The 72089-nt window shown below is 35.0% G+C and overlaps 3 protein-coding genes across 7 annotated transcripts in view; 2 read left to right on the top strand and 1 right to left on the bottom strand.

Moving 5' to 3' along the window:
- LOC144969525 (uncharacterized) overlaps positions 1-12892 on the top strand; it is a 28773-nt gene extending 15881 nt beyond the window's left edge. Inside the window, exons 4-9 of the mRNA XM_078908657.1 lie at positions 997-1095; positions 2651-2848; positions 3568-3666; positions 4279-4374; positions 6944-7042; positions 7817-12892. Of these exons, the coding sequence (XP_078764783.1) occupies positions 997-1095; positions 2651-2848; positions 3568-3666; positions 4279-4374; positions 6944-7042; positions 7817-7933 (708 nt within the window). The 3' untranslated portion in view covers positions 7934-12892. The remainder of the gene's footprint in view (positions 1-996; positions 1096-2650; positions 2849-3567; positions 3667-4278; positions 4375-6943; positions 7043-7816) is intronic.
- A 21082-nt stretch (positions 12893-33974) lies between these two features.
- Positions 33975-60450, top strand: LOC144969509 (lysine-specific demethylase 4A-like). 2 transcript variants are annotated; one of them, XM_078908648.1, is made up of 17 exons: positions 33975-34110; positions 39191-39344; positions 40213-40391; positions 41009-41367; positions 42062-42165; positions 45661-45798; positions 46049-46197; positions 46863-49923; positions 51093-51342; positions 52403-52563; positions 52798-52996; positions 53338-53432; positions 54271-54435; positions 54849-55220; positions 55371-55490; positions 56918-57010; positions 59213-60450. In XM_078908648.1, exons 2-17 carry the CDS (start codon positions 39219-39221, stop codon positions 59312-59314), a joined length of 5673 nt encoding a protein of 1890 aa, XP_078764774.1. In that variant the 5' UTR covers positions 33975-34110; positions 39191-39218; the 3' UTR covers positions 59315-60450. The 2 variants fall into 2 exon arrangements, with proteins under 2 accessions (XP_078764774.1, XP_078764768.1); XM_078908642.1 differs by having other exon boundaries at positions 46863-50331.
- Positions 60451-69189: 8739 nt separating this feature from the next.
- LOC144969483 (phosphatase and actin regulator 2-like) overlaps positions 69190-72089 on the bottom strand; it is a 126830-nt gene continuing 123930 nt past the window's right edge. For all 4 annotated transcript variants that reach the window (XM_078908611.1, XM_078908632.1, XM_078908626.1 and 1 more), the window contains 3 exons: positions 71531-71668; positions 70978-71054; positions 69190-70061 (listed from right to left, as the gene is read on the bottom strand). In XM_078908611.1, coding sequence (XP_078764737.1) covers positions 70046-70061; positions 70978-71054; positions 71531-71668 — 231 coding nt within the window. In that variant the 3' untranslated portion in view covers positions 69190-70045. The remainder of the gene's footprint in view (positions 70062-70977; positions 71055-71530; positions 71669-72089) is intronic.

Raw genomic sequence — 72089 nt, 5'->3', positions numbered from 1 at the left:
AGAACAGTTTAGTGATGGGGTAGGGAGGAATACAGATGCATACCTGCCGAATCTTACGAATTTTTTGTAATTTTACGAATTTTAGACAAATTTCATGGCCAATGACTAATTTTTTTTGGAAAATTATGAATTTTTAATTCTCTGTATTATTTAAATAATGATGATAATAATAGTAATAACTACTACTACTACTACTACTACTACTACTACTACTACTACTACTACTACTACTACTACTACTCCTACTACTACTACTACTACTACTACTACTACTACTACTACTACTACTACTTACTACTATACTTACTACTATACTACTACTACTATTACTACTACTACTACTATACTACTACTACTATACTACTACTATACTACTATACTACTACTACTACTACTACTATACTACTATATACTACTACTACTACTACTACTATACTACTACTACTACTACTACTACTACTACTATACTACTACTATATAATAATAATAATAATAATAATAATAATAATATAATAATAATAATATAATAATAATAATAATAATAATAATAATAATTTCCTTGTCATATTACTAAAAATTGACATAAAAATTACTAAATTTGAAGTTTTCAATTTGGCAGGTCTGCAGATAGATGGAATTCCATTGTGTGGCCACGGTCATGGTCATGGCAGGCGGCAAATTGGATTTGAACTGAATAATGATGAAATCTAGCAATCAAGTTTTATCATGATTTGTCACACTGTTTCCAAGATATTTAATTTTGTTATGAAACATATAATGATGATAATAAAGGAGAAAAAGCATAGACTATCACCTGATTCTATTTCAGGTCCACACAAGAACGTAAATGATTCTATATCCATGGATCCATATAACTCATTTCAATGAATTTTGTTTTCCCATCAAAATTATATCGATACTCTCAATGTTTTGTGTATTTTTTATTTACTTTGTTGACATTTCATGTTTTCATCATTACTTCTTTTTTTTTTACAGACAGGAACGTGTGCACTCTTTTTTGCTGCACAAGGTGGTTTCTTAGATGTAGTCAAACTTCTGTTAGAACATGGGGCAAATGTGGATTTAGCGAGCTATGTAAGTAATTTTGTTTTCATTTATTATTTTTAAGATTCTTAATTTCATTTTTCTGGTATTGATATTAATCAAGAATAGATAGAAATGTCAATGATTGATCGATTTTTGTATTAAAATGTTATATGAAAATTTTCTCATATTCATATCAGTCCAAAAAAAATGAAGTATGGAATTGAAGAAAACGTGTTGAAAGTTTACAGGAAATTATTTGTTCTTTCAATTGATACCAGCATTTAGTATTGCAACCCTTTTAGTATTATGAATTTTATTCTACTGCGACTCATTTTTAAAAAAAATCTCAAATGTGTCAAACTTCTAATTACGTGTTATTAGGTTTTTGTTGTATTCAACCAACACAAACAATGGTAAATAAGAAATTTCTGGAAGAACACTGTTTTACTGATCTTCTGGATCAGTTTGGAACATTGAATATAACCCACTAACGACTTAAAACAACAACTGGTCACAATGCCAAATGTCAACAATGAAACCAGAGCACAAATTATTGGTCATGCTGAAGCAGGGATGTCTGTGACAGGACCTCCAGAGCTATAGGGCCTATGGAGCTGGAGTTTATACCTGTTTCTATAGCATTATACAGACAATAGCAATTGCTTACAGTTACAGCCCTTTGTTTAGATTTCTGGGTGGGGTCTTTTGTCCTCCCATAGTTGGCATGGAAGAACTTGCTGTGTCTTCTAACCTCACTATATCTGATTTTTATTGAGTTGCTTTCTATCTTGCCTTGGAATGGGATTACTTGGTTTGTCCTGGCCCTGACTGGAGTCCTTGGCTGAGAAGGAAACAGTCAAATATATAGTATTTGTTGTGTGAGGTGACATTTTTGTAAATCATCTTTCTATTATCTACTGTTATATTTATTGATATTGTTTTGAATATATAGTGACTTGTGAACATTTGAGTGTATTCCCTGTGCTTGTGTCTGGATGATACGTTTAGATAGTTTCAAACTAAGTACACTGATAATGTACTCTTTGAATCTAAATCTGTTCCCTATTTAAACCATTCCCCTTTGTCTTACTTAATTCTCGTGTGCTTTTGATATATCTAGACTTTTTTGACTATCCCATTGTTTGTCTTTTTACTGGCGTTGATATAAGCTAAATGTGTCGCAAGTGCTGAAAAACCCTTAAAAACAAACAATTTGTATAGATTTTTAAGTAAGGGGAAAAAAATTGGGTTCAAAGTCAAAATGAGTGGAATTAGAAAATCCTCAATAAATTCATTAATTCTTACTCAAATTCTATAGTTGGAACTAGATTGACGTCACTCATCTCTTTGTTATTGTTTTTAGGCAACCATTTTGATGATAAGTTCTCTCTAAATTCTATCGATCAAGACTTTAAACGTTTAAGGTTACACATATTTTGTGTGTTGGTATGTTATATTCCGCTGGTGAATGTTGTGAGTATTTTACCTAACTGCATAGCATCAATTTGTTAAGCTTAATGTTCACTTTCAGGTATCATGTCCATACAGACTTTGAGATGTTTGGCCACAGTTAGTCATTTTCACTATATTGTTTCCTTATTAGGATGGAGGTACCCCATTGTTTGTAGCTTGCCAGTGTAACCACCCTGATGTTGTAGCCGAGGTGTTGGCAAGAGGAGCAGATATCCATGCACAGATGATCGATGGAGCCACCCCTCTCTTTATCACAGCACAGAACGGACATGCAGAACTACTCAAATACCTTTTATCCAAAGGAGCTGATCCAAATGGCAAAAGAAAGGTGAATACTGATTACTTTAAAAAATACCAAAGTAAAGTAGCAACCCTCTCCTTACCAGCCATTTTCAAAATTTTCCCCAAAGATTCAACCCCACCCAACACAAAATCAGACATCTCTAACTCAAACAGAAAAGCAACAAGCACATCCTATACATAATATTGATCGACAATATGGGCTCTATTACAGAATGTCAAGTTATTATAGCTATTGCAAAAAGAAATGAAATCTGGATGAGAAAAGTGACAGTTGCATCGTAACAAATGTGACGATTTTCCAATAGGTGGTAAGGAGAGGGTTAATCCAGTTTGATAATTGATGAGAATCTGGCATTGTCTTTTTGTAACAAATGTCTTTAGTTATGGGGTTTTTGGGGGGGTTTTCTTTTGTTTCTTTTTTAATCAGATTTCTGCCCTTTATGAAAACTGACCTAGATGGCTCATGCTGTAATGACTATAATGGACTTCTTGTCTGTATCTGTATGGTTGGCGCTGAAGAAACCAATGGTCTGGTTGTATTTCAGCGGCGTCCTCATTGGGCACGGGCCCAAGTCAGTCGGGCCTTGAAATCGTTTAGGTGTGGTGCCATGATGATCAGTTCATCCAGCCTGTTCCACTTCGAGATAGTTCTAATGAAGAAAGAATTTCAAAATCCATTCCTCAATAAAAAACCATTTTGAATTGTATTATTGTCTAGTTTTTGTATTTGTTTTTTTAATTCAGGATTTAGCCAGTCCTTTGTGGATAGCTGCTCAGATGGGCCATGCTGAAGTCTGTAAGGAGTTGTTGGAATCAGGAGCTGATGTGGATGCTGTCAGAGAGGTAACCAATAAATGTTACTCTTCCCTTCCACCTTTATAGTATCCTATCCTGATTTCAGTTTGTATAAGACTTTCATCTTGTGAAGTCTTTCAATGGCATTGATAAAATCTCTTTTAAACAGGAATGTCATGTTCTTTCTGATACTTATGTGCTCATAAAATGATTTGAAATGAATTTAGTATGAGTCAGCATTGTGGAAGCACTCCGTGTTCAACACCTTTACTCATTATAGAGTCTATATTATTATCAAATTATTCTAGATGCACGTTTCCAAACGGTTGGCATAAAAAAAATTGTCATCGTGGAAAATAAAAGATTTATTTTATTTTACCTTTATCTGCATTATGTTTTGTACTGTACCTCTTTAGTTCTTGATGATAGATTTTGATGGTAAACTTTCCATAAGCCAAGTAATTTTACCTACTATTCGGTTTTTGTTTTTAAATTAATGTCATTAATTAATTAATTAATTTTTCTTTTTTATTGTTCTTTTTATTTTCATTTAATATTTTGTCATTGACCAGACCAGATACACATCTTTGATTATGTATGGATTTATTAGTTCTTTTATTTTGTCTTAAAATGCATTTTACTCAATACTTTTTTAATCAGGATGGGGCGACTCCTTTGTTCAAAGCTTGTCACAAAGGTCACCTGACCACAATCACAGAAATCCTCAAACACAATCCCAACATTGGACTTTTGAAGGTCAGTATTACATATACGGCTTATAGGTCAGTATTACATATACGGCTTATTACATATACGGCTTATAGGTCAGTATTACATATACGGCTTATTACATATACGGCTTATAGGTCAGTATTACATATACGGCTTATAGGTCAGTATTACATATATGGCTTATCTTCTTTATCGGATTTGGTCGGTATTTTTTAAAATAAATTTATTTGAATGTTTTCATAAAATTTGTTCCCATATTTATCGTCAAGGCTGTCGTTTGATATCTTTTTTTATCAAAGCTCAATTATAGCCTGCAATACTCTTCAACATAATGAACAAAACATTCTCAACACACAAAGACTGGGACATAAACAGCGGTGTCCTAATTACAATACAAAAACCAGGAAAAACGAAAGGACCCGTAAACAACCTACGCCCAATAACATTACTGAATACCATAAGAAAAAAACTGTCAACTATTGTCCTCAACAGAATTAGACCAAAAATAGAAAAATATCTATCACATAGCCAAAGCGGGTTTCGCCAAGACCGAAGCACATCGGACGTTGTATGGACACATAAATGGTTAGCAGCAAAGGCACTCAAAGAAAACATATCCATAACAATAACCGGAATCGATATGTCCGCAGCCTTTGATACGATCGACAGAGGAAAACTTTTGGAGATATTAACAGACATAGTAGACGAAGACGAGCTCCGAATAATCCGATTTCTCCTCAGCAACACAAAGATACAACCAAGGATATACGGGGCCACAAAACAGACGCAGTTCGAAAGTAACATCGGGACCCCCCAAGGAGATAGTCTGAGCCCGATTCTGTTCACAATATACTTAGAACACGCTCTGAAAGAAGTTCGAAAAGTCATTCCAAAACCAACGACTCATATTGAGAATGCAATCCCAAGAGAAATCGCCTATGCAGATGATGTAGATTTTATTGGATCAACACCAGCAAATATAGACATCATACAAAATACCCTCATGAAATATAACCTCCAAGTCAATGCCAATAAAACCGAATTTACAACAATATCGAGGAACAAAGAGGAATGGAAAAGAACAAAGAAAGTCGGTTCACTAATTGGAGACACCGAGGATGTACAAAGAAGAAAACAGCTATCAAACGCCGCACTCAGTAAACTCACCAATGTATGGATTAGAGGTGACAAAATAAAGAGAAAAACCAAACTGAAACTGTACCGTGCTCTTGTAAAACCGGTACTTCTGTATAACTGCGGCACTTGGGCGTTGACAAAATCCGAAGAAGAACATCTGGATGCCTTCCATCGCACACAGCTAAGAAGGGTACTGGACATCAAATACCCAAAAAAGATCTCAAATGAATCACTCTATAAGATCACAAAAGAAAGACCAATCTCCCTTGACATTTTACAACAACGATGGCAACTTTTCGGTCACATACTACGCAGGGACAAAAACATACCAGCTAACCAAGCCATGTCGGGATATTTCCATAAACACGGGAACCTTTTCAGAGGAAGACCGATCACAACACTCCCTGTGATCCTAAACAAAAACCTCACAACACTTGGACAAAGCATTAGTCTCATAACGGCAGGGGACCTTGAAAATCTGAGAACCCTAGCGGAGGACCGGCAATATTGGAGACACCTCACACAGGAAATACTGGAAACAGCCAAGGCGACCCGATCTTTCGGTCGAGACGCGAAAGGCATCTAAGTCAAGTAAGTCAATACTCTTCAAAAGTCGTAACGTCACTTCCTTCCTAATGATGCATGGTAACTGAGTAACACTGGCTCTAAACTCGGAACAATGGCGGACGCCCGTATGAAATATTTCTCTGGCGAGCATAAAGGGTATCCAGAGGGAAAAAAAACCATTATAAATCTGATCATGTTTTAACATTTACACATTCTGATCATATGAAAAGTTCTAGCCAGCATGAAGAGTAAAAAGTACCGATTTTCTTTGTTTAGAACCACGATGGCCGACGTTGCTGGGTGACGTGACATCAGACTATTTGATCATGTTTTGACTTTGACACATTCTGATCATAAGGCATATGAAAAGTTCTAGCTAGCATGAAAAATAAAAAGTAATGATTTTCTTTGTTTAGAACCAAGATGGCCGCCGTTGTCGGGCGTGTGACATCAGACTATTGAATTGTATTGAAGGAATGATTATTTGAATTGCATTTTTTATTAAAGGACGGGAAGTTTCCAGTTTGTGAATAAAAGGTTGAATCAACAGATATATTTGTAAAATTTAGATTTTTCCCCTTTGTATTTAGATTTTTATTATAAGCAGCATGTTAAAGAAAATTTGGTTAAGGCAATCTCTTTTACCTCACTTCTTTCTTGTGATAGGACTGAATAGAATCCACTCATTTGTAACCTGAGAAAAAAAATTGAATAAATAAAGCTAGTTGACTCTTATTGCATTCAGGCTTTAAGTTAAAGTATAGGTAAAGTATAAATTAAGGTTAATTCCTATATTCAGCCTTTATTAAGATAAGATAAAATATACTGGTTATTTGAATAACTTTTTTCAACTTCTGTATCTCTTTGCATGGGCAATATAAAATTGAAGAATGGAGAGACAGTGCTTCATGCAGCTGCGTTGTTTGGTCATCTGAAAGTTGTTCGTCTTCTCTTACAATCAGGGTTGGATCCCCAAATCAAAAATAAGGTAAAAGAAGGAGATTTTGCTGTAACTCATTACAGGCGGTGTTTAATTTTCTCTAATCTTACATTTTATCATAGTTTTCACCAGGAGAGCAAATTTTTTAAAAACCTTAAAATCTTGAGCTTTAATATAAGATGGCCCAAAGGGTTTTACAGGGCTCCTAAACCAACAGCAACACTTAAATTTACATGAAGGAGAAGACATGACATCGATGGAGTACTATTACAGATAGGACTCGAACCAGAGACTTGTCTAAAGGCAAGCATCAAACCACAAAGCCAAAGTACCACTGCAAAGTGGATTTTTTTTTTTACATGTGAGTTGATTTCACTCCAAATTGACATTTTCTTATCTTTTTTATCACCAACTGACTAGTAACCTCAATGCTATTTCTATTTTACGTCGGGTCGTGATCAATTTTAAATTAATCTGGCATCAAATCTTACCATTTTCAACAATACGCACACCACTGCGACTTCTTTTTCATAAGAGATTCAATTAGACTTTAATTGATGTAATATATTACGATTTCCACCAAAAGAGCAGTAATAACAATGCGACATTGTTTTTATATGATAATGATATATTTAAATTGTTTTCCTTTATTATTGTTTTTTAAAGGCTAATGTTTAAAGATATATGGAATTTATTTTATTTCAGGATTTCATCTCTCATCATGGGAATTGCATACTTTGTGTTTGAGAAGTAATTTAATTGACCATGCTTGTTGGTTTTTTTTCACTTCCTTCTATCCTTTTTTCATTTTTTTTTCCCCAGGAGGGTCAGACATCTACTGAGTTGGCCTCTGAAGCTGGATATGATTATATTACTAAATTTATCAACGATTTCATAGAGAAAAATGGCGCGGTGTCAGTAGATGCCAATGGAGTATGAGCCTGAGTGAAAATCAGTCATAACACATTATTATTATTTAATCATTATTAGTTTTATTCCATTTGATTTTTGTTCTTCATCAGTGCTGATGGTTTTCCTCGGATCCACGGAAATCTGTAATTCTGGTGTCAGAGGAGTAACTTCCTCCTTTTAAAAAGAAATACATTTCCCCCCATTGAGAGTATTTAATTGTGGCGATAAAAGAACTTAAGTTATTTTATATGTACATTTGATTGTTTTCTGTAGAAGTACAATTAAGCACGTAGGATACTTTATTGGTTATGAATATTTATCAATTTCTCCGATTTATAATTTTACTTAAATCATTGAAAGGTCAGTCATAGCCTTCAGTCCTTTTTACTCAGGAATGCAGTTTATTTAAGCATTTGTGTTTGTTTGTGTCTGTGTTCATGTAAGTGTGTTTGTGTGTGAGAGAGAAAGAGAGTGTGTGTGTGCTGAGATTTGCTGGTTTGTAGCTTTTTTAAAATGTTGTTTTAAAATTATGTATGCATTTAGATTAGACATTGCATCTCAGATAACAAACTATAAATTTTGTTACATAATATATTAACAATCTATTTATAGATAATTTATACCATACATTGTTTTAAATTTTATTTATCTTCTTTTTTTTTTCTAACTGACTAGTCACTATTATGAATAAATAACATGCTTGGGGACAGGGTATTGTATAATTGTGTGAAAACACCCAAGTAAAGTTTCTTGTACTGTCAGATGATGTGGTAATACTGTATGTTGTAAATAGGCACGGCACTATTTTGATTGGAAAATTTTGGAATTTTATATTGGAAATTGGAATTTTATATCTCAAGTACAAGTAACAATTATCCCCTGTTAACTCTCCTTACCAGCTATTTTTAGAATTTCCCCCGAAAATTAGCTCCCACTCAACACAAGAATAGACTTTTTTTACTCACACAAAAAGTAACAAATGAGCTCTACAATACTGTGTTTAGTATTTATAGCTGTGATCAAAGCAATTCTTTGAATTTTGTGATGTACAAGAGAAATCAGAATGAGAAAATTGTCAGTTGCATCGTAACAAATGTGACGATTTTCCTATGAGTGGTAAGGAGAGGGTTAAGATATCCTATTCAAGACAATGACTGCTCCTTTGCATATTTTTTTCTCTTTATTTCTATCTTTTCACTGGAACTGGAACTTAAATTTTTGTGATAGTGCAATTAAAACAAGGCTTCTAATGAATTCAGTTTGAAGATTTAAATGTGAAGATTTAAATGCTAAAGTTTAAACAATCAACTAACTTGTTGATGCTGCAATTTTCTTAATTTTCTAAGTTTCAACACTTGATTAATGTTTAAGATGCTATTCTCGTTCATAAAAAGTTGATATTAAAATTTCAAAAGATTTTGTTTAGAATTTCTTTGTAATATCTTATATTACAAGACAATATCTTTGCTTTCTAATATCACACAATATTTTAATACAAATATCCAATAATTTTTTTAATTATTGAGAATATTTAATTTCCAAATTTTAAGGATACTTCAGTTACGCAATCAGCCATAGAAAAGCAATACATTTTGTTTTTAAATTTTAAAATGATTTTTACTATTTAATTATAATGAATGATTTTAATAATCGAATATTAAATTCAGTGAGTTATGTAGAGAATTCTTTATTTTCAAATTTTTATATAAGATTTTGATTAATACAGTCCAAGCCAGTATTGGGGACGGCGCTTAATTGGGACAGTCACTTTATTGAGACGAATCCTTGGGAACAGAATTTTTACTATATAAAAAGTCATACCCTTTCCAATTCCCAGCCGCTTAATTGGGACGGCCCTCCACTAATGGGGACATAATTTAACAATGGCTGTCCCCATAAAAAAGCTCTTTCGTTGCCTCCAATTTAAAACGATGGTTCATAAAATGCAAGTTTATCTCATGGGACGGTCAGTCATATGTGTGGTCGTACCGTTCATCACAGAGGTGTGAACAATAGACTTTAACTGTATACTTTGTTAGTGTCTATCACGACAGCCAATCAGGTGTGTCTTCAAACTGTGTGTCATAGTCATCAAAGGGATATGAACAATATGATTTACCTTAAACTTGGCAGTGTCATCGACTGCCATGGTTACGCACATGACCATGGGTCAACTGACCAATAGTGCGATTGGTAATGAGTGATAGCTTTGTTTGTTCAAGGCTGTCACCCACAAAAGTTTGTTTGTTCAATGAGACGAATGGGTAGACAAAGCATTCTTCATTCATTGCTTCCTTATGCAACTGTTATGAGTGGCATATTCGTTAATTATTTTGTGCAGTTTCATTTGTCTCTCATCATCAGGCCAAATTAGCAGTCAAGTGGCCGTTAAAGTAACCCAAATTAGACGGCGAACAAGTCTCCCTGATTACTATGTGGACTATGATAAATCTGAAAAATTGCCCAATTTCATGTCCGTCACTTAATTGGGACACCGCTTAATTGAGACAATTTGTCGGGAACCGACTGTATTACGAATATATTTAGATGTTTGAATGAGACATTATATTTAACTTGAAATACATTTTGAAAAGTACTTACCATTAGATATTGATTACAATTTCTAAGATATGAATTATAAACTAATATGGTTTGTAATTTTGATTAGATTTTTGCAGGATTGATTTATTTGAATGAAGCCAAGTTCACAATTTGATTTATGTGATTTCAAAATTATAAAGGCAGGTTACTTATCTATTTCACCTATTACTCGATATGCACTTTATTGATTGACTCAATTTCTGTTCAATACATCTTTTCAACTTTTGTATATTAATTGTTTTTTACTCCAAGAATTTAAACAGGGGCGGCATATTATTATTTTTTGTTTCCCATGTTCCTTCGTTTTTAATCATTTTTTAAAAGGAAAAAAAGTCTTAAAGGAAACGGAGAGGACAAACTTAAGAGAATCAAATTCTTAGATAGTATTTCTATTAAAGTAATATTTTTAGATTTGCTTTTAGAGAAGTGAATGTAAATCGATTTTGAAATGAGTGTGAGATGTTATGTGATAATATATGACTGATGTACATATCAAAATAATACTGAATTGATAATTTTTTTTAATTAGCCACATTGTATTAAATAACTAAAATATTTGTGGGGTTTTTTTTCAATTAAACTTAAAGATAACAAAAATCATTGATTTAAGGAAAGTAAATGAGGATGTTGGAAAATCGTCCCAGGAGCTGGAATGCCAGATCTTCTATTACTAAGGCAAATCAATGTATAGATTGTCGATCATTCAAATCAAAAGTCTTTCCTGTATGCACGCGTAAGCAAGATGAGAATGCACATTTGAATGGTGGTTTTTGAAAGGTCCGTTATTGCATGAAGTTCTGTTTTTTTTTATTAACGATTCATATTCAGTTTATTTTATTTATTTGTTTATTTATTTATTCTTTTTTCTTTTTTTTTGTCTTTTTCAAAATTGAGCTTTTAGTGTCTTCAATGTTTTTTTCCTGCATAGAAAGCTCTGCTATAAAATGTTGTTGAAATGCCATTGGTATAGTATAATATGACTTATTTCAATACCCACTGAACCACCTTCTTGGTTAACAACCAGTGATCCGTCCATCAACAACACCATGTATGTATGAACCCATTCTTCGTTAGCCACTGCATCGATATGATGACAGTCTTCCACCATTTATCAGACACTGTTGTGCTAGGAAAGCAATTATAATATCAATTTTACTTCTAAGTGATCGCTGTGTATCAAATGAATAAAGCGGTAGTGTGTGTGATCAGTGACTGGATGAGTGACAATGAATTAAACACTTTGCTGAAGATGAAATTTGCCTTCTAGTCCTAGCATGGCAAAAAAAAGTACCTACCAGGAAGTTGGACATGTATGCACAATATGCTTAATGAATCATCAATGACAAAAAAAAAACAACAACGAAAACTAATACTTCTTTTGTCTTCCCATGATGTTCTTGGGTAAAGCACCTTCCAATATCGACTCATTTAAACTGTGGGTGAAAGTTTGCTGGCATATGCCGGCAGTATCGGTACTTAGGATATAATAATAATGGCCTGTCAGCATATTGACTCTCATTGTTCAGTGATTTGTTTAAGACGGTGGCTACTTGTTTTAAAATCAACATCCATTTCAGGGAAACTGACTTCGTTAGTCGGTTTTCCAGGCAAATTGATCTCTCTGTCAATTTCCACATATGGTTAAAACAAGTGTGACTGGTGTACAATAGACAGCTGGTGTTGTGTGAAATGTGATAACATTTATCGCATTCAATATGAATGAAAAAGAACAAACTTGATTGCCCATTCTGTTAACATGAAGAGTAAAGTTCCATTTTACCTTTTGTGTAGCATTATGAAGCTCGTATAGTGTGATAAATTTGTATAGAATTAATATTCATACTTGTTTTTAATATCACTCAGGTGATGTTAATAAATACAATCATAGCTACATCAACAGTGGTATATGTGGTGGAAGAATGTCTTTTGTTGTTTTTTTTTTCTCTTTCTTGCATGCCATGCTTCGCTATATTTTATCTATTTGTCTTGCTTTGCACATTGTGCTATTGTTATAAAGACTTTGTTACTGTTTTGATATTGCAAAACTTTATAAGTAGATGGTATCAATGATTGGATGTCTTGGATAATCATATTGTGCTCTCGTGATAAATAGTGATTTTAAACGGTAATGCACAATCTACAAAATGACAATTGCTATTTCACTTAGTGATATACAGACCATAACTTCAAAAAAATGATATAGATTTCATATATCGTAATTTATTCCCTTTATAATATTACCGTTCTCAAAGATAAGATTGTCGATGTAAGGTGCAGTTTTAATTGCATTTAAACTTTGACGATTTCAGCCTTATTTGAAACCAATTTGATGAAGTCAGATCAACAGAAGGAAATTAAATGATATTTTTTTTAAAAATTAAAAAATTGTAAATTTCAAGCAAATTAAAATAGTTATTGTGTTAAGAGCTTAAGTATACTATACAAAACACTATTCATGAAAATTATGTTTTTATCAAGGATAGTTTTAACACACAAAATGTTGTTTGCATTTTGTTTAAATATATTTTTCCAGGGTTGAATAATTTGTAATTTGGAAAAGCAATCTATTTATTTGTTATTTTATCTGAAGCTTCTGTCATATTTCAGGATAAATTAATTAAGAATGGCATGATTGTCTACTTTGTTTTTCCAATCATCAACTCAGCTGTGTTCCCTTGGACAATCACATTCATTCATAAGATGATTGCTGGAAGTTTGTAAAAATTGATTTGAATTTTACCAAGCGGATAAACTCTAGGTTCCTCATGAGAGACCTATCACATTAGTGTGTTCAAATTTCTTTCATGTTGAACTCAAAAGGTTAGAGCATTGCTAGTTCTTTTTCTATCTCTCTCTCTCTCTCTCTCTCTCTCTCTCTCTCTCTCTCTCTCTCTCTCTCTCTCTTGCTCTCTCTCTCTCTCTGTTTCTCTCTTTCTCCCTCTCTCTCTCTCACTCTCTCTCTCTCGTTCTCTCTTTCTCCTCTCTCTCTCTCTTTCTCCTCTCTCTCTCTCTCTCTCTCTCTCTCTGTTTCTCTCTTTCTCCCTCTCTCTCTCACTCTCTCTCTCTCTCTCTCTCTCTCTCTCTCTCTCTCTCTCTCTCTCTCTGTTTCTCTCTTTCTCCCTCTCTCTCTCTCTCTCTGTTTCTCTCTTTCTCCCTCTCTCTCTCTCTCACTCTCTCTCTCTCTCTCTCCCACTCTCTCTCTTGCTCTCTCTCTCTCTCTCTGTTTCTCTCTTTCTCCCTCTCTCTCTCTCTCTCTCTCTCTCTCTCTCTCTCTCTCTCTCTCTCTCTCTCTCTCTCTCTCTCTCTCTCCCTCTCTCTCTCTCTTTCATACATGCACGCATGTTTATGAAATCGCATTTGCAAAATTTAATGTATGGCATTATGATATTTCTTAAACTGCCAATTCAAGAACAAAGTCCGGTTGTTAATTTTGCGGTGATTTTCTTTTTTGTATCGTCTCTAAACCACAACCAATAAAACCATTTTAGATGCCGACATTATGAATCATTTTTATTTTTACCAATCATGAACAAAGTTGATTTATCAATTCACAAAAGAATATATAATTATAATATACTTGATTGATATCGTAGGAATTTGTTTATAATTTGTTTTTTTTAATTTCCATATAACTAAAAGCCAATGCTCATATTTGATTTTCCTGGCCTTTGTCCATTTTTGTGTTTTTCGTTATATATCTGGTGTAGGCTAAATATTTAATATAAGGGGGACTGCGAAGAGTTAATGTTATTATTTTTATTGAGTCAACTGTTAATAAATATTAACAAATACTCTTTGTGGCTCTTGTGTCCTTGTCTCAGAATAGGATCTCATGATTTATCCTGGGCTTTTGTTGGAGCTGATATGATTTTCGGGTTTCCTTGGTTGTGCAAATATGTAGTCTTGTTGACTTGTTGTATGACACTCACCTATGGATCGGAAGGTCCAGAGATTGAGTCCTATTCTGGGTGGCGCATATTTGAGTCCTTGTAAAAGGCTCTCCACTCATATTCTCTCACCATATTCAGGTGTAAAATGAGTACCTGGCCGTTAACAGCGTTGTCTACGTCGAGGAAAAAAACATGACTATACATCATCTGACAGGCATCCTGTCTCGTCCTACATGATTATGTGTTGCTGTTGGCTAGGGACCTATTGTAAAGTACTTTAAGCGCATTTAGAGGATATTGCGCTATGTAAATGCTCTAGTTTAGTTTTTTAAACCTTATTTATAATATTTTGCCCACACCAGTCATTGATTTGATCTCATCATATACCTTTAAATTACAATTTTAATTATAATATTCTAATTTAAGCCAAAGTAGTTATTGTATATAGTTTTAATGTATTTTATATAACTTCCCTGGTGTTGTCTGGCTCCACAAAATATATATCTAATTGATTTATGCATGAGTAACTAACATTGTGTGAAGACAACAAAAAAAGTTGTTAGCTGCCGAATTTCCTGTGTGTGACATATTTTTATATGGTTTATTTATATTATCATTATTATTGAATTATGCTACAGCAATGTTAATATTGTGCTTCCAATGTAGCTGTTTTAAGGCTATATATAATCCTGTTATCGTCCTTAATATTAAAAAAAAAATATTCCTTGCTTGTGCTTGTGCGTTTATTTGTGTGTGTGTGCTTCTGAAAAAAAAAAAAATAGTGTGTTTTAATTTGTCCCCATGGACAACAATGTTTTATTCAACTATGGTGTATTCTTGTTATATGATACATATATGACTGTTTATGTATTTTTTAAACATATTATTTTGTTCTAATCTTGAAATAGTCATTCAAAATTAATCTTCATTTATCTTAATATGGTTTACTTACATATTTATTATAATTTATGAAATTTAGTATTTATTTGTAGTTGTAGATATTATTTTTAAAGGAAATTTTTACTTAAGGTAACTACGTAATTTTTTAAACCCATGTGAGGCGAATTATATAATGATTAGGCATTTTTGTTGTTTCATTTTTCATAATTCATAGTTGTGTACCCAAACAATCACTGCCAATCACTAGGTGGGATCTTCTGACCTCCCACGGTGGGCGGAGAGGTCACTATTGCTGTGTCTTCTATACCCTGGCCAGGGTTCTTAGCTGAGAGGGAAACAGTCAAATATATATATTATTTATAGTGGAAGATGATGTCATTTCCTTTTGTAAATCATTTCTCTGTCATATACTGTAATAATTTTTGGTTTTTGATATAATGCATTGTAAAAATTTCACTGTGTTCCTCTTAGTGGGATCCTACTATTATGTCTGGCCGTTACTTTTAGGTTATATCAAACTAAATATTGTTCTTCTCATGGTGGGCGGAGGGGTCATTTTTTGCTGTCTTCTGTCTCCCTATATATGTTTTACCTTGCCATGTTGCTCGCTCTCTATCTTTGTTCTGGATTGAGGTTGCTTGGTTTTTTTTCTGGTCCTGGCAGGGATCCTTAGTTGGGAGGGAGGCAGTCAAGTGCAAAGCTCTTTTTAGAGAGATACATTTTTTTTTCATTGTAAATCATCTCTCTGTTATGCACTATTTCCTTTTTTCGTTTTGAATCTATATTTAAGATTTTAATATATTGTACTTTGTAAACATTCGAGTGTATCTGTCAGGATGGCGGGATCCTTTGCTTGTGCCTAGAAGGGACTTTTAGGTAGTGCCGCGCTGAGGACCGGACCGAGGACCGGTCCCACGGTCTTTTAGCTGTGAACCGTGGTCCAGTCCCAAAGAGGAAGACCGCCGGCGGTCCTCACTTCTTATCACCTTTCAACGGTCTCGCGCCATACTACTTCCCCAGCGATTCGTTGCCTCGGTCCTTTGCCTATCTTCCACCAATCACCACCCATCCCACTTAATTAATCGCACCCACCCCCCTTTGCCATACACTAAACGACACAGACGACCATAGAGGCAGACGACCACCTCCCTCCACTCCGCAAACCGCCCTTTCGTGTGTGAGATGGGGGGAACAGGAGGCGCACGCCTTGGACGATTCCATTATACGGGGTAAATTTCAAAATTTACTACACCATAATGATCGCAATGACAATGATCTATGATGAAGGCATGACCCCTCTTCTCTAATGGGTTATTGTTTGAAATGTATGTGACTACTAAAGATGTGTGTGTGTGTGTGTGTGTGTGTGTGTGTGTGTCGAACCTAGCAAGTTGCAAGTCTGATTTTTTGTTTTCTTTTGTCCATCTCTTGTCGCCACTCCTTTCTATCGCATTGTTGTCATTTAAAATAATACAATAATATTAAAATTTCGTTTGGTGTTTTAACTAATCAAGTAATATGAGTTTCATTAGTTTCTTCCGTCCAAAAAAACCAGTTATAACGTCTGTATTTTTAAAAGGTCCAATAGAATATTTGGGGACCCCGATAGCTCAGTTGATAGAGCACTCTCTTTATACGCAAAGGGCCAGAGATCGATCCCGGGTGCAGTCGATTTTTTTCTGAATCCCTGTCTACTCAGCAATGAATGGGTAGCTGAGTTTGTTAGATCTGGCGAAAAGTCACCATCGACCCCTCTTATCACCTCATCCACCCCCTCTTATTATAACTTCACGTCTCTCTCTTACTCTTCAATGCTCGCTGCCCTCTAATGTGTGTGTGTGTGGGGGGGGGGGAGGGGGGGGGGTAGGAGTTGCGTGTGTGTATCAACGCCACGAACAACTCGATCAACGCCTTGGGCGATGCCATTATCTCCGTTAATGGGATAAATTTCAAATTTTATTAAATTATCGAAGTAACAATGAAGTACGGTGAGCAAATAAAGAAGGCATCACCCCTCTTCTCTAATTAGGTTACAATTTGAAATGAGTGTGACTACTCCGTGTGTTTTACTCCTGTAGGCCACGGTTTTCATCGTGTAGCGGTCTTTAACGGTTCAAGAATGCGGTCTTCATTTCCCAAGGACCGTAGGACCGTGGTCCTTAAGCTTGCCAAGGACCGCTCCGCTCTACTTTTAGGTCATGTCAAAGTAGGCAAATCAGCGGCTTGCTTATGGAATCTTCTGTTCCATATTTGAACCAGTCCCCTTTGACTTACTTTTTCTTCGGTGCTTGTCACTTCAGATCGACAACTTTTTTCTCTCTATGTCATTCCTTTCTAACTGGCGCTGAAATGACCTTATAGTTTCGCAAGCGTCATAAAACCCCTTAAACAACAAACAACTAAGCATTATATTGGTAATTTGTTCTTGGAATCAATTCCCTATTTTAACTAGTCCTCTTTGTCTTACTATTTCTCGGGTGCTTTTAATTGGCTAGAATTTTTTTGTGCTACTCCCAACTCCTTTCTTTTTACCTGCTCTGAAATGATATTGAATTGACGCAATCGACGTAAAGCCCTTTAAAACAAAAATCAAAAGGATGATGTAAAAGAAACTCATTCTCTTTACTCTTAATGCCAAGTTGTTGCCGCTTACATTGTTTATATGTTTTACACACACACACCCCTCCTCCTCCTCCTCCTCCTCCTTCTTCTTCTTCTTCTTCTTCTTCTTCTTCTTCTTCTTCTTCTTCTTCTTCTTCTTCTTCTTCTTCTTCTTCTTCTTCTTCTTCTTCTTCTTCTTCTTCTTTATGATTATGTGTGATAACCAGATTCACAGACACTTTCACAAAATGTATTTAATGAAAGCCCCTTGTATTTTACACACCTATGTCACGCAATAATATCTGATTTAGAATTTTTTAATTTGAATGTTGTAATTTTATTTGTGTTCTTCAAAAATTACTCACAGTAATCTGTGCTTGTATTTATTTGTATTCATTTGTTATTTCAGTTTCGTCAGCATTTGTTGTTTGTTCTTTTATGGGGTTAGATGTGTTTTACTTCAATGTTTTCCTTCATCTCCTCCTCCTCTTTTTCCCTCCCCTGCCCATATTATAACGGCTACTCTTTTTTTCTGCTCCTCTTCCTTACTCAGAGGATCCAGAATGACGACAATTTACAGTTTGACCCAGCACATTTACGAAAAGACACATGACTCAAAATATTGCCTTTGTAAACTTATAGGCTGATACTTGCCTAAAATTACTTCACAATAACTGTGGGCGAAGAAGTCACTTTTGCCGTATCTTCTATCTCCCTATATCTGTTTTCCCTTTTCATTTTGCTCCCTTTCTTTGTTCTTGAATGCTCGTTTTTTCCAGTTTCTGTCAGCGGTCCTTAGCTGAGAGGGAAGCAGTCAAATGTTAGTTTCTCTTTTCCTTTTTGAGAGATGATATTTTTTCTTAGTAAATCATTGCTCTGTTATGTTCTATTATAGCCTTTTTTCTCTGTTTGTTTGTATTGAATGAATGTATTGTAATATGTAAGCATTTGGGTGTATCCGTAAGCATATGAGTGTATCCTTCATTGTGGGGTCCTCTGCTTGTGCATGGGTGTTACTTTTAGGTAATGCCAAAAGTAGCACATCGGTAGATTGCTCATGGAATCTTTAGTTCCCTATTTGAACCAGTCCCCTTTGTCTTGCTTTTTCTTTGAAGCTTTTCACGTCACATCTACAACTTTTCTTCTATCATCTTCCTTTTTTACTGGCGCTGAAATGACCTAGTAGGGTCGTAACCCCCCCCCCCCCTTCCCCCCAAACAAAAAAAAACAAACAAGCAACTGCCTACATACACCAATGTTGTCGTGAATTTACAACGGTATGTACAAAATATGAATCGGAACGGAACTATGATATTACATGAAAATCTAACATTAAAATTATGTTGATTTTTTTTGTTTTTTGTCATTTAAAAAATATATATTTTGGTTAGTTTTGTTGTTTTATAATTTTTCTCATGTTTACCGCTTGGTGGTTGTGATAGAACCTCGCTTTGCCTTGCATGGAATTGAGTCCAAGTGGTGCTGTTTGGTGAAGAGATTGGTGATAAATGACATTGCGTTATCTTGTTGTCTTGTGTGATGAATAAACCATAATATCCATGTGCCCATTTTGAAACGTTTTCATTGTTCACTTTATCTTTCGTCACGTAATCAGCTTGGGTGGCTGGGTGGGGTTCCTGACCTCCGATAGTGGGCAGGGAGGTACATACTGTGTCTTCTATCCCCTTATGTCTGTTTTCCAACATGCTTTCTGTCTTTGTCTTGGAATGAGATTATTTGGTTTTGTCCTGGCCTTGGCTGGGGGGGGGGGGGGGGCAGTCAAATGCATGGTTATTGTTTTGGGAGATGATATTTTTTTTTCCTTGTAAATCATCTCTCTGTTATGTATTATTGTATTTGTTATTTTGAATGTATAATGTAAGCATTTGACTTTCCTGACCTCCCATAGTGGGCAGGGAGGTACATACTGTGTCTTCTATCCCCTATGTTTGTTTTCCAACATGCTTTCTGTCTTTGTCTTGGAATGAGATAACTTGGTTTTGTCCTGGCCCTGGCTGGGAGGGAAACAGTCAAATGTATAGTTAGTTTTGGGAGATGATATTTTTTTCCTTGTAAATCATCTCTCTGTTATGCACTGTATTATGTTTTGGTTATGTATTATATGATTTGTAAACATCTGAGTGTATTCCTCTTAGTGGGGACCTATGCTTGTGTCTGGATGAGACTTTTATGTGATCTCAAACTAAGTACACTGATGTGTGCTCTTGGAATCTACATCTGTTTCCTATTTTAACCAATCCCCCTTTGTCTTTCCTTTTCTTGTGTGCTTTAATTGTGTAGTTCTAGAACTTTTTACTATCCCATTTTCTTCCTCTTTACTGGCGCTGATATGACCTTAATGTGTTGCAAGTGCCGTAAAACCCTTAAAAATAAAAACCTCTCCGTGTACGTAGGGAACGGTGGGGGAATTCCACACCCAACTTTTTCAGTTTATTGTCATAAAGTTTCTATTGATGATGTGAACACACAAACAGAATGCAAATAACCCACAGCCATTCACACTTGGATGCTGTACAATTAACCAAACAAAAAAAGAACACTTCATAAATTCCAATTTTTCTCTTTATTACATTCGCATATTCAACATTTTGGGGTAATTCCACGCCCATCATGGCAAGCATGCAAAAACGAAAATGAAGCAATCAGGAACAATAATTAACGCCTGAAATGAACACAACAACAATCTTTGTAGACCGTGACATGGGACCAATAGGCCTGGGCGGGGGTCCCGATAGCTCAGTTGGTAGAGCACTCGATTCACAATCAAAGGGATGGAGATCGATCCCGGGTGCAGTCTCGCAATTTGAGTAAGCAGTACCTTCCCCCATTCTGATGTATCGTTTCTTGACATGGTCACGGACTGTTCCCCAGTTTGTGTTGTATGAATTTGGCGGCACATTTGCAGCCCATCCCTCCAGATGTAACGAAATCGACCGTTTTCACAATATCTGCATGGTCATACGACACCGTCTTTTCTTGTAATTCATCACAATGATTAGCCAATCTCAATAGAAAAAGGAGAAAAACATGAACAGAAATCCCTTCTAGATCCAGCTCTAATGAATGGGCATACAAAAGTAACACCACGTAGGCTCACAAAAAAGCTTATTATTCAAACAGGATTAATAGGCTACACACTTCCAAGACTTTTGGATGACGTGTTTTTCTAAGAACAACAATAGTAAATTAGGTTGGGGCAATTGCTCCAATGCAAAAAAAAAAAAAAAAAAAAAAAAATAATAATAATAATAATAATAATAATAATAAAAACATGGATCAGGATATAACTATTTACTTGAATTAATAGCTGGGGCCTTTCTTTGTAAAATAAAACAATTGACATGTGATTTTGATTAAATATTTTCACACAAAAAAGACATTAGAAATTCGAAACCTGTAGGGTGTGGAATTTCCCTGACCTTTATGAATCTAAAATAGGCACAGAAACTTACTTAAGGCATCTAGAACAGGTTTGGGGGAAATTTTTACATATCCGATGAATGATTAAGCATTTCTAGCTTGAGCTTCAAAGTTGAAGAAAATTAAAAAACATTTTGCAATATTTGAAAAGTTTTCTGGCCAAATTGTTAAATAAATATAATATGTTTTTTCCAGAGTACGGCAGAGCTGGCATAGCCCAGTCATGGTACATTATTCATCATAATCACATGACATGTTTAGAAATCTCCTTATCAATGGCATTCTTTAAAAATATTTTTTTTTTAAATGATTAGAACACTTATTGTCTCCAACAAATATTTCAAGTTGGTACAGTTATTTCAATTAAAGTTTGTTTGCTCTTAAAAGAATGAATTAAAAAGAGTTTTTGTATCCAACCAAATCATTCCAAATTGCTACAGTTATTTGAATTAGCGTATTTTTTTCTTAGAAACGAATTAAAGTCGGAAACATTGCCATTAAACTTAAATAAATATCTTGGCGGTGGTCGTAGGCATTAATTCAAAAACGCAAGTGTGGCATATTACTACCATTAAAAAACAAAACAAAACACTGGAATATGCCTCCATTACTCCACGTAATCCCATCATTAAAAAAAAAAAAACAAAAAAAAAAACTTTGAAATAAAAAATCTAAGTAAATGAAATTCATATCCCAAATAAGCGGCTTTCCAATTATCGGTTTCGTAATACCTCTTATAATTAATTTTTTTTTTCCTTTTGAATAAGGATATAATGATATGGGTGAAAATATATTTATAGATAAACTTGTGATTAAAAGCTTATCACTATAAGCAAAATATGACTCCTCGTATTAATTTTTTTTTCTTTTGTATAAAGGTATAGTGATATATTGGTGAAAATCTATTTATAGATAAACTTAAATTAAAAGCGTATCCCTATAAGCAAAATATGACTCCTTGTATCAATTTTTTTTTTCCTTTTGTATAAAGGTATAGTGATATATTTGTGAAAATCTATTTATAGATAAACTTGTAATTAAAAGCTAATCACTATAAGCAAAGAATGATTCCTCGTATTCATTTTTTTTTTCTTTTGTATAAAGGTATAGATAGTTCGAAGATGGCGTCACTCAGGTCTTCGTTATTGTTTTTTTTTTTTTTTTTTTTTTTTGCCATCCGCGTTTATGAGTAATGTTCTCACTGAACTGTATTAACCAGACTATAAACGTTCATGGATACACACAGTTTTGTGTGTTGGTCCGTTTTACTTCCGGATGGCAATGTTATGAACCTCTTCTTCTTCTTCTTCTAGGTTCCATGCCTGGTCCAGGCTTCGGATACTGCATGAATTATCTCTCTCCATTCCTCCCTGTCTCTTGCTTTTTCAAACAGCTCTTGGATTGTTAGGTTGGTGAAGCCCTTCAGTTGGTCTATGAGTGTTTTTCTTTGTCTCCCCCGGGCGCGTTTACCAGGTATTTTTCCACAACTTGCCAGGTATTCATTCTTATCTTTCCTTACTATGTGTCCGAAAAAGGATAGTTGTCGATCCACTATTAAGGGTATTAGTTTCCTTTGTTGGTATGTTTGTTTTAGCACTTCTTCGTTCGTTTTGTGTGCGGTATACGATATTCTTTGCATCCTTCTCAAGCACCACATTTCAAAAGCTTCAATGTTCTTTTGTGTTTCTGCATTTGTAGTCCAGCTTTCGCATCCGTAGAACAAGATTGGCCACACGTAGCACTTCAAGACTCGGAATCTAATCCCGAACGACATCTGTTTGTTTTTCAAAATGTTTCCCAGGTCCATGAAGGCCTGTTTGGCTTGAGTTATTCTTGCTCGTATGTCTCGGTTACATCTTCCATCTGTTGTCACTATTGAACCTAGGTATTTAAAACTTTCTACGTTGGTAAGCTGCTCGCCGTGAATCGTTATATTGCAGGTGTTGTTGTTTTCGGGGTTTTTCTGTATTACCATGCATTCTGTTTTGGTGATATTCACTTCCATTCCCTTGGCTTCACTATCTACTACCACTTTGTCAACAATCTTTTGAAGTTGGATTTCTGATGTTGCAATGAGTACCGTATCGTCTGCGTATCTTATATTATTTATGTTGTGACCTCCTACTTTTATTCCCTCCATATTATTTATGCCCCTCATGATTGTTTCTTGGTATAGATTAAACAGATCTGGTGAGGCAACACACCCTTGACGGACTCCTTTCTTAATAGGAATGGAATTTCCTGTAGAGTTTCCGATTTTGATAGATGCCTGCTGGGTGTAGTATAATGTTTGCATGAGTCTGAGGTCTTTCTCATCAGCGCCAATGGAGTGCAGTTGTTTTAGTATTTCTTCGTGGCGTACTCTATCAAAAGCTTTTTTGTAGTCGACAAAACAGAGGTATAGTGGGGTCTGAACCTGTATAGCTCTTTCACTTAAAACACGGAGGAGGTATATTGCGTTCCTTGTCCCTCTGTCAGGTTGGAATCCATATTGTTCTTCTGCGATTTCGGGGTTAATCTTATTCCTTAGCCTGTTGATAATTATACGCAACAGTATTTTGTTGATGTGACTTATTAAACTTATAGTTCTAAAATTTTCGCATCTGACTGCACCTGCTTTCTTTGGTATTGCTATGAAAATAGAGTTACAGAGATCTTCTGGAATTTTCCCAGTATTGTATATATTGTTGAATAATATGTGAAGTTCATCAATTGCTAGATCTCCTAGGCTTTTTAATACCTCTACAGATATTTCATCAGGGCCTGTTGCTTTACCATCCTTCATTCGTTCCATGGCATGTTCAATTTCACTTTTGGTGATGTTTGGTCCGCTTAATGGTTCTTTGAATTTCAGTGGTGGTTCATTTCTATTTGGATCATTGTACAGTTCGCCTATGTATTCTACCCATCGGCTTTCTATATGTTGTTCTTCAAATAGCAGTTCCCCTTGTTTGTTTTGGATACAACTTCCTGCTGCTTTGCTTTTCCTTTTCCCTGATAGTTCTTTTATTCTTTGGTGAGCTTGTTAGGGGTTGGGTTTGTATTCTCTTTCGATTTCGCAGCATTTCCAGTCTAGATAGTTCTCGTGTGCCTCGATGCATTTGGATTTAATGTGGTTGTTCAATGTTTGGTATTCTGCAGACCCTCTGTTGCATTTTCGTCTTTCTTCAAATAGGTTTAGAATTTCATTTGTCATCCATTCCTTTTTGCTGTTTGTTTGAGCTATTGGTAAATGCTTTTCTGTAGTTGCTTTGACACACTTTTGGAATATATCAAATTGTTTTTCACATTTTTCGTTATCAGGTTCACTTCTTAGCCAAGCGCAAACTATCTATAGTGATGTATTTGTGAAAATCTATTTACAGTTAAACGTATGATAAAAAGCTTATCACTGTAAGCAAAGTATGATTCCTCGTAGCCTGGAATTACCCTTGTGTCTGTGGCTAAGTGTCTAACATTAAGGCCGCCATACATGCACAGTTTTTTAATCGACGAGCTGAGGTAATGCATCGGTAAATGAAATAGTTATAGTAACATTATACCCGCGTTTATTACAAATAAATAATGGTGGATAAGCACGGTGACGAACGGTTCTCGAAAATCCGGCTCCTCCTGAGCGATCAGCGTGTCTCCTATCCCCCTATATCTGAATCTGTTTTCCTACATGCTTTCTGTCTTTGTCTTGGAATGAGATTAGGTACTTGGTTTTGTCCAGGCCCTGGCCAGATACTCTGGCTGGAAGGGAAACAGTCAAATGTATATTTATAGTTTTGAGATGGTATTTTTTTGTCTTGGAAATCATCTCTCTATCTGTTATGCAGTTTATTGTTTTGTTTACATATTAGACTCTATGTATGATTTGTAAACATTTGAGTGTATCCCTCTTAGTTGAGACCTGTGCTTGTGTCTGGATGTAGTAGAGATACTACTACTACTACAACTACTACTACTACTACTACTACCACTACTACTACTACTACTACTACTACTACTACTACTACTACTACTACTACTACTACTACTACTACTACTACTAATAATAATAATAATAATAATAATAATAATAATAATAATAATAATAATAATAATAATAATAATAATAATAATAATAATAATAATACTACTACTACTGCTACTACTACTACTACTACTACTACTACTACCACTACTATTACTACCTACTTCTACTACTACTACTATACTACTACTACTACTACTACTAACTACTATACTACTAACTACTACTACTAACTACTACTACTACTACTACTACTACTACTACTACTACTACTACTACTACCACTACACTACTACTACTACTACTACTACTACTACTACTACTACTACTACTAACTACTACTACTATACTACTACTACACCTACTACTACTACTACTAACTACTACTACTACTACTACTACTACTACTACATACTACTACTACTACTACTCTACCACTACTACTTACTACTACTACTACTACTACTACTACTACTACACTATACTACTACTACTACTACTACTACTATACTACTACTACTACTACTACTACTACTACTACTCTACTTACTTACTACTATAACCTACTACTACTACTACTACTACTACTACTACTACTACTCTATTACTACTACTAACTACTCACTAACTACTACTACTACTACTATCTACTACTACTACTACACTACTACTACTACTACTACTACTACTACTACTACTATAAACTCTTTACTATATACTTACTTACTACTACTACTACTACTACTACACTAAATACTACTACTACTACTTTTACTAATACTACTACTACTCTACTACTACTCTACTACTAACTACTATACTACTACTACTATCTTTACTACTACACTACTACTTACTACTACTAAACTACTACACTACTAATACTACTACACTAACTTACTTTATACTACTACTACTACTTAACTACATTACTACTACTATCACCTCCTACTACTATTTACTTACTACTATACTACTACAACTACTACTACTATACTAATCTACTACTACATAATACTACTACTACTACTACTTTACTACTATCTACTACTACTATTTTATACTACTACTACTTAACTACTACACTACTAACTACTACTATACTATACTACTACTACTACTACTTTACTACTACTACTTACTACAACTACTACTATACTACTACTACTACACTACTACTACTACTACACTACTACAACTCTACTACTACTAACACACTACTACTACATACACTACTCTAACACAATACTACTACTTACTAACTACTCACTCATACTACTACTACTACTACACTCTACTACTACTACTACTACTACTACTACTAACTACTACACTACTACTATACACTACTATACACTACTATACTACTACACCTTACAACTACACTACTACTACTATATACTACTTCTAACTATACACTACTCTTACTCTACTACTAACCACTACTACTACTACTTACTACACTACTACCACTACTATTACTATACAATACTACTCTAACTACTACTACATACTACACACTACTACTAACTACACACATACTACACATACACTCATATACTACATACTAACTTACTATCATCACCTAACTACATTACTTACACTACATAACTCTATCTACATCTAACTAAATACTATTCCTCATTACTACTACTATCTAACTACTACTATAACTATACTACTACTACTACTCTTAACTACATACTACTACTACTACTACTCTACTACACTACACTTACTCTACTATACTATACTACAACATACTACTACACACTACTACTACTCTCCTACTATACCTACTACTACTTACTACTCTAACTACACTACTACTACTACCTACTACTATACTACTACTACTACTACTACTACTATACTATCTATTACTACTATACTACATACTCACTACACTACTATACTATACTACTACTACTACTACTATATACTACTCTACTACTACCTACTACTACTATACTTACTATACTACTACACTACTACTACTACTACTACTACTACTACTACTACTACTACTACTTACTACTACTACTACTACTACTACACTACTTTCTACTACTACTATTACATATATACTACTACATACTACACTACTACTACTACTACTAACTTTACTACTACTACTACTACTACTACTATACTACATATATATACTATACTACTATACTACTATACTACTACTACTACTACTATTACTACTACTACTACTACTACTACTACTACTACTACTACTACTACTACTATACTATTACTACTACTACTATACATACACTACAACTATACTACTACTACTAACTATACTATCTACTATACTACTAACTACTACTACTACATACTACTACCATATATACTACTACTACTACTACATACTACTACTACTATAACTACTACTATACTACTACTACTACTACTACTACTACTACTACTACTACTACTACTTACACACATACTACTACTACCTACTATCTACTACACTACTACTACTACTACTATACTACTACTACTACTACTACATACTACTACTACACTATACTACTACTACTACTACTTACTAACTATACTACTACACACTACTACTACTATACAACTACACTACTACTATAACTACTACTACTACATACTAAACTACTACACTACTACAACTACTATACTACACTACTACTACTCTATACTACTACTTTTACTAACTACTATACTACTATACTACACTACTACTAACTACTACAACATACTACTACTACTACTACTATACTATACTACTACTATACTTACTACTATACTACTATACTACTAACTAACTAACTACTACTACTAACTACTATACTATACTACATACTACTACTACTAACTACTATACTACTATATATACTACTACTACTACTACTATACACTACTACCAACTTACTACTACTACACTACTACTACATACTATACTTACATACACTACATACTACTACTACTACTACAACTACTAACTATAACTACTACTACTAATACTTACTACTACTACTAACTACAACTATACTACTACAACTACTAACTACACTCCAACTATACTACTACAACTACTACTATACACTACTACTATACTATAACTACTACTTACTACTACCTACAACACTACTACTACTACTACTAACTACAACTACATACACTACAACTCACACTTCTACAACCTACTATACTTACTTACTACACAACTATACTACCTACACTACTACTACTCTACTACTACTACTACAACTAAACTACTCTAACTACTATAACTCACTACAACACCTAATACTACTACTATACTACTACAACTACTACTACTACTACAATTACTACTAACTACTACTAACCTACTACTATAATTATACTACTAACCTACTACTACCTACTTTACTATACTACTACACTACTACTACTCTAACACTACTTACTATACTACAACTATACAACTAACTACTAAACACTACTACTACTACTACTCATTACTATACTCTACTACTATAACATACTACTACTAAACTAATACTACACTAATTAAAACACTCACAAATACAAACACTCACTACTATAACTACCACTACACTATACTACTACACTACCTAAATACCTAACTACATACTATAACTACACTCTCTAACTCTACAAACTATAACTACTCACACTATACACAATAATACTACTATACTACTACTACTACTTACTAACTACTACCTACTATACTACTACTATTACTACTACTATAACTAACTTACTTACTACTACTATACTATTAATACTAACTACTATTACTACTACTACATAATACTTACTACTATACTACTACTACTTACTACTACTAACTCTACATACTACTATACTACTAACTTTACTAACTACTACTACTACTACTATACTATACTACTAACTACTAACTATACTTACTTACTACACTACTATTACTATACTACTACTACTACTACTACTTTACTACTACTACTATACTACTACTACTACTACTACTACTACTTTTACTACTACTACTACTACTACTACTACTACTACTACTACTACTACTACTACTACTACTACTACTACTACTACTACTACTGTAGTAGTAGTACCACCTAGTAGCTGGGTGGGGTTCCTGACCTCCCATCGTGGGCAGGGAGGCACTTACTGTGTCTTCTATCCCCATGTATCTGTTTTACAACATGCTTTCTATCTTTGTCTTGGATTGGGATTACTTGGTTTTGTCCTGGCTCTGGCTGGAAGGGAAACAGTCAAATGTATAGTTAATTTTGGGATATTATCTTTTCCCCCCGTGTAAATCATCTCTCTGTTACGCACTCTATATGTTTTATTTCCATGTTTCATGATTTGTAATTTGTAAACATTTGAGTGTATTCCTCTTATTGGGGACCTGTGCTTGTGTCTGGATGAGACTTTTATGTGATCTCGAACTAAGTACTTTGATAATGTGCTATTGGAATCTACATCTGTTTCCTATTTGAACCAATTCCCTTTTGACTTATCTTTTCTTGGGTGATTTAATTGTAATTCTAGAACGTATTATTATCCCATTTTCTTCCTTTTTTTCCTGGCGCTGATATGACCTTAATATGTTGCTAGCGCCGTAAAACCCTTAAAAACATAGTAGTAGTAGTAGTAGTAGTAGTAGTAGTAGTAGTAGTAGTAGTAGTAGTAGTAGTAGTAGTAGTAGAAGAAGACAAGTGGTACCTGAAGATGAACACTTCAAAAAGGCGGCTATGTGGTCTAGTGGTATGACACTCGCTTTCGGATCGGAAGGTCCTGGGTTCGAGCCTCGCTCGACGCATAGTTGAGTCCTTGGAAAAGACTCTTTACTCACATTCTCTCACCGTACTCAGGTGTAAAATGAGTACCAGACCGTTAACAGCGTTGTCTTTGTCCGAAAAATTGTAATATCGCCTAACAGGCGTCATGTCTCGTCCTACATGTTAAATGTTGCTGTTGACCAGGGACCCCTTGTAAAGCGCTTTGAGCACGTTAAGTGGATATTGCGCTATATAAAAGCTCAATTTAAAAAAAAAAATTTAAACCGTGGCTACAAACTTTCCACGTTTGCAGTGGCTGACACACCCGTAACTGAACGTCGGGGACCAGCTTCTCCCATACGAGCTGAATCCGAAGTACATGGGAGTTACACTGGACCGCAGCCTTACCTATCGGGTCCAACTCGAACAGGAACAACTTGAGATGTTGATCAATCAAGCGCTCCTGGGGACTTCCGCCCTGACACTATGCTATTGAATCGCGGAGTTACTGTGCTCCGCTATGGGATAGGAGTAAGAACGTTAAGGATGTTGATGTAATACTTCTCAAGTCCATGCATATAATGTCGGGAACGCTGGCAACAACGGATAGAGAATAGGGCTCGATAATGGCAGCAATCCACCCCCCCCCCCCCCCCGATGTCTGACGGAAGACGATCACATACTGGCTGATCACATACCCCCCCCCCCCCCCCTCAAGCGCATTATGGACGGGGGCCCCGTTTCGAGCCCCCCCCCCCCCCCCCCCCCGAAATAAGTCATATTTAGCTTCCCTGTCTTCGGACAGGGATGGGCATATGAGATGGATGTCGCTTTGGACGAATTCGGTCCGTCCAGGAGGCGAGGACATAGACTCCTCGAAATTGGGAGAGAAGTTACCAGGCTTCTGTACCTACCAGCAAAAGGAGACACTGGTGGCGGCTAATCGACCTCGGTCGAGAACCTGCCTCACGGCATCGTCGCTTCATCAGTGGGAACATTCCATCTGTCCAACATGTACCCGTTGTGGTCAAGAGCCCGAAACCGCAAAGCATCTAGTCGAGCATTGCGTTGTGACGAAGCTTTCGAGCGGGTTGGTGACCGTGCACGAATGCGACGATGAGTTTGCGGCCTGGATTTGTGACTCAAAATAGCGCCCTTTGTTAGGTTTGCTTTTCTTCTCCTTTGAAAACATAAAAAGACCCCTTTGTCCAAAACAAATGAAATTCGAAAGTACTGAATAAACTCAAGAATAAAAAAGAATTGTTATTATTTTTTTAAAGCTTAGAATTCTTGCTAAATGCCGTTGATTTCCGTAAGTGCCTAATATAGAAGACTCGCGCTAGCTTTTCTCTTCCACGATCAAAACACCACTCAGCTGCTCTGCTCCTGGACCATCTACTACACACGTGCCAATCCGGTTAAAATTCCATTTCCCCCTTTATTGTTTTGTTTTGTCACAGCTGCAAAACACAACTTACTCACGTTTTAATAATTAAAAAGGGCAATTAAACAAAAATCCATTATAATCTCAGTGGATTCTCTAAAAAATAAAATTGTGACAGGAAAGCGGTGAGATTGCATGCATGTAGTTATGATTGATTAGCTCTATTGAGAAGTTAAAAAAATCGTTTATTCCTAGGGGTAGACCTACATACTACTTTCTTGCCTATTTTCCAACGTTCAATAGATGAACAGAAAATCCCAATTATATGGAAAACATCGACTATAATTCCAGTACCCAAAAAGAATCCACCAACTCAGCTGAATGATTATAGACCTGTTGCTTTAACATCAATTATTATGAAATGTCTGGAAAAGATTCTGAAAAGAGAGCTGTTGCAATTTATATATGACCAACACATACTTGATCCATATCAGTTTGCCTACCAACAAAATCTTAGTGTGGAAGACGCACTCCTCACAGTGATGCATTCAATATCAAATCACTTGGATGTTTCACCCGCCAACTACTGCCGAATCCTATACGTCGATTTTTCGTCTGCCTTTAATGCCATGAAAACCAACATATAATTAGTAAACTGCATGCTCTAAACCTTCCCCATTACCTCATCAACTGGTATAACAACTTTCTCATCGATCGCCCCCAACATGTCAGAGTAGGCTCAAATATATCATCAGTAAAAACTCTTTCAAACGGATGCCCACAAGGGTGTGTAAGCTCACCTCTACTTTACATCCTCTATACAAACGATTGTGTGGCTAGCTTTGATAACTGCCAACTCATCAAGTATGCTGATGACACCGCAATACTCGGCCTGCTCAATGATTCCGTCTCCGAATTTAAATACACTGAGCAAGTTAGTAAATTCAGCAAATGGTGTGCCGATAACTGTCTAGAGCTCAATGTAACAAAAACAAAGGAACAACTGTTTGATCACAGAAAAATAGGAAAAAGAGCAAGACAAATAACAAAAATTAACAATCAGGCGGTTGAAACTGTTGAAACGTTTAAATACCTTGGTGTAATTATAGATAACAGTCTAAGATTTGAATCGCACACCAACAATGTCATCAAAAAATGTAACCAGCGCTTGTATATACTCAGAAAATTAAGGTCTTTCAATGTGAACAGAAAGACCATGATACAAATCTACAAGTCATTAATATTGAGTATCGTTTCGTTTGGCATCACAGCGTGGTATGGAAGCTGTGGAACAAAAGAAAAATCCAAACTACATAGAACCCTCAGAGAGGCTTCAAAAATAATTAACACAGACCTTAGAAGCCTTGACACAACTTATATTAATGCAGTTGAGAAGAAATCTTTTAACATTATCAACGAAAAGAGGCATCCGCTGAACGAAAAATTCCAACTTCTGCGCTCCGGAAGACGGTATCTAGAAGCAAAATGTCGGACAAATCGACATAAGACAACCTTCATTCCAACCGCCATAAAATTAATTAACAAATCTTCTGTGGAAAAATGAGACAACCAATGAAAATAACGAGAAGCAGTGTCGTGAATCATCATCATCGACATTGCCGCCGCGTTATCTATCATCATCATCATCACATCATCATCATCATCATCATCATCACAATCATTGCCATCTTCTTCTTAATATAGGACACTATATTTATAATATGGTTATCTGCTGTCCCAGCAAATATATCGTATCGTTCTATCTGTCTGTGTGTGTGTCTGTGTGTATGTATATATGTATGTATGTATGTATGTATGTATGTATGTATGTATGTATGTATGTATGTATGTATGTATGTATGTATGTATGAATGTAGGCATGCATATACGATGATATGCTGGTTTGTATGTATGTCTGCATGTATGTATGTATGTATGTATATGTATGTATGTATGTATGTATGTATGTATGTATGTATGTATGTATATGTGTTTGTATGTACGCTCATTTCTTTTGTATACACGTGTAGAAACAATGTGCAAGCGTGTATGTTCGTGTATGGCTGTGTCTGTATTTGTAAATGTGTTGATGTTCATACCATGAACCAAACTGAGCATTGTTTACCTCACATGAATTGCCTTTAATTTGGACAATAAAGATTATTATTATTATAAAGGCATACGTGCCTAGATGATTAATTTTATAAACCAAACCAACTAAACCAATCAGCTGGATGGACGATAGTATTCCGCGACAGCAAACAAAATAACTGAAAAATATAGGTCACATTTCATACAGTCACAGATATGTATTTAAGTGACAGAACTTATAATAGTGATATTTATTATTTTAAAAAATAGTTTTCTCATCTAACTAAGATTCAGTAAAAGGTTTAATATAAGGATAAATAAAAGAACCAGGTTCGGGTTTACAGCGGATGTATATCAGTACTACGCTGTCATTTGACCTCGTTTTACTACGAGTGATGTCGTTTGGTCGGCATCTTGTGTGCTTTGACAGTGTAATTTTCGGGAAATACGTTTTGGATTAACACAATCTCATATCATTTTTATGGTCTAATAATTCTTAGGTAAGTTTCCATTTGTTGCTGTAATTATGCACTATTAAGTCTTATTTGCATTTCCTAAAAATTGTTAAGTTACTTCGCCGTCTACTGTGTTTTGTTTGTTATTATTTTGACTTCATAACTTCATATTGGGATGTAATTGCTCAGCAATTGTTTTGAGTTTTGAAAACACACTGTGACCAAGAGTCAGAGATGTATTAAAATGTTAAATCAATTTATTATAGCCTTTCATTTCGATGAAAATAATGCAACGTTAGCAAGTTAAGATATAATCACTTGTGGATTATGGTGATAAATTGACGCCATCTTGTGAAGATACAATGAACGCCGATAAAAGGGAACACCCCTCCTTCCTCACAGAACCGAACTACACACCATTTTTTCTTCACAAGTATTAGTGCAAGGTTTCACTCTTACACTTACAGTCAAGGTGCAGACACATTGAACCCTTTGTTCCAATTATTTCAGAGGTCGAGCTTCCAAATTGATAGCAAGTTATGTATGATTGACGGGGGAGCAGCGGGAGCACAATTAATTATCGCTCAGGCTCAATACTCTAGTAATAGAATAGTGTTAGAGTGGTTCACGGTGCCCTGCTGAGCCGTGAATGTAGCCTGTTTGGTTGGGCCAGGTCCAGGCTAGTTCTAGTTCTTGGCAGAACTTCCAGATCAGATGGCCACATGCGTGGCCAAATTTACCAACATTGACCACATGTCTCTATTCCATTATTGATTTGTTTTGGTTTTATTTTTGTAAAATTTACCCTAAGCCTAAGCCCTTATTAAAAATAAAAATTCCCTTTTAACTTTTAAAAAAGTAGGTAGTAATATTTTTAATAATTGAAATTGGCCCCACAAGGAGAATCATGTCTTTATTATTGTTATGTTTTTAACTTTTTTTTTTCGGAGCGAAGTGGCAATTCGGACCCGAGTCTCAATTGCTTCTCGTGGCAATTCGGACTCTTGCCACAATGCGCCTGCGCAATCACAGGAAGTGTCGGAAGTGGACGATGGGTCGAAAGTGAAGTGTAGTAGGGTGGGGGGAAGGTGCTCGTTCTCAGTCGTAAGTTGTCAGTCGGTAGGAGGGCGAGTGAGCGAGTAAGTCACGTTTTAGAACTCCCGAAGATGACTAACCTTCAAAAGCGGTGATCTATTATTCCCCTTTGTCTTACTTTTTCTTGGGTACTTTTTAATTGTAATTCTAGAACTTTTTACTATCCAATTTCTCCCTTTTTACTGGCGCTGATATGACCTAAATGTGTTGCAAGCGACTTAAAAAACAAAAACAATCTAAATATTCGTGGTCTTTGGGAGATTACAATTGTAGTCGCTATTTTTAACGTTAACAATCAATTTGCCCTCGCATAGATAAAAGAGTGTCTTTGTGTTGGAAGATTTGATTTGCCATGAGCATGTTGCAAAAGATACATGCATGACATATCTACATTACATATTTTGCCATTTGCGGCCGCGAAAGAGTGGGAGGGAAGGAAAATAATATGACTTTGGGCTTTGAGCGTTTTATTTAAAAGGCAGTATGGGTCGGGCTTTGACAAAAGGCAGTATCTTAATTCTTTTTAAATTCAAAAATGCTGTTTTATTTCTAAATATAAAAATAGAGGCGATTCTTGGCGGCAAACCATGCAATAGAGCCCCGCCACTGGGGTAGGTGCAGAGTACCGTCTAATACTAATATTATTAGATAATACTGGACTAACTGGGTGCCTATTAATAAAATAAGCACTGGTTGAATACAGAGAGACAATTAATGATCAACTGGTAATGGGATTGGGGAGTAACCAGCAACTTCTCAAGTAGACGATGGGGGTAACCATTAACATCTCCACAACCCTCAAACGACCGAGGCACTGGGCGCAGGGGAGAACATGGTGATACGAGATCAAAGAGAAAAAGCCACTGGCTCTTAGGTTGTGGAAATGGTTGTTGGAGGGGGGGGGGGGAAGAGTGTGTGTGTGTGTGATTATTCTGTTTTTAATGACTTAGAGATACTCATGAGTGTGTGTGTGTACGAAGACCGAATTGTCACAGGAGGCACTTCACACTCGGGGTCCGAATTGCCATGGGAGGCAATTCAGACTCGGGGTCCGAATTGCCACGGGAAGCAATTCAGACGAGTCCGAATTGCCACGGGAAGCAATTCAGACTCGGGTCTGAATAGCCTTTTCCTTTTCGGAGTGTCTATGTACACGGTAACTGTAGACAGTTTAGTGAGCAGCTGCAGTGGGAGTCAAATTGTGACCCAACTCGCCCATAAGAAAGTTGTGACTGGAAATTGCTGTTTGCTTTTACTAAAAGTTTTTTTGGGGGGTCCAATTAAAGATGCATAACTTCGTAATCGCAGATATTTTGGTATCATTATTTTCGTTACTAACCAGGCACCTAGCCTCAGGATCTACGTACTCGGTAACATACACAGTAACATTGAATCTCGCCTTTAATGTAATAGATTAAATTGTATTGTATTGTTTGCTTTTTGAAAATAACACACACACACACAAACTCCCTTATACCCACACACACACACACATACAGAGCGAGGTCCATCCGTTGCTTGTATTGTTGCTGCAAACCAGTTACCGGTAGCTCCTGAGACTAGATGCCCGGTTACTGTGTATGAAGACACTCCCTTTTTTATTATTTACCCTATTCCAATATATCATTTTAAGAAAAATAATAAGTGCTTTGTCTGGGTAATATTTTTTCTTTCAAGGGGGTCAAAGTAGTGTATGTAGTTTTGGCCACTTTTGGAGTTGAGGAACTATGACCATCTGACAGCCCTGGATCATGTGTACCTAGTAGTTGGGCATTCGGTTTTCTCAAGAGGTTATCTATTTAGGTTATCTATTTGGATGGGTTTGTGTAAAGTTATTGCCATTTCTCAAGTTTCGGTCTTTATCTTTTCCACTTTTATGCAAATTGTTTTTGACATAGCTTTCTCTATTTTGACAAATTCACGTATTCCTGTTTTTCCTGTTTCCACTCACCATTTTATACACTTCCATAAGATTATCTGTCGTCAGATAATTGTGATCTCCTCCTCCACCACCTTTTCTTTCTCTTCACACAGGAGGCTCATGGGACTCACTCGCCCACTGCACTGTATTTCTTCTTGATTCTTACTTAGTTGCTTAAGCCTGTGTTTTAGTTAGTGGTGATGAATTAAAATGCTAGGAATGTTCGGAATGCAACTTGTAAAAAGAAACATATAATGTGCAGAGTGTGAGCTAGTCTCGCAGATGTAATTAGATTGAAAAGATTACGACCGAAATTTGAAAAAATGGCAATCACTCTACACAATATCTTTCAAATAGATATTGTAGTAGCACTTAAATGAAAATTCAGTTTTCAAATGACAGTATAAAGTCTGGTTTACTCTGGATGCAGTTTGAATTTTGCCTCTAGATTATAGAGAGGTAGAGTAATTCAAAAAAATTTTAATACCCTAAAAACACCCCAAAATTACTATATAATATATTATATAGGAATCATTCTGAAACTTGGCTCCAGCTGACTGAAGTAATGAAAGGGGATTCCCCTGAAACATCACAAGGCTGGGAGCCGATGAACGACTCTGACCATGGCAGTTCAAGCTGAAATGGTGTTACTTATGTAGATTTTGAAATAAGTGTGGTTTTATGGAAAGCTCCAAGGGTATCCTGGAAGCAGTTTTGATAGTTGGAAAGGGAAATGGTTGAAATTTATGTTTTTTTTTTAATGTTTTAATTAAGCGCCTTTTTCATGAAGAAAAAATACATCTTAATTTTCTTGCCCACTAAAATTGTGCTATCTTTCCATTACGCTATCTTTTAAATGAATTTAAAGATGTCAACAGAAATTTACCAAATGATAGAGCTATTAAAGCCCTTTATTTTGGTGTTCAACTAATCAAATCCTGTGAATAAACACCAGAGAGCCATCGTTTTAAACTGCAGCTCACAAATGATAACAGGTCATGCAAGTAATGGGTTTTCTTGTCATGTCATTAAGTCGCAACACCTTAGAAAACATCCGAAGAAAAGCAGCAAGACGCATCACAAACATATTCGGTCCTTTCTCAAGTGCGTCTGAAATAACACAATGGATTGGCCTTGAACCTCTGGAAAAGTGAAGAAAGATAGATAAACTTAAATTGTTCCACAATATCTACTACAAAAATTCGTGCCTTACTTCCAAACGACATCAAAGATATCAGCACAAGAACTACGAGGGGACACACAGCAAGAGTAATGATTCCAACATCTAAAACAGACGCTCACCTATATTAGTTTTTCCCTTCCACTGCCCGACTATGGAATAGCCTACCAGCTGAAGTGGCTGAAAATGGTTGCCAGCATGCCTTTACGCGATTGCTAGAATTCACAACGTGACTTTTTAATCTATGTATTTTTCATTAGTATTATGTGCGGAATTTTAACAAGTTTACAATGTAAAACCCTACAAACTGTTGAGTGATCATCGACAATATTGGAGGTTTTCACAAGACGAAGAAGAACTGTCTGCTTTTGGAAATTTATCAGCAGGATCAAAAGCAACTGCTGACTTTTCCAGGAATTGCTTGGTAGACCTGATCTAGCTTTTGATTTAGCACGCCCAAGAGTCCAAATGCTTGTGCAGAGTTGAAAAAAAAAGTTTTTTTTTGAGAGCTGCTGATTAAAAAAATGTTTTTCTTCTGTTGCTGCTCTGCATGCCATTTTTTTTTTTTCACTACTTTTCATGCTCAGTTCTTTTCTTTTTTTCATCAGTCTGATTTAATCTGGAGTTTCTCTGTTGCTGTTTATTAATTTGTCATTAATCTGTCATTCTCATTCTTTCTGTTGGTGTAGTAGGGAGTCATAGTTCGGTGGAATCTAGGAAAGGGGGGCAGACACACATTTTATTCTTTAATAACCAACTGAAACCCCAACAATTATCAATACATTTGAAAATTTCCTTCTCACAATCTATACAAAATGCCTGTGATATAATATATTGTATGCTCTTTTGAGATTATGATTCTCCTGTATTTTATTTTTTATTCAGCATGGAATTTATTATGCTCTATTTCACAATCAATCTTATTGCAGTTTGTTGTCAAGCAGGTCTCAATGAGCAATGGAGTCATCAAGTGGAGGCACCAAAATCATGGTCTTCAGGCCTACTTTTGAGGAATTCAAGGATTTCAATAAATATATTGCTTATATTGAATCATGCGGAGCTCACAAGGCTGGTGTTGCAAAGGTGAACTTATTATTATTCATTGCTTATTACTATTACTTTTACTATCGCATAGCAATTATTATTTTTATGAAGGTTTTTAAAAGAGAAATACTGTGCTTTAATTAAAGTCCTGACTCACTGAGTATATTTATTTATTTTTTAATTTTGAAAATCCATCGGTAAATAAAACAGTTCTTCAAATGTATCATTGATTTAGATGACACTCAAAAGTAGGAGGTATAAAACTCTAAAATGAGAGATGAATTTTCCGCTTTTTCATTTTTTCTTTTTTTTTTTTCTTTCTGACTCATGGCTGTATCTCGCTTAATAAGTAGAATTTAAAAGTCAGACTTTGCAATCTTATGGCAAATTTATCATCGAATATGATGACCACATGAGAATATTAGTTACTTGGATGGTTCTAGTTCTAGAGCTTTATGGTTGTGGTCAACCCTAACTTTGTAACAAATTCTTCCAAATTTATTATTTGGATAGAGATTTGTGATTCTGGAATTCATGATAGTGTAATTTTGTCATTTGTCTGACGTCTTGTTAGCAGTTCTTGAGCTGTTGGCCTCAATTTTCTTCTTGTGAGTGTGAGCCCTGGGAAAAAATAATAATGATGATAATAATAATAGATATAAATGATGGACAGAAATTCTTCTTACACATTTCTTTTTGGTAAGGGGTGGGGGGGGGGGGGGGGGGGTGCATGGTTGCAAACCTTTTGAACTAAAAGCAACAGAGAGGAGACTTTGAATAGATGATGGAAATTTCTGTTTATTATTGTTAGCAATGTCTTCAGAACATAAACATAACATTACAATCAAATAAATTGTTTCCTTTTGTCCATTATTTTATGCTACAATTTTACTTGATCTTTTTCCAGATTATACCTCCAAAGGAATGGGTACCTCGGAAATCTGGATACGATAATATAGGGGACCTTGTGATTCCAGCTCCGATTGAACAAGTAGTTTCAGGCCACCAAGGTCTCTATACCCAGTTCAATGTTCAGAAAAAGGCGATGAAGGTTAGCGACTATGAAAAGATGGCCAACTCTACCAAGTAAGACTCAAATAATATTGATATCACTTATTTTTGATTAAGTGATTATAAAATTGATGGGTGGAAGAAAATTTAATTTTGACAGGGTGTGAAATAATGAATGTTAGAAAGGTTATTGTACTCAGAAGTCAGATAGGTTGTGAAAAAATGTGTCATTTGGATTTAATGTTTGAACCCATTGCTTTACAGAGTGCAGTGCTCGATTGCGGCTGCTGATTTCTAACCCTGATCATGGCAGAACGTCGGGATGCAACTGGTGATTCTCAAATTACCTTTCTATATAAAAAAATGCGATTCCGAAAGTATGAGAAGAATGAAAGTGAAAGTAACTTTTTACCCTTTCCGATTTTGAAAATTATTAGCGATGTTATGATTATGAAAATTTGGTCCAAAAAATGAAGTGGAAAAAAAAATGGTCTTTGATTTCCTAAATTTATTGCAAAAGTACAGATAGGAAATAAGCTGAACAGCTGGGTATATTCTAGATCGAAATTAAACTTAATGTTGGACACATTCTGTGACATTTTGTTGCCTAAGATGCACTCTGGCCATGTGTCATTTGTAGAACAAAATCAGCTATATGCCATTTAGTTATGCAATTTTTGTTTCTTTATCAGATACCGTTGTCCAAATCATTTTGACTTCGATGAATTGGAGAGAAAATATTGGAAAAACATTACATTCGGCCAAGCCATTTATGGAGCAGACATTAGTGGAACAATAACAGACAATGACCAAGATGTCTGGAACATTAATCGTCTAGGATCCATTTTAGATCATGTCAAGAATGACTACAACATCAAGATTGAAGGGGTATCCACAGCTTATCTTTACTTTGGCATGTGGAAGACGACCTTTGCTTGGCATACTGAAGACATGGATCTGTACAGCATCAACTACTTACATTTTGGAGCTCCCAAATCATGGTATGCCATTCCTCCAGAACATGGACAGCGTCTTGAAAGGCTTGCACAAGGTTTGTGATTTGAACTATTAATTTTTTAAAAGAAGTTTGTGTTCAGTTAGTACTTTTGTATTTTTTTTACCAACTTTATACTTACAACTAAAATTGTGCTCCATGAACTAAGTCAATTATTGTTTTTCAGCTGTTGTTTCAGGCTTAGAGCGTAGATGTTAACAAACTATCACACTTTTAGTGAAAATCATTATTCAGTGGAATAAGGTATTGTGTCGCTTAAATGCATTAGTTTTAATAAAAAAGAATAGAGGGACAATTGAATTCTATCTATCTGTTTTAAGAGGAAAGATCTCTCTCCAATATTTTTTAAAAAGTCAGTAAAAGAGTGTTTAAATAAGTATATAGTTCGTTCAAATAAAGACAATTACACCTTTTTAGTGTGGATATTGGGAAATGACTTTTCATATGTTAAATAAAGAATGTAAATATCATTGTTGAATTCAATAAATTTTCATTCACTGTTCTATGATGATACCTATTATTCATAATAAAGTAGTAGATGATTTTATCTGCTTTTCGAAAATAGCGAGCAGCCTCTGAATTAGATGTTATGACTACCGATGTTTACTTGAGAATTGGGGGTGGTGGAATAAATTGTTTGTATCAGAGTACACATCTAATCAAACTGTCATGGCTATGAAGGTGTAAATGGACAATATTTAGAATTGGTTTATGTTGACTCTCTTTACAGGTTTCTTCCCAAATAGCTTCGGTGAGTGCCCTGCATTTTTGAGACACAAGATGTCCTTGATTTCTCCTCACATTCTTAAGAAGTACTCCATTCCTGTTCAGAAGGTAAGTAATTATCATTGTGGTTTAATTGTATGTTTAATTATTGTTGGAAATAACAAAAATAAATCCATTCCTTTGTAACAGTTGTCAGTAAATTCAATATACTGTTTGATCTACCATATCATGTAAAATTCCTCTGATTGAATTAAATTAATATGCACCCTTCTTTAGAAAGCAGAATCTAGTCTGAGTCATATACTCAATATATATAGTAGGCACCTTTGTAAAAAAATAAAGACTGAGCAAATTTGTATTAATCTGCACTCAGCATTTCATCTCAGTCCATGGAGAAAGCATTTGAAGGGTTCCATCGCAAAACGCTTTATATCCAAAATGAGGCAAGTTGAGAAAATGCATGTTTTTATCCCACTAGCAAGGACTGAATTTAATCTGTGCATTATATATCCTTTTGAAACATCACACTTAGGACATTGAATAAACCATATGACATAAACCTATTGCATCCATGAAGAATACAAACAGGCAATATGTTTTGTGTTTTTCGGCAAAATGCTTTATATCCACCAAATTCATTTTTCACAAAATGCGTTATATCCATCACTTTGAATTTAACGGCTGCTGAGCAATAATTTTGACATATTAATGTATAAGAAAGCTGTAAGAGGTTTTAGAAAATAAAAGAAATTGTCTTAAGTCCATAGCATGTATTCATGATGTGGTAAATATTAAAACTCAATCACATAAGGCGCAAATCATAGCCGTGATTTTGCCGTAAACTACAGTACTGTACGAAAAACATCAGGTCACTACTTATCGGATGTTTTGCAGCGCTTGTGCCATCTCAATACCAAATTCAAAATCAGAAAAAGGAATATAATAGAATAGTCAAAAGACTTCAGATCCATTTTTGATGTATAACAAGAAAAAGTGAGACAAAGAAACTTGTTCGAATAAAAATTATCCCAATAGTGATATATCAGTGTGTCTGAGGAGAGTATACCTTCAATGTGCCATGCATACATCATGCAGAGAATAACCCCTTAAACTTTACGAAGTTAAAGGACAATATCAAAGATGTTTAGATCTGACTGTTTTCCCTCAATCAAAAATTCCCAGACATGGCCGTGGCAAGTGCTCATTTCGTTCTCATCAGAACAAAGCCACAACAAAGAGAAATAAATGAATTGATTCGAGTCAAGGGAAAGAAGAGAAAGCAAAGTTTCGTGTCACATGAATGACAATGACGAAAAATACCACAGGCATTGAGATTTTAAAAATACATTTATTCTTTGAAAAGTCAAAATAAATTTAAAAAACAAACTTTTATATTCTTTAAACAAAATTAATGAAAATTAAATATGATTTTAATGTTGAAGAAAAAAATATTGAACATTTTATATTCACTAACATACAAAATGAAAGAGTATAAAAAGGACAGGGTCTCAGTTGAGTGAAGAAGCTCATAAGGTAATTGTTTAATTTTAGGAAATAAAAAGCAAAATGTAATTCAAATTTGACGGTAGATAAAGAAAAAAGTAATGACTCAACAGCCTTGAATATAATATCTGACCTCGGATAGTATTCACAAACGCACATACATTTAAAAAAAATACAACTAACCAATAAACCTTCACCATTTAAACTAGAGTTCCAGAAATAAGCAACAAGCGAATTGATGTCATGTTAAGACATGGAATGATTAATTAATGCAGACCTCATACTAGAGCCTATAAAATAAGGTTTAAGGTCAACTTAAATGATACATGTCATAAGATATGACTGACAGAACAAAATTAATTTATCAAAAGTATGGGGGAAAAAAAGAAAGAAAGAGATCGCACCAATACTAGAAAAATAGTAATATTCTCAGAGAACCTTTTATAAAAAAAAAATAATAAAAAAGAACTTCAAATTTTGTCATAACCATTTCAAGGAAGGGTCACAGTTCACTTCAGCTTCAACCAAATTGTCGAAATCCTACTGTAAGACAACCATTGACATATTTTTAATTGCAACTGATTTTTGAAGATCTGAACAAGTGTGTATGAAAGTATGAAAGGTGCCAGAAAAAAGCAAGAAAAAAGCATCCCAAAAATCAGTCTTAATAGACAGTCAAGAAGGACTGAATTTTTGGGATGGTTTGTCTTCTTGCATTTTTCTTTCTTGATTCGTCTGACACCTTTCATACACACTTGTTCAGATATTTATCTTACACCGGTGCCTTTTCCTTAGATTCTCGACTGGTTTTTTGCAAAACAGGAGAAAAGTTTGAGAATTTGGTAGTATTAAACAGCAGCACTACCTTGAAAATCATGGTGAAATGAAAATATCAAAAGAAGATAATAAAGATTACACATATCTAACAACTAATAACAATCACTGTCATAGCCATCACTATCAGTTATGTGGTTAGGTTTTTCACGGTAAAGAGAAACGGAAACTAGGGTAGATTTAGGATGTAAACAATATTGAAGGTGTGGCCGGAAGTTTCGAGTTTTGGCGTTTCTGATTGGCTGAATGGTTATAATGCACTCTGTAAAAAAACTCACCTGGCGCATAACGCGGTTTGCGAAAAAATGTCAACTTCGCACAGAAATAAATACGGTTAAAACTTATTTTTCGCTAAAAAACATTTTCCTATAGTATAAAGTGATCCTCATATTGGCAATATAAACAATAAAACATTTTTTGAGGATTTTGGCGCATAACGCGTTTTGCGATGGAACCCTTCATTTTTCTTTTCATTTTGTCAGTAACCTTATAAAACGAGCTAAATTAAGCATAAAGGTGCCAAATTAAATTGTCTGTTGTAAGTCATTGCAATAAAAAGGTGCCAAATCAAAACTCTATAGCAACTGCTAGTATCTAAAAAGTAGCCAAATTATGCACAAGGAAAAAGATACAGGGCTAACTATAGCTAAATCATTAAAACATACCACTGTGAAAGGGTTACAGTACAAGTTGAATCCACGCAAACTGCTCATTGATCATATTATCAGTCACCACAATGATATAGCAGTTCTTTCTCCTGATTTCATGGTGAAAATAACATGGTTATGTCATCGGACATAGTGATATTTGCTTGTCTATTTTAGGCTGCATGGATTATATGCCCCCCTCTACTCTGAAGCACATTTTTTTTTTTTTGGTATGAAAGAGTGCACTAGTTTTATGGAATTTATAAGTAGAACTTGTTAAAGCTTAATATGATTTACAATTGTTGCGATTGTATTAGACCTAACATCATTTTATTTTCATTGGCAAACTGCTGATTCAAGTGATAACTCATCTACATGAAATATATGTCATGTACTATTATAAATTTTCAATGTTAAGAGTGACAAAAAAACGAGAACACTAACAACATCAGTAGTAGATCTTTTCTAGTGCACATATAAGAATGATTAGGTCGATTGAGATCTAAGACAGCATACAAAGTGCTTGGTTAAAAAGAAATCGGGAAATATGTTTAAGCATGCATTTTGAAATGGGCAAGAGTAAACTATGATTTGCTGTCTCTCCTATCACCTCTCATAGATTACTCAAGAGGCTGGAGAAATCATGATCACCTTCCCCTATGGATACCATGCTGGTTTCAATCATGGCTTCAATTGCGCTGAATCTACAAATTTTGCATCTGAGCGTTGGATTGAATATGGAAAACGATGTTTGCAGGTAAATTTACTCTTTCTTTGTTGTCATACAAATCCAAAATGTTTTTTTTAATACCTTTTTTTTACTTTGTCACAAAATTCAGTTTTTAGTAAGGTGAAGTTCTGATGGATTGTATAATTTATGAATATTTATCTTCACTAAAGGTTGTTATTTATGCTTTTCAAATTTTTCAATCAATGAAATTATGTAACTCATGCCACAGTGATATAACCCAATTTATTTTTTCAACCATCCTTCTTATTTCACGCAGTGCGTTTGTCGTAGAGATGGTGTCAAGATCAGCATGGATATTTTTGTTAAAAAGTATCAGCCTGATAGATATAACCTATGGAAAGAAGGCAAAGACATTGCCCCACATCCGGAGGGACACAGAGATGCAAGTCGACCCTTAGGGGGCAGGTATGTTTGTTCGTTTTTGTTTTTTTTATCACATTGACTAGTTCATTCAAAATTCACTTTTAAGAAATAATACTCAAGGGTGCAAGGCGAGTATAAAATTGTACGTTTATGTTTCTGTTTCTCTGGTATTACTAAATACATAAATGGTGATTTTGAGACTGTATGCATTTAGTGTTTACTCTCTTTTCGGAAACTTTTTGATGTTGTTGTTTTACTATGGTCAGCTTTTCTATTATTCATATGTCAATGAAGCAGTGATTCCAAATAGGGGATGAAAACAGTAAAATGTGTTCTTGAATTATGCAGATTGAGTTGATGTTCATGGTACATCACTCAAAAAAATTGATTGAAATTAAATAAGCTTGCAATAAGATGATGCACTAAACCACTGGATATTGTAAGTATACAAGACACATATACTTAATTGTTATTAAATTTCGATTACATATCGACTGTATGTTAATGTAATATGTTCTGTAGACATTGCTAACAATAATTTACAGAAATTTCCATCATCGGCTCTAGTTTTGTAGGTTGCTTTATATTCAATAGGGAATTACCATTGCATATTGTAAGCATACAAGACACATACACCTAATTGTTATAAAATTTTGTGTACTTGTTGATTGTATGTTAATGTGTATGTTATCATTTTTATTTTCTAGGGCTGTCAAGAAGAAAATTGAGGCCAATAGTTCAGGGACAGCTCACTCAAGACGTCATCCTCTGAAAGAAGATTTTCCTGCTACACAAACTAATGCAGATTTGAAACCTGTTGTAAAATCTAGACCACCCAAATGCAAGAAAGCAGTTATTGCATCTGTACCTGTTGCCATGAGTCCAAAATTGAAACCTAAACATAAAAAGAAAATTGTCCCTGATGAAGAATTGACACCTGTTGCCAAGAAAGCCAAGGTTACTCCAAAGAAATCGTCTGAAAAATCAAAACCAGTGTCAAAAAGTAATTTAGATGAGCTAGATAGTATGTTAGGAGGAGTTACCGGGTTGATTGCATCAATTGTAGAGCAGGAAAAGCCTGGTGAAAAAGTAATTTATCCAGTCGGAAATGAAACAGTGGTGCAACATCCAAAGGCAAACTATGAAACAGTTCTAGCAAAATCAGCACCTGAACATGAGGAGAGTGAAATGAACGATCAACCATCAGAAAAGAAAAAAATCGATTCTTATCTAAGATCACCACAACCAAAACAGTCACAGAAGCCTGTGATAAATAATGCTTTTCAGGAAGCCTTCTTGAAGACATTGTATGGAACAGATGACTTGGAGTCTATTCAGGATCAGGGGTTTGTTAAGAACCCAGCTGCTGTGAGAAAAAATCCAGTTTCAAAAACAGCAAGCTTCAGGCCAGTGAAGCCTGAATCCGCTGTCACAGATTTTAATAAATTTGGAAACTCTTGTCAAACGTCGCACGGAATGAACAATGAAAATGAAGTTGTTAAAGAAGAGTCTTTTCTTAAGAACGATCAAATGGAGCAAGAGGGAAAAGCTGTGATTACAACGAAAAACATTGGCCCAGACGTAAACTCACTTCCATCAACAATGCATTCACACACCTCTTTAGTCCAGGCAAATGGTGTTCAGTCATCTTGTTTGACCACAAGCCATCCATCTCTACCTATCCACACTGCTTGTCCCTCAGTGAGCTCTACAACTACGTATTTGTCTTCCTCTGGCCCAGGTGTTTCAACTGGTACTCAAATATTGCATTCTGTCGATTTGAACAACCAATTGCCTCAGACAAGCCAACATATTTCAGCCTCATCTGACATTTCCCTTGCCAATTTATCTAGCCCCCAACCATCAGATAATTCATTGCCTATCACTGTGAGCTGTCCTTCAGTTGTAAATAATTCGATCAGCGCTTCTAAAATAGGATCAGTTACCCAGACACCCATTAATGTAAACACAATCAGTACCCAAAGCTATGCAAATCTATCTAATATTTCATCAGTGCAGCTTGCATCTTGCACACAAAGCAATGTAATCAACTTTAATTCACCGCTCAACACAACAGCCCAGCTGCCAAATAAAGGTGTTGGACCTGTCACTGTTTCTTATTCCACTCCCCCTTTAGCTAATATAGCTATAAATGGAGACATCTTGAATATGAATAATTCTGCACCCCAAGGTCTTGTGAATAAGACGACATCTATCCCATCGCAGACTCCTCAACTTATGACTGTAATTGCACCATCACAGACTACACAGAACTCACCAAATAATAATATCATCGTCGATAACCAAGGGAATCTTCAAAATACCATAATGCTTGGTAACCAGCCAACGAATCTACAGAACAAATTTCTTGTCGATAATCAAGGAAGTCTGAATCAGTGCTTTGTTTTGCCTAAACATCAGATCCCCTCAATGGTAGTAAATCAACCACAGGTTATTCAACCTACATTTTCTCTTCTGTCAGGTCAACAGCAACCAGTTATCTTAAAAGTTAACCAAACAGGAAGTGCCCAGCCTAATTCCACATCTAACGTTAACCGCATTCAGCTTCTCCCAGAAGGACAACAATTACCTTCAAACCAAACGGTTTTGGTAAACAGTACACAGCCTGTTAATATGTTGCATTCAAATAATCATTCATTTTCATTTCCCAGTCAGCTTGTAAGTGCCAATGCCCAAATTCCATTGGCGACCATGAACAATTCTTTCCTGTTGTCAAACCAGACAACAAAGACACAGCCTATTCAACAACAAAAAATCCAGTTATTGTCGTCTCAACCGGTTCAATTCACAACCCAAAATGTTATCCCTGCCTCTGCTGTTCCAGGGGTAAGTACTGTTTCACTTCTGAATGGCAAACCAGTAACAAATCCTCAACTCTTGTCCAAATCCACAAGCAATCCAGCACTCTTAAAACAGACTACTTTGCCCCAATCTCAGAAGAATCTGCAGTCTAATGATGTGCAATGCTTTCTTAATGGAGGCAAGGATCAAGTAATAGATCTCACGGCAGATCCACGTGAACAAAACTTTAAAATTAATTTATGTCAGACTCCCGGTCTGCAAAATAGTGGTAGTCAGTTCAAAACAAACCAACCTGTATCTATTCAACAGAAGACGGTGTCCAGTGGAAAAGTAAATGTACCCAATATTCAGCCTAAAGGGGGACAAATTATTATTTCAAATGGTTCAGTTAGTTCAACTGCATCTGGCATAAGTGTTCCCATGTCCAGTTCCTCATCTGTATCTCAATGCCATGCAAGTATTGCAAAGACTTTATTAGATATGGCCAATGGGGCTGTAGGACATGTCAGTCCTGTCAGCTTGGTCAGTTTATTAACCACCTCATCTTCGATTCCACAAAATGGCAGTAATGAGAATGGCCAACTGCACCTGCCTACCTCTCATTCTACTGCTGCTGTTCATAGAGATAACTTGCCCAATAACAATTCTAATGTGTCTACTGTTTCATTGTGTAGTGTAATGTCACCCCATATTGTTACCAATACCACTTTTACCCCACATAGTTTAACCGTACAAACCAGTCCCTCTATTGACAGTAATGATAATCGGTCATCATTATCCCCTCCTAATCTTTCACCACACATTCAAGATCATCGCAATAAGTTTTTGAATCAAGGAACAGGTTCTTTGAAGTTGGAGGAATTGGTCAAGGCTAGTGAAGTGATGAGTGAATCTCCAGTACGTAAAGCAGAGCAAGCAAGTGACATGCCAGAACTTAGTCCCCAGGTGAGAACATTTGCAGCTGATTCCAGTGTCCTTAAAGTTAATTGTTCCTGTCAGAATTCGTCCCTCCCTTATAATTTACCTCCTACTACATGCGCATCGAAAGTTTGTGTTTCTTTGGCAGTACGCCAGCTCGTTCCACAGCCAATAATATCGAGTCCACGAGTTGTGCCTTCCCAGTCCATTGTCTCCAAAGTTAAATCAAAGAAGGACAAAAGAAAACGGAAATGTGATAAATTGAACATTCTTCCTGGCCAGAGTGGCAACCCACCTGTCTTGGTGAAGGAAGTTCCGAATGTTAATTACAACTGCACCATGTCACCTCCAGAGTTAGGGAAAATTGTTGAGATTTCCACTACCCCTGAAAATCATGGCACTACCAGGCAGCTGCCAAAGTGCTCGGGTTCAAAGGTATCTCGGTTTTTTTAATCTATTTTTTTGAACTTCTGATTTGTTCTTTTTCACTGAATTTGTTTCCCTTTGGCAATTAACATTTCTCTTTCACTGAAGTTTTGTATTTTGTTTCCCTTGGAAATTAAGATCTTTGAAAAATTTGATGAATGAATTGTTCTATCATAATTGTTTTTATTTTTTTTTAGGTATCGTTCTTCAAACTTTTTTTTGTTGCTGAAAAAAACAAAATTTTCACTTTTCTCTTTTACATTTCTTATAGATATAAATTGAAAGTCATTTCTAAAATTAGTTATTGCTTTAATTGAATTATTAAATGACATGCTTTATTAATATAATGTTACTTGTCAAATCTTAAATGACATAATGATCTGGATAAATGTACATCTGTTACCAATTGGATTGCACTTTAGTGATACATATGTTATTGTTACCGGTGTGTTACTCATCGTTAATAATCTATTTACTTACAATTATGAATTGCAGCTAATTGAATTGTTACAATGTTCTATTGCCAATAGTTTCATTTCTGAATTTTCTTATAATTTATTGATAACTGAAGTTCTCTATTTCCATCAGGTTTTTGTAGGCTAGATAGCAGTCGATGGGTGCTACTGATGGGATCTTTATTCTTTACTGTTGTTCCCTGTTGTCTATGCTTCTTTCCTTTCTATTACATCTATCCGGTTTCAACTTAATTTGTTTTTAAAGGAAATGATTTGATTTTATATTATCAAAATGTGATTTGATCTTCTCCTCAGGCATTGAAAAAGCAGACGTGTGCTGGATCCAATGAAAAGGGTGGTAAGGGTAGGAAAAGCTTGCGTCCAAAAAGAGAGAGAGGCAAGAAAGGAGCTAAAGGAAGACTGGTACCAGGAGCACTGGAGAATGGCAACACTTTACAAATTGATTCAAATGTCACGACAGACATGAATATCTCTGTACTGGGATCAGTTCTGCAGTCAGATTTGCCTGGGTTACCAGGGCCATCACTTGCTTTAACACAAACAGGTATTCTTTTTTTTTTTTTTCTTTTTCTACTGAATGAGTGTATAGAGTTAGAACAAATAAGGTCACAGCATTATGAAAACAAGGACTTGAAGTCTCTATTCCAGTTGGTCGATCCGCTTACAATTTTAAAGTATCTGCAGGAATGTGAGCTCCTGCAGAAATTGTAAATAAATATTTTAAAATAAGAAACATGTAACTATTATGATTTTATAAAAATTTTATTACAACAGTACACGATTGAGCAGCTATGGCCCCTCAAGGCCGATAAAAATTGATAAAAGACAGAAACGGGCGCTTAAATGACCTAAATAGTGTCGAAAGCGCCGTTAAGCACCTAAAAACAAACAAACATCTTCTTAATGAGTTGTTTATCTTGAACACTGTTCATGTTGTCAATATCTCTGCATATATGGAAGTGGATCTAATTTCAGAATGTAATACTCTTTTTTAATTATTAAATTAAAAATCAGTCCCTCAGTCATTGTGTCCTTGGAATATCCGTTCATCCAATCTCAGTTTTTATTTGTTTTTTTTTTGTTTTTTTTTAAGCAATGGAGTTGAAGTTAACTCAAGTAGAACGCAGGTCCATGAATCAGGACGAGCCGAACTGGGTCAGTGACAGCGCCAGTCCAGCTCGTGTTTATGAATGGGATTGTTAACCTTTCTATATTTGGAAATATTGTAAAAAGTTAATTGATTTTGATTGGTTAATAGTTTAGCTTTTTGTCCTTCAACTTTTGAAGGTGAGTTAGTGACCTTTCAAGCCATACACAGTCACCAAAGAGCTTCCCCCATTCCCTGCCCCTACCACGTTGATGTTCACGTGGACAAAGGCTGATCTCATGGTTTGGCCGTCTGTTACTTGTGGTTTCATATCATACAAAGAATGCCTGTTACCCATGTGTGTGTGTGTTTACAGAAGATTCCTTTATTGTATATATGTGTGTATGTGCATGTGCGTGTGTTAGACTAATGCGTGCATAGATAAATAACTTTGGACTCCAAAAAGCTTGCTTTTGTTGTAATCTGATTTCATAAAATTTTGTTCTTTACCGTCCAGAGCCAGAAATTCGACAGCTTTCAGAGCCTTGGGCCTTGCCAATCAACCATTTGTGGCAGTTTGCAAATCTTTTTGATGGTGAAGCAGTTAAAAAGTTTAATCAGATCATGTCTTCCAGAAATCCCCATTGCTCTGTGTGTTCACTCTTCAACACATTTGACGTGAGTGTTGGCTTTCTCATATCTCTCCCGTATCCTGATTTTAAAAAAAAATTGTTTAATCCTTCTTTGTTTTTTAATTGTAGAAATATAGAGGAAAATCGTCATCATTAATGATGAATCATAAATTAAAAAATGATTTTTGTCGAATTTAGTTTGTCTTTTATTAAAACATTTAGACTATTTAGAATTTAAAAAAATAAAATTATTCATATCCTTTTTCTTTCATCCATGCAGCCCAGTACAGAGTGGTCAAAACTTCAGGATGAAATAAATGAGGTTTCCATTCCTGCCCGATCCCTCCCCATGATTCCGGAATCATCCTTTGCAGTCAGTGCCTCCAATCGCACTCCTTTCTGTGATTACTCCCCAGTAGACGAGGATGGGCTTAGCTCACTGCTGGTGTGTTCATCCTGCAGAATGTGTGTCCATGCAAGTGAGTGGAGTTGTCCTGACACAATCATTGTGTCAATTTATTGTAATTTATTTACTCTCTATTTTTTCATTATGCAATTTTTGTTTTGTTTTTTGCTTCAGAAATTGGAATGTACATATAGGATCACTCTGGAATTTAAGATATAATGTGTAGTGAACCATTGTTTTGAATGTCTATGCCTGTCATTGAATTCGTTTATACATAAGGTAAGTAGAATTTGAAAGTTTTTACGTACTCTCACACTCAGCTTTGCTCTTTCAACAAAAAAATAATTAAAAAATAGAGATATTTCATGTTGTTCTCTTTCTCCAGTTGATTTATAAATTTGGCATTATTGACAGGTTGTTATGGAGAATTTAGACGGATAAATCCACAAATGGATGACTGGAAATGTGATGCGTGTGTCTCAATGGAACACTCTGTGGCAGCTGATCATGTGAGTCTGTTGGATTTCTATTATCATTTCCAATACTTGATTGCATTGGAAGCTGAATGTTTTGGGGTTTTTCTTTTTTTTTTTTTGGTGATCAATCGCAAAATTGTACGAACACTTTCAGAGGCCAACCATGAAATCTCAAGTCTATCGCATATATTTGTATGGAACAGAAACTAAAGCTGCCATCACTCTCTATGTGGTATTAATTCACTAAACTAAACCCTAATACCGACTATATCCGTAGTTTACCCAGGTTACTTTTACCACATGCGTATTTATTACATTTTTCTGAGACAAATTATAGGCGTAGTATCAAAACTAATGTTTTTAGTTTTTACATGTTAATGATAGTTGAATAAGAATATCTATGAACATGCTCATGATTAATACATTTTTCTTCCGATTTTGAAAAGAAGCAAAAATCTCTAGGACTGAGTGAGTGAAGATTTAGTCAATCTGTCATGCATGCCTGGGAGAGGTGCAATGGAGATAAGTAATGAGTGATAGTGATTAGGTACAGGATTCATAGGTAAAGACATCATATGTTGAGTAACAAACAGGCAATGTGCTCGCTTTATCTTCCTATTACAGCATATCCAAAGTAGAATTAGACAACACACACTAAACGCTACACATCATTACAATGGGCTTATTAAACCCATCCATGTTAACCTATACTCACATTAATGTTCACATCCTTTGCACAGAAATCTTGGAACAAATAGGCCTGATCCCGTCTTGTTCGAGATTTTTTTGCTGCACTGTGTTTAGCACTTATTATCTTTTCTTGATCTGTTTATATATTAAATCTTTCTTTTTGTTTTGGTTTGGTTTTCAGGAATGTTCACTTTGTTTTTTGAGAGGAGGGGCTTTGAAACAGACATCAGAAGGGAAATGGGCTCATGTAGCTTGTGCCCTTGCCATCAGTGATGTCTTCTTCAAGAATGTCAGATACAGAGCTCCCATTGTGACTGATAAAATTGATCGTGAGAGATTCAATCTGGTTAGTGGAATACATTTATTAAATGAGCTCAAAGGGGATTTATGTAAATACAGTTTAAAAAAAAGAAGATTTAAATCCTTAACTCGCTTGGTTTGTAATTTCAAATTAATTTATTTTTTTCAAAAGTTTTCAACGTCTGCCAGTATTGATCCTGAATATACTTTTGCATAAAAAAGAAATCTCCTCTGGCACTAGTTATATGAACAAAATTGTTTCAGGGACTTAAAAAAACAAAACCCAAAAAAAAACCCCGACCTCCCCTAGAAACCAGTAATTATTTGGTATGAGTGATATACTGTTCTTTAAAAGGTTTTAAATTTAATAACTTTTTGTACCTACATTCCTAATATCTATTTTTTTTCCCATAATCACTGGTGTATATTTCATTTTTGTTCATGCATTCGTTCCATCAGAAATGCTCTCTCTGTGGCCAAGTGTCTCAGAATGCCAATGAGCCGAGGCCTTGCATCCAGTGCTCCCATGGCAGATGTACGACAGCGTTCCACGTGTCCTGTGCATTCATGGCTGGGATCAAGTTTGAGATGAGTGATTGGCCTGTCCCCATCTATATCTCGTGTCGTAAGCACATCATGACCAAAATTAAGGTTGATGCTCGAGGTCCTAAGGACATGCTAGACTTGGAGCTCTTCAACTGGGCATTGGCCAAGCACAAAAACAAACGCTACTATTGGGCTAAAGTTGTTCGAGTCGACAGGAAAAGACTGTATGAGGTTGACTTTGATGACGGCTCTTTTAGTGAAGACTTGTTGCCTGAGGATATTGAGGTTAGTTTTTTTTTATTTTTATTTTTTTTTTTTTAAACGTTAAAAACAAATGGTTTCTCTCTTCTGAGTTATTAATAATCATATTACATTTCATGGTCACTTAAGATATTATATTAACAATTTAAAAAATGTTTTGATTCTCTGGTGCAGAGTCGTGATTGTTTGCGATATGGACCGCCCATGAAAGGAGATCATGTGCTCATCAAGTGGGAGGATGGAAGCCTGTATGGTGCCACATTCAGGAACGTCAACAACAAGGACTTATACATTGTAAGTAGGCTTTTCATCCCTTGAAATGTTGTCCGACTGTAAGCATTGCTAAAATGTTTAAAATTTATTGGTCCAATGGAGCCTGAGCCTGAGTCTGTCCTGGATTCTCTTGTTTGAAATGGAAAAAAATTATTGACTACCACCCTCTGACCAGAACTCAAATCAGATGCAGAGTTCTGTCTGCCAGACCTTGTAAACATTCTGCTAATTGGTTGTAATTTAATACTGTTGACAGATTTGTGCTTGGAATGTTTGTCCCTTGTGTATTGTTGATATAGTGTGTATTGATTCACAAGAAATTATCATAGCAGTAAGTTCACAATTCCAACACACAGAACCAATACATATAAATACAGTTTCTTCCCAAGAACCATCAAGGAATGGAACATCTTTCGCCAGAAATCCTAGATATTACCAACAACAACAAATTTGGTCAACTGTTAAACATTTATCTTTCAACTCAATAATGGAGAAAGTCACCACAGAATTGTATAATTTATGCAGTAATGGGTAATTTGCCTTTTGCAGATAAAGACGTTGAACTTGAACTTGAGAACTGATATCATCTCAATAGAACCTGTCCTTATATCAATTTGATTAATTTTATATACTTATTACGATCGTTGTTCTGATTTTATAATGTTGAAATAATAGTTAATTATTTATGTGAAAGATGAAGAGTTTGGATTCAGCAATCTTGTTATTCTGAGGTCTTTCTATTTCCAATGCTTTTGAACTTGATCCTGTTTGTCAAAAATGCTATGTATTGACCAAAATTTGCACTCGCAATAAATGCTCTTACATAAGAGGTATCTTTGACTAATGGCAAAGTGTTTTTATTCATGTCAGTTTCATATTCAAGTGGAATAATATCGTGATTTAGAATTGGGGTGAGTGTAAAATATAGTTTTATAATGGCAATGATGATAATATTATTGTTTAGGAATTCGTTTTTTGGTCATGCCAAGCTATATGTGAGTAAATGCCAAGTGATTTCACTATATTCACTCCTTCATATACAAACATGAATAAATAGATAATAAATTTATTCATCTCAACGAGGAAATTTTCTTTAGGATCTATTCCAAGGGAAGACTAGAATAACCCAGGCATCAGCTGCAAAGTGAGCTAAGGCTAGGCGACTTGCTCAAGGCCACTCAACGCGGTGGGTAGTCGAATTCTGTACCTTTCGGGTACAAAGCAAAGGCCATACCGCTGAGCCACGCTGTCCCATACACGCAAGCATGTGTGCATTTAATGCCAAATAATTATGGCTACATCTTCACATGCACAATTGTAATTAGATGGAGGAAGAAAAAATAATGAATATAATATGTGATTATGTTTCAGCTGGTATGCATGAATTATGGAACGTGTAGTTTTGACTTGGTTGTAACCTGTTGTTTATTAATTATGACCGTTTTTAGGTTGAATTTGAGGATGGCTCCTTATTGCAAGCAAGAAGAGATGAACTTTGGGGTGAAAATGAAGAGATACCAAGGCACATTCGCAGCAGAATGGTAAATATATTATTTATATACTGTGTGTTTGCATTAACAGGTTTGCTGGAAGCAGCCAAGTGCATAAATAATTCATTTAATTAAGCAATCAATGTTTAATGGGGCTCTGAGTTGACTTAACTTCACATTATCATTTTCACAAAGACGAGCTTGCCAAAGAAACAGGAATCATCCATGTTGTCCAAAAATGTGAGCAAATAGGGGGTTAATAATCTTGCACAAGAAAAAAAAAAAACAACCTAAAAAAGTGCCTGAAGAGGGGTTTGAACCTGGGACTTTATGGATCACAGTAAAATGTCTTAACTACTTCGTCCATTTCGAAAATTAGTATATTATTGTATTGCATATTTTGATAAGCGATTTTTTTTTTTCTCTCCAAATTACACAAATGTGAGAAGATTATCAAGAACATGAAAAAAAAAACAAAAGTGACCTGATCTGTTGATCTGTTGAATTGTTAGTTTTTCTTGTATTTTGATTATGATGCCTGCAAAGGCTGAGGAAAATACAATTTGAAAACAAAAGAGGTCTTGGTGTTTTTTGGTATTCATTCTTTCCAGTTCTTTGCTCATCCAATCCATTCGTAAAGTAAATTAGCAATTGCGTTTCGAAGTGAGAATGGGAATTTTTATTGGAAATATGAAAAAAATATGCTTTACCCTTGAGTGAACTTGTTAAAAATGGAAGTCTCATGACAATTATTGGTTGGCAAGTTTGCAAAGAGAACAGAAACTGAGATGCTACTTTGACAATAATTATTATTATCTATCTTGAGCTATAGAAACTAGGAAAAACTCAGACCCCACCATGGTACTGTGAGCATTGAAAGATTTTATATATATATATATATATATATTATATATATATATATATATATATATATATATATATATATATATATATATATATATATATATATATATATATAATATATATATACAGTAGAATTACTTTAAACCGAAATTTTGGGGACCTTCTAAACCATTTCGGTTTAAAGACATTTTGGTTTAAAGCAAGTTCCCGTTTTGCGATGTTTTTCAAGGGTAGTAACTATTTTAAAGGAATTTGCTCATTTAATCGTATCATGGGTTTCCCCTTAAATGGAGTTGTTGAATAAATGCCATCGTCGTAACCATTTTTAAAATGATTTTTATTTTAATTTTTTTTTTTTGTTTGTTTTTTGTGTAGGTATTTTAAAAATATTTTTGGGGGTTTTCGTTTTTCATTCAAAATTGTTGAGTTCGGGATGCCGTGTTTTGTTACATATCTCCGTCTTGATCAACTTTTCTTTCATTGACTTCAATTTTAAACTCAAACGTGTAAGCACAGTGCTTTCTTTTAGACATCTTTTAGTAAAATGCAAAGCTAAAATAAGATCGAAAGTTCTTGTGCGATAATTGATAATGAATGATGTGCAGCTACTCAGAGGTGAAGTGAAATGGAAATGAAAAGGAGTGTCAATGCTAACCTGTCTACTACACACCCCTCTTTTGTTGAAAAGCCATTAGGCATTAGGTTCAAAGGCCCAATTACATAGAACCTCCCCCTCCCCTTTAGCCCATCTCACACACACATTTAAACTAAGTGGAAATGAAATGGCATGTCAATGGTAAGTTGGCTAAACCCCCCCCCCCCCCCCCCCATATTGTCATGTGGAAAATTTGTCAGTTCCAAAGCATCAACACATGAGTGAGAACATCTCACTTACGTGATTCTACACCTCAACTCTCTCTCTTTCCTAATTTTTCGCCTGCCAGGCACCCGTTGTCTTCCTTTTCAAGTCTGCGCGATTGTGGTGTTGCCCAAGCCCAAGTGCAGCGATTGAAGTGTTTGCCTACCCCCCCCCCCCCCCCCCCCATTCCACCATTCACCCTCATCTTATACTTACACTCTTTGTTTAATATCGCCGGGCATTATTGCGTGTGGCCATCCTCCTGAATTTTTGAAGAAAAATAGAGAAAGAGAAAAAGGGAAGGTGCTCTCAAGTTGTTTCGGTTTAAAGAAAGTCCTTAGAAGTATTTCGGTTCATCGTAAGAATTCATACAAAGATAACTAAGAAGCTAGTACAATTTATTAAATTCTTTGCGGTTTAAGGTATTTTACGGTTTAGCTTCTTTCGGTTTAAAGTAATTTTACTGTATATATATAATTTATTTATTTTTAATTTTTTTTTTTCATCACTTATCTATTAATTTATTCCAGTCCCAGGCCACAGAGCAGCGATTTGATATGTTTGAGAAAGAGGCTCACAGTGGAAGGAGGAACAAAAAGAAAGTGGACTATTTGAAGATGTTGAGGGATTGAGGAAAATGTTGTCTTTTTAAAAAAAAGTTGATAATCAGATGTTGTTTATGATTTTCAATTAGAGTGAAATCACTTGCAATTTTAATCTTATTGTGTCTGCCTGTCTAGAATAATCAGAAAAGAATTTATGAAGACATTGCCCATTTTTCCTTATGTATTATAAAGTGGAGTTTGGGAAAGTTTACAGGGAGGTAAGGGGAAGGAGAGATTATTTTGCAAAGTTTGTTTTTTACAGAAGTGATCTGTTCATTTTAGGTCATATAAGTTTTACATATTGCTCTGATAGGAATGCATAATTCAAAGAGCATGGGATTACCTTTAATTTGTTAAACCGATTAACCACAATTATAATTTTAATTTATTAAATAATTTTCTTTTTAAATGCGGTGATAAATTTGCTCTTTTTAAGACAAGGACAGATGCCTTTTAACATTATAATTTGTCTGTTGTCGACATGGAATGGAATGGTTTTAGGAAACCATTTCGGTGAACCACATTGTTGAATCTGGAGACATATTTTTGAAGACTCGTTGCACAGCTTTTCTCCAGTGAAATTATCAACAGCAGTATCAATTAGACACGGCATGTTAGGTCATTGAAGTTTTTCCTCATCTTTGTGAATTTGCAATTATCATATTTGTGCATCATAATATATTTTATCTTATGACAGTCTTGTCATATACACTCGTTTTTTTATTATTTTGATCCATTTGTTTTATTCCTTGACCCATTATATATCACGTTTTTGGACACCAATCACATATGGCTTGTTTCGACTGTCAAGTGTTGAACATTTTTTTTGTATTATTGTTCCTGCTGTACAGTTATATGTTTAATATATTTAAGCTATTTCAATTTGTAAATGACTATGTTTGATTAATTTTTTGTTAGTTTTGTTTCACACATTTTATTCTGTAGTCTGAAAAAGTTGTGCATCAAATTGTAAAGAAAAGTATCTCATGATTGGAACGACTTTTTGAAGATACTTCATTCTGATAACATGAAAGCCCTACTTCAAACGAGTTCCATAATAATCATATGCGAATTGTTGTAAATTATTTTTTATCACAGTAAGACTAAGTTTTAAATAATACAGTTTAATTTATTGGAATAAAATTGTAGCCTAAAGAATGAAATTCATGTCATCGTTTATTATTTATTCAGCATGTGTGTGTGTGTTTGTGTAATATGGTTTTTTGGATTTACAATGAGTAGCTGGGTGGGGATCCTGACCTCCCATAGTGGGCAGGGAGGTACATGCTGTGTCTTCTATCCCCCAATACCCGTTTTCCAATTGTTTCCTGTCATTGTCTTGGAATGAGATTAATTAGTTCTGTCCTTACCCTTGGCTGGGAGGGAAACAGTCGAATGTATAGTTATAGTTTTGGGAGATGATATTTTTTTCCTTGTAAATCATCTCTCTGTTATGCATTTTATTATGTTTAGTTTACATATTATATTAAATGATTGGTAAACATTTGAGTGTATCCCTCTTAGTGGGGACCTGTGCTTGTGTCTGGATGAGACTTTTAGGTGATCTCAAACTGAGTACTTTGATAGTGTGCTCTTGGAATCTACATCTTCCGTATTTGAACCAATTCCCCTTTGTCTCACCTTTTCTTTTGTGCTTTACCCTGTAATTCTAGAACTTTCTACTATCCCATTTTCTTCCTTTTTACTGGCGCTGATATGACCTTAATGTGTTGCAAGCGCCGTAAAACCCTTAAAAACAAACAAAACTGTGTAGAGGTTGAGATGCCAATGGTGTTTGGGTTGGGGGCTTTGATTTGTCTATGTGAGCCCGTTTTTGGACTTGGGCGACCGAAGAGTTTCTGCAATGACAGAATTTATGAACAACAGAGCCGAAAGGACTCTGCTGAAAGAAGCTGATAGTGATAAGACATGGAATGAGATAAAAAGTTCGCTCAGGACAGAGAAGGGTGGAAACTGTCTTTGGCCTATACCCTGACTCGGGGTGAATAAGGCAATGATGATGATGAGCCCATTTTCTTAATGAGGGAGATGTTTTTAAATATTTGAACTCCTACTATACAGCTTGCTGTCATTGAACGGGAAAATGGTTTAGTTTTGTCATTGTCCAGACAGATCTTTTGCTGTCAGATTGGGGAGAGACGGTCAAATTTACCTGGGAGACGTTTAAAAAAAATTCATATAGATCAAGTCTTCTACTTCGACATTAGTCATGCCTGTTGACCAACTCCCCCCCCCCCCCTCCCCCAAAAAAAGGTAGGCTTTTATATAGCTAGCGCAGTATCCACTAAATGTGCACAAATCACTTTACAAGGGGATCCAGGCCAGCAGCAACACTCGATATTGTATGACTTGTATTGTTTATATCAGAGAAAACACTAACTGGGCAGGTACTATTTTATACCAGAGTACAGTGAGAGAAAGTGATTAAAGAGTCTCATTTCAAGAACTTAACTTTGTGCCACCAAGGTGTGTACTTGAAGCAGGGATGTACCAGTCTGGTGAGTGGTATCCTTAAAGACCACAGGCTGCAAACCGTGAGGGTGTCTCTCTCCCCCCCCCCCATTTGCTGTCTCTTCTGTCGCAAATCTTCCCTATGGCTTTGAATTCCCATTGGGTATTGCCACACACTCCCAAATTAATAAACCTATAGCATTTGGACTACATGTACTTGAAATTGAAAATTGAGTATGCACGTAAATCAAATCCCACGAGTCATCTCGAGTAGGTGTCTTTTGACATGGCGGAGAGTTCATTCACTGGGTGGGGTTCCCGACCTCCACAGTGGGCAAGGAGGTACTTAGATCTATCCCCTTATACAGTAGCTGTTTTCCAATTTGCTTTTTGTCTTTTTTGTTTGTTTGTTTGTTGCTTTAGGTCTCTTCCAACACAATTGAGGTTATATGAGAGACCGCTGAAACAAAAAAACAAGCAATCTAACAAAAATAGTACAAATGTCAATCAAAATTATAACCTAAAGATATCATAAGCTAAATTATAAATAACCAAGAACAAACAGGCAGAGGATTTACAGAAAAAAAAATATCCCCTGTCAAAAATACAATCACAAACCAAAGAAGCAGGATAGGCTAGTAAAGAGAAGAAGAAACGACATCACTATCGGATCGTACACCCATGCGAACATCATCATAGGTATATGATTCAAGGGTGATGCTCCCATCCAACCACCCGCCTTTTTGTCTTTGTCTTGGTATGAGATTACTTGGTTTTGTCCTGGCCCTGGCCGGAGTCCTTGGCTGGGAGGGAAATAGTCAAATGCATAGTTATTGTTTTGGGAGATGATATTTTTTTCCCCTTGTAAATAATCTCTCTGTTATGTATTGTTATTTTGAATGTATAATGAAAAGTAATCATTTGCGAGTATTCCTCTTTGTTGGATCGTGTGCTTTGTGTCCGGATGAGACTTATAGGAAACGCATGGGGTGGGAAAACAGATATAAGGGATAGAAGATGGTATGAATGTACTTTTTTTTTTTTTTAAGGGTTTTACAAGCGCTTGCAACACATTTAGATTATATCAGCACCAGTAAAAAGGAAGAAAATGGGATAGTCAAATTCTTGAATTACAATTAAAGCACCCAAGAAAAAGTAAGACAAAGGGGAACTGGGAAAGAATAGGGATCAGATTTAGATTCCAAGAGCACACTATCAAAGTACTTAGTTTGAGATCACCTTAGTCTCATCCAGACACAACCACAGATCCCTACTAAGAGGAATACACTCAACAGTTTACAAATCATATATAATATATAAACAAAACATAACACAGTGCATAACAGAGATTATTTACAAGGACAAAAATATAATATCCCAAAACTATACATTTGACTGTTTCCCTCTCAGTCAGGGCATTCGACCAGGGCCAGGACAAAACTAAATAATCTCATTCCAAGACGAAGACAGAAAGCAAGTTGGAAAACAGATATAGGTGAATAGAAGACACAGTAAGTACCTCCCTGCCTCATGTAAGATAGTTCAACTATCAACGACGTGGAACCAAGAACAAAAATATCACTACCGATGTTAAACCAAAAATCATTAGCGAGTTGGAAGCAGAAAGTCAACAAATCTTTGTGAAAGCTGGAGAAATACCGTTTTCAAGATCTGCCATTTCCAGATTATCTATCGATGTCCTTAAAGCCAGTGTGGATTGTCTTCCTTCACATTATATCGAATTACTGCACGGTCAGATAACTGCATGCTTTTCAGCTCTCCTGAGCACCGTGCAGAAAAGCGATGACTGCTGTACCAGGGTGTGAGTCTGTAAGTGTAATTAAATTATCATCACAGAACAGCTGACTCGACAAATGTCAATAAATACTGTAATGATTCACAAAACAAAACAAAGTAAAAAAAAATTTGCAGTATATGTATATTTATTATTAAACATGTATACATAATTATGATAATTATAATCTGTTGCACACTTTTTTTCAAGCACATACTGAGATCACAGTCATAAAAGAGCCCACGAGTCCTTTGGTTTTTTTTCTTCCCTTGTTTTGCATCAAATAAAAAATAAATTATAATTAAACCCATGAAAAATTTCAGTTTTATCAACGCAATTTCAAATCTAATCTTACTCATAATATAGCTCTCTTCATATTTATGATCAAAAATGCACGAGTACACAAGCTTTTTTTTTCAGAGAAAAAAAAATATACAAAAAACAACAAAACAATCTTAATTAAGCTGCTTAAGAAACACGATTGAGAATAGTGCTGATATTAACATACACATCACGGGGCAGTTATTCATTATTCACATTCACACCATCACTGAATGATAATAAATTAATTTCCTATCTTGTGCAATTTATCAAAACATGATACAAACATTTCATTACATTATAATCATAGATGACCGTTATCCTATGGTTATGATTCATTATCACTTTGTACCAACTGAAAATCATGGCGATCAGGATCATTCCCATTCCCACACAACATTGCATTATCTCTCAGCAAAACTTCTGGCAGTAACCAAGTGCAACAAATTAAATGAGTGATTTATAAGGGAAAAAATGTAAAAAAAAAGAAAAAGAAAGATACATTTAATAATACAACAAATGAGATGTTCCCTTTACACAAGAATCAGTGATGATTTTTTTTTTTTGTATAAATAAAGATAAGGCAGAGGGAAAGTCCAGTCAATTAACATAAAATAAGAAGAGCTGTGGGCTGTTGTAATTAAGGATAAGAAATATTTGACTCAACATTCATAAAATTAAAAACAAAACAAAACAAATATTACATCTTTTTAATCAAATAAATTAAAACGAATCTACCAGCTCAATACCATTATAAAGCGGAAGTTTCTTCTTCTAAGGTCTACAGTTTGTACATATATATTCCTTATGTGGAGTGATTACAATTTTTATAAGATCACCAAAATATCCACAGTGCACGATTACTTTCAAATACTGCATTGAGCTATATACTATTAATACTATAAATTTAAATGTTTAAGATGTTACTTTTTAGTGTTGTTACAATACATGCTTACAGAACTAGCGATAAAAATTCCAGTGTGAAACTGATTTCTACAATTAACATAGGGTCAATTGTTCTGATTAAAAAATTTGGCAACTCACTTTTGATAAGGCAGAATCTGAAATCATCATTATGGTATTTGTCAGAAAAGCGAATTAAATAAGTTAGAACGTAAATAAAGCCACAGCATGATCAGATGATAAAGATCCTGTTTAAGTGAACAAAGTCTAGATTACTTGTTTATACCTTCATGAAAATAAAGCCCACGTACATAAAATCACTCATAACTCGCACATAGTTCAGCCATCACAACCATGGTATAAAATATTATTGATGGGCATTTCCTCTCTCACCCTTTTATATGCATACATACATACATTACATACATACATACATACATACATACATACATACATACATACATACGTATGTACGTACGTATGTACATACATACATACATACATACACACATACATACATACATACATATGTACGTACATACATACATACATACATACATACATACATACATACATACGTACGTACATACATACATACACTGCACACATTCAACCAATCGTATAATCTCGCACATAAGCATAAAAACGTACAAACATGACAAAGCTTTCACCAATAAAAAAATTCAACTTACAAGTCAGAACTTTTTATGGAGTCTTTGGAGAGATAGAACTGAATCTCTTTTGAATGAATCTTATATTTGATCTTCCTAGATAGATTACTATAGAAGAAAAGCATTGAGCCAGGAGTAAATCTGTCAAGAGGGAAAAAAATTACTCTTTTAATTTGGTCTGATTCAGTTCTGTCTTCGATTTTGAATAATAACTTCAAAGCTATTTATGCAGACCAGACATACATGCATTCCACTGAAGTAAAAATCCAATATTATATTTATTTTTTTGCAAAGTAAGATATCATTGCAAGACTGTGTAGATAATTATATATAAAAATCCTGACATAAACATTTATTTTGGGTTTTCATCAAATTCGTCGCAGCAATGAGGTCATTAAAATTATATCTACATCATAAATATATATGTAAAAATATATCTACTACTCTGTTCTGAATTTTGGTCACAATTATTTTGGTTTTTAGCCACAGAAATTTGTTGCTGATGACAAATTATGACATGCTGCTGTCAAAAATGGCAAAATGGTCATTGGAGCCTGTTTGTACTGGACATGTAACAATCGAAATAAAAGCACTTTGACAAAACAAAAAAATGAACTTCACAACAACAGATTTCTCGCCTTGAATAAATATCCTGCAAGACACCTTAGCGTCAATTATGGGAATGGCATATATTATATATTTTTCAAGACAGACCGAACAAATGAAAATCTCAATGAGATGGCAAGATGGCGCCATGGGATGCCTATGCTAAGTTAAAAAAGAAGAGATTCGTTTTCAAAACGTTCTTTATCGTTTGTCACATCGGATCTGATTTTACTTTAAACTGACATCATATTTTCCTGTTTTCACCAGGAGAAGAACGGTGTGCAGCAACTCAAGCTCTGATAAAGCCTGAGGGACATCTCAGTTACTGATCTCTTAGTAAAAATAGCAACGAAAGGTTGAAGGTGGAAAAGCTTTGGATGCGAACAGTACAGACATTATTTGTTTCCCATCACAAAAGCCTTTCCATTTTCACCCTTTCATTAGAATTCTTACAATCCCAGGCATCCGGCAGCCCCCACTGCTCTCTAGTAAAAATAGCTAAATCTGCAATTGGATTCAGTAGTCTGATGTCACGCCGCCCGGCAATGGCAGCCATCTTGGTTCTAAACAAAGAAAATCATTACTTTTTAAGAAATGTGTAAAAGTCAAAACACGATCAAATTTATGGATTTTTTTCCCTCTGGATACGCTTTTATGCTCGCCGGAGAAATATTTCATACGGACGTCCGCCATTGTTCCGATAGTTGAGAGCCAGTGTTACTAAGTTACCATGCGTCATTAGGAAGGAAGTGACGTTACGACTGTTGAAGAGTATTATGACTGGACAGAACTAAGAAATTCAGTCTTGAGGTTCAAAGGATAAAAAACTGACCTATAAAGTATGACCATGAAGACAATTTCAATTTCAAGCACATTTTATGATCTGTGCTTCATGCATATATTTATGTGCAGTGTGTGTGTTTTTTTTTTCTTCTTCCTTTCATTCTAGTAAGCATACATATAAAAAAGAGTGAAAATGCTTTTTTTTACAATAGCTTGAGAAAGTGCATATTAAGATACCCAATGTTCAAAGAGTTTGTGATTACATACATCGGCAAGGATTCTCTTTATTAAAATTGCATTTCCTCATAATGATTTATTTAAAACATAAGTAAAATCATAATTTTATTGGATCATAATACTAAGAGCAGAATTTCAATTTAATGAAAAACGGGTTTTTATATTTTAAAAAGAACAAATATTTTGTTTTTATTAGACATAAATAGAGATATCACCTTTACAGTACGACTTGCAAACTCAATGAACAAAATGTTTAATAATAGTCTTTTTTTTTCAATTAAATGAATATCAATACACCTTTATGTACAAAAAATAGAGAAATATTATATTTATAATTGATAATACAATCATTTACAATAAATCTATTTACAATAATCAATGTGATAAAAAGTCAAATTAGCAAACAGCATATCAAAAGATGTCATAAGAAAATATTTAAAAAAAAAACAAAAAAAAAAACAACAAAAAAATAAAAAAACAATGTACATATTTAAGTTCATAATAAAATACTTTTCAACCTTTGCCCTCTGCTGCGATCCTGCCTCTATGTGTTTTGCTTTGTTTTTGTTTTTGCTTTTTTCTATTTTATCATTATTTGTTTTCAAGAAAAAAAAATAATTAAAAAAAAAACAACAACATACAACTCAATATAAAACAACCTGCGAAGTGTGAAATAATAGTAGTGGAACTCAGTGCCAGTTACAAAAACAACATTTGCTGTACAATTTGAATTGAATGTCCAAACAAAGCTCTAAGATAAAAAATAACAATAATGAATAAATGAATGTTTAAAAAAAAAAGAAGAAATTATTCGAAAAGGCAAATGGCCAAGAATTCCCAAATAAAATAAAATAAATAAATAAATTCAAAATTGATTTAGAGAATTCATTTTATTTATTAAATCTATTTGTTCCGATTACGACTGGGTTTTTTAACAAGATATATAATAAATGCAATTTTCTCCCTTGATTGGAATCCTTGATGAGATTTGCGAAGTTTTGAGCAAAATGTCTGCATAGGTGCATAGATGTCCTCTTATGAAACATTTTTAATATAGCACAAGCTACATCACAAGGCCATTCATTTGCTCGGGGGTGTCATTTGGGCTTCCCTGGTAAAATATAAATGCCGCCGCTATGTCTAAATTTCACAATCTTTTTTTCATCAGGTAGGCACAAGGGTAGCTTAGAGTTAAAAAAAAGTCATCGACTTCAACAAAGGGAATATTACATTTGCCATTCTCTCCGGGCAACTCAAATGCAAACACAAACCCATTCATAACATTGCAATGACAGCTTCTTACCTTTAAGCTTTAAACAAACAAAAAAAAAAAAAAAACAAAAAAAAAAACAAAAAAAGAAATAAATGAACAAAAAAGGAAGGAGTAGGAAAAAAAAGTATTTAAAACCTCTGGGCATTTCTGACAATATCATTACGACATTTAAAGAGTGCAAAATCCAATCGTACTTTTTATAAGGAGCAAGATCCCATTTTAGTTCATCAACCATGAGTTAAATGTTAAAAATATGTTTTAAGTAAGGAGTGAACACTTGTAATGAGCCAAAACAACTTATGTTTTTTATGTTTTTAAGGGTTTTACGGCGCTTGCAACACATTTAGGTTATATCAGCGCCAGTAAAAAGGAAGAAAATGCGATAGTAAAAAGTTCTAGAATTACAATTAAAGCACCCAAGAAAAAGTAAGACAAAGGGGAATTGAGAACAAATAGGGCTCAGATGTAGATTCCAAGAGCATACCACCAATGTACTTAGTTTGAAATCACCTACAAGTCTCATCCAGACACAAGCACAAAATCCAACAAAGAGGAACACACTCAAATGCTTACATTATATATTCAAAATAAAAATAATAATACATAACAGAGAGATGATTTACAATGAAAAAAATATCATCTCCCAAAACAATAACTATGCATTTGACTGTTTCCCTCCCAGCTAGGATTCCGGCCAGTGCCAGGACAAAACCAAGTAATCTCATTCCGAGACAAAGACAGAAAGCATGTTGGATAACAGATAAAGGGGGATAGAAGACACAGCTTGTACCTCCCTGCCCGCTATGGGAGGTCAGGATCCCCACCCAGCAAAACAACTTATCGACGCTATACAGAAGATAATGACAATAAGGGATGAGAATGAATAGAAGTTCGAATCGAATGTTCATCATTTTTGCAGCCTAATTTCAAAGTTAAATTAGAAAAAAGAAAAGTAATATTCAAACGAAATAAAATTAAAATTTTTTTTTTAAAAACCCCAAAAAACAGTGTTCTTTTGAATGTTTTTTTTTTCTCTTTAAAAATGCAAATGAAACAATTCAAATCGAGTCAGTAACATTGTTTCATTTTCTAGCCAATTCCTTTAAAACCCAAGGATATGCACACCACAACTAAGCAACTATTTTAAAAAATCAGATTGATGTACTAGAGTAGATAATAATAAAAAATGGGGAAAAAAAACATAAAAATACATCAAAACAAGCACAGAAACATTGTTCATGCTGTTATTGCAAATGTATGTACTGGTCAGAGGCTTATAATAATAATAATAATAATAATAATAATAATAATACTAATAATAATAATAATAATAATAATAATAATAATAATAATAATAATAATAATAATAATAATAATAATAATAATAATAATAATAATAATAATATAATAATAATAATAATAATAATAATAAAGCATCTTGTTCATCTTTATTACAAAATGATAATGACGAGTATCTTAAATACCTAAAAGCTCTGTGTAGTACCATCACAATAAGCTCATAAATACTAAAGGAGATGGAATTGACTGAGCAGATGATATTACATAGGCCAATATCACGGAGGCTCTTGCCAAGAGAGATAACTCTTGTGAGTTTATGATCTGAATCTCATGGCAGGAAAGGCTTGAGGGAAACAAATGGAGGTCCCAAGGTAACCAAAGCAAAACTGTTCCTACAATCACGGCTTGTGGAATCTGGTTTGGAAAAAAAATATTTAAAAAAGGAAAAGAGGTGAAATAAAATTTTGAGCATTGTTGACGTTCTTTGAAACAATGATGAGTGGTTCATTACAATAAAATTGTCCTACACCGGTGTACCCTCATTTGCAGGTCAGATAACCCACTATGTGCATCAATATGGGGTCTTGTGGTATGACTCTAGCCTGTCGGACTGAAAAAGGTCCAGGGTTTAAGTTCCGCTTTGAGCGGTGCAAAGTTGAGTCTTTGGAAAAGACTTTATCTACATTTTATCACCACACTCAGGTGTAAAAAGGAGAACTTGGCCTTGAACAGCATTGTCTCTGTCGGAAATAAAATATAAATTGTAATATCACCTAACAGGCATCATGTCTCATTCTACACATTAAGTGTTACTGTTGGATAGGGACACTTTGTGAAGTGCTTTGAGCCTGTTTAGTGGATATTGTGCTGAATAAATTCGCCAATTTTTTTATGGGCTCATTTTTTTTATTGGAAATACTCTCAAACCAATGCCAAATCCTGTCCATTACATCCATGCTGTGTCAAGCCCACAGTTGGATTCAGGAGTCTGATGTCCCACCGCCCGGCAACGGTGGCCATCTTGGTTCTAAACAAAGAAAATCATTACTTCTTATTCTTCATGCTGGTTAGAACTTTTCATAAAGCTTGTGACCAGAATGTGTAAAAGTCAAAACATGATCAAATTTATGTTTTTTTTTTCCCCCTCTGGATACGCTTTTATGCTCGCTGGAGAAATATTTCATACGGGCGTTCGCGATTGTTCCGATAGTTTAGAGCCAGTGTTACTAAGTTACCATGCGTCATTAGGAAGGAAGTGACGTTACGACTGTTGAAGAGTATTGCAATTGGTAATCAGAAATGAATGGCTAATGAGAAATCAAACGGGTACCTTGTTAGATGTCGACTCTCCTGATGTACATCCATCTCCTTACTCTTAAATTCATTCAGTTCTTTTCGAATAGCCGCCTGTGGACAGATGGGAACATAATTTTCAAATAAACTCTTATGTGTGTGTGTGTGTGAGAGAGATAAAGAGAGAACAGAGAGAGAGAGAAAGAGAGAGAGAGACAGAGAGAGATAGAGAGAGAGAGAGAGAGAGAGAGAGAGAGAGAGAAGAGGAGATAGAAGAGAGAGAGGAGAGAGAGAGAGAGAGAGAGAGAGAGATAGATAGAGAGAGAGAGAGAGAGAGAGAAAGAGAGATAGATAGAGAGAGAGAGAGGGGAGAGAGAGAGAGAGAGGGGAGAGAGAGAGATAGAGAGAGAAAGAGAGAGAGAAAGAGAGAGAAGAGAGAGACAGAGAGAAAGAGAGAGAAGAGAGAGAAGAGAGAGAGAGATAGAGATAGAAGAGAGAAGAGAGAAAGAGAGAGAAGAGAGAGAGAGACAGAGAGAGAGAGAGAGAGAGAGAGAGAGAGAGAGAGAGAGAGAGAGACAGAGAGATGTTACCTTATCCCTAGGAGTGAGTTTGGTCCAGGGTTTCTCAGCCCGTCTGTCATATTCATGGGCATCTGTTACTTCCACATAGTCGCTGAAGTCAATGATTTTTCTTTCTCTCAGCTCTTCTATACTGGGACGGAAGCTTAACTGTAATGATTGCAAAAATAACCCCAAAAAATTATGAATCTCCATGAGGAGCCGTCGCCTCATATCTATAAAAACAAAGACAACAATTCACCTTAATTCATTTTTGCCACACGGTGTTCGAATTTTTAACGCGTAACCGTGGTTTAAATTAAATACTATCTATCTTTTAAATATACACACACAAATTCGGACTAAAGGCCAGAGGTATGGCATATCTCAATTTATCAAATTAATATATTAAGTGTTGCTATTGGTTCTTGGTTCTATATTTTTACAATTTTTGTGCATTGGCATATATATATAAGTATACATTGTCGCCAGAGATTCTCAACTTTGTGTGTATACATTTTCATGCATACCATGTCTGTAAACGGATTTCCATTTTTTTGGCTGAATAAAGTATATATTATTATTATTATTA

Source organism: Berghia stephanieae, chromosome 1 (genome assembly GCF_034508935.2).
Source record: "Berghia stephanieae isolate SIO BIC M18660-M18661 chromosome 1, UCSD_Bste_1.3, whole genome shotgun sequence".
In the NCBI taxonomy this organism is placed as follows: domain Eukaryota; kingdom Metazoa; phylum Mollusca; class Gastropoda; order Nudibranchia; family Aeolidiidae; genus Berghia; species Berghia stephanieae.
Note: the sequence above shows the minus strand (reverse complement) of the source record. Positions and strands in the feature narration are given on the sequence as shown.

What these genes read in the sequence shown, in the direction of transcription:
- LOC144969509 (XM_078908642.1), top strand. Translation starts at nt 39,219, where the DNA reads ATGGAGTCATCAAGTGGAGGCACCAAAATCATGGTCTTCAGGCCTACT. An exon ending in AGTCGACCCTTAGGGGGCAG is followed by an intron (nt 46,198 to 46,862) that starts GTATGTTTGTTC and finishes TTTATTTTCTAG; the next exon opens with GGCTGTCAAGAAGAAAATTG. An exon ending in TGTTGCCTGAGGATATTGAG is followed by an intron (nt 55,221 to 55,370) that starts GTTAGTTTTTTT and finishes TCTCTGGTGCAG; the next exon opens with AGTCGTGATTGTTTGCGATA.